Source organism: Drosophila montana, unplaced genomic scaffold (assembly GCF_035044405.1).
Source record: "Drosophila montana isolate Dmon_TW-CO22-7 unplaced genomic scaffold, ASM3504440v1 contig_2954_1, whole genome shotgun sequence".
Taxonomy (NCBI): domain Eukaryota; kingdom Metazoa; phylum Arthropoda; class Insecta; order Diptera; family Drosophilidae; genus Drosophila; species Drosophila montana.
The window spans coordinates 304,334-376,422 of NW_026997829.1; the positions used below are offsets into that span (position 1 = coordinate 304,334).

The 72,089-nt window shown below is 40.3% G+C and overlaps 1 protein-coding gene and 2 non-coding genes across 5 annotated transcripts; 2 read left to right on the forward strand and 1 right to left on the reverse strand.

Moving 5' to 3' along the window:
• Positions 1-3,782: 3,782 nt before the first annotated feature.
• On the forward strand, positions 3,783-23,041 carry ben (bendless). Of its 3 annotated transcripts, none has more exons than XR_010436567.1 (3): positions 3,783-4,006; positions 4,108-4,247; positions 22,985-23,041. XR_010436567.1 is itself a non-coding variant. In XM_064684685.1 (3 exons), the coding sequence occupies exon 3, from the start codon at positions 6,830-6,832 to the stop codon at positions 7,283-7,285; it is 456 nt and encodes a 151-aa protein (XP_064540755.1). In that variant the 5' UTR covers positions 3,820-4,006; positions 4,108-4,247; positions 6,755-6,829; the 3' UTR covers positions 7,286-7,303. The 3 variants fall into 3 exon arrangements, 2 of the variants coding, with proteins under 2 accessions (XP_064540755.1, XP_064540756.1); XM_064684685.1 differs by lacking the exon at positions 22,985-23,041 and adding an exon at positions 6,755-7,303 and having other exon boundaries at positions 3,820-4,006; XM_064684686.1 differs by lacking the exons at positions 4,108-4,247; positions 22,985-23,041 and adding an exon at positions 6,755-7,303 and having other exon boundaries at positions 3,820-4,006.
• Positions 23,042-24,774: 1,733 nt separating this feature from the next.
• TRNAS-CGA (transfer RNA serine (anticodon CGA)) lies at positions 24,775-24,856 on the forward strand. The gene has a single exon. It is a non-coding gene; the product is annotated as a tRNA-Ser (tRNA).
• Positions 24,857-36,817: 11,961 nt separating this feature from the next.
• Positions 36,818-36,899, reverse strand: TRNAS-AGA (transfer RNA serine (anticodon AGA)). Its single transcript has one exon. It is a non-coding gene; the product is annotated as a tRNA-Ser (tRNA).
• Between the last annotated feature and the right edge of the window lie 35,190 nt (positions 36,900-72,089).

Genomic DNA, 72,089 nt, shown 5'->3' on the forward strand with positions numbered 1-72,089 from the left:
GAATTTGTCAGGTTATGTTGGTATATGTTAGAATAGGTAAGGTTATCTCAAATTATTTTAATATTTTAATAATATGTTGGAATATGTCGTGGTATGTTAGAATATGTGAGGTTATGTTTTAATATGTTAGGTTCTGTTAGCAATATGTGAGGTTATTTTAAAGTATGTTAGCTTATGTAACATTGTGTGAGGTAACGTTAGAATTTGTTGGGTTATGTTACAACTTGTAAGGTTATGTTAGAATATGTGCGGTTATGTTCGATGAGAGCTCATTTTAATGACAGGAAGGTGAATAGAAATTGCTTTTTTATGACGCTTACGAACTTTGACACTCTGAAACGCAAAGAAATTTTCAAGTTGCCTTTCTAGGCACACATTAGAGGTTCAGTTAGAGAGAGAAGGAGGAAGTAAAGATTTTTACAGATAAATGAAAAGAAATATTGAAATAAATTCAACCAGAATGAAAGGAATTGCTAGCTTCCGAATTTCCCATTGCGACCTTTGATCGATTGCATGCCACGACCTCTTCAAGAGGTCAAAGGGATTAATATTGATAAAGGTAGGAACAACTTAGGGCTATGCTTTTAATTAAAATAAATAAGCAAGCCAAACTTAATGTAAACAATTTAACGGAAGTGACTTTTGCACATAACCTCAAAATGGTATCAGAGCGCGTACCTAACCCAAAAATCCACTTGTAATGCGAACAAAATGTTATTTTACACTTTGCACAGTTTTGCAGCCACTTAACCTCAACCTCAGACCAACTGCAGCAACAGCAACAACAGCAACAGCAACAACAACAAAGGCAACAACAACAAAGGCAACCCACCCTCATAGATAAGCGGCCGAAAAGAAAAGAAGGGAAGGGAAGGGAAAAAATGCAATGTAAACTGCGCCATATTGAAAACTGTCAGCCATTAAAATTTATAGAAATGTGCGAACACTGTAACGCCGGCAGCGACGTTGGCAGCGGCGCAATGTGCGCCTAAAATGCGTGCAGCGGCAGCGACAGCGACAGCGACAATAAAAGCAAAAGCCACATCAGCAGCAACAACAACAACAGCAACAACAAGAATAACATTGCAATCAGCTGGGCTCTTTGGGGAGCCGTAGTAAAAAGTAGTAAAAGCAGCTGCATACAAAAAAAACAACAAAAAAACAACAAAAACAACAACAAGTACAACAAACACAAAGCAACTCAAGAGCAAATAAAGGTCGCCCAACAGCTGCGTAGCAGCGCCGCGTGCAGTTGCAGCATGCAGAGACAGCAACTGAGCGCACAGTCAAATGTAATGCGCGCGTGCTCTCTTTCGCTCTCATGCACTCACTCACACACAAAACTGTGAATATGGCGCGCAAGCCGAGGGGTGTGTGTGTGTGGCTGTGTGTGAGTGTGTGTGTGTGTGTGAGTGTGACTCGTACGCTGAGTGGGCTGGGTTTTCGTGCTGGCTAACTAGTCGCCGTCGCCCAGCCTAAAAGCAGATTCCATGTGTGCCTGTGTGCCTGTGTGTATGTGTGTGTGTGTGTGTGTGTGTGTGAGAGAGTGCATGCGTGTACGTGTGTGTGTACAACTGCACATGGCTGCTGTGTTGGTGTTGTTGTTGTTGCTGTTGCTGTTGTTGCTTTAGTGGCGAGGCTCGTTTTTGTATGTGCGGCTGCTTGTGCGTCCATTGGGCATTGCACATGTGTATACGCCTGTGCGCTTGTGTGTGTGCTAGTGAGCTTTTGCTGTGTGTGCGTGCGTGTCAGGCAAAGCCAAACCCCTCCTCTACTGCCCAATGGCCTGTGCGGGGGGCGTTAAAACGCATAAATGTTGATTACACACAATTTCACATTTTTCTTTTTCGACAAAAAAGTATACAAAAAAAAAATGGGAAATAAAATGTTGTTGTTGTTGTTGTTGCTATTGGTTTGGGGGCGGCGCGGGGGCGTGTGTTGACTGCGCGCCTATGTATGGTCAGCAGTTGCAGCTGTTGTTGTTGTGATTGTTGTTGTTGTTGTATTGGTTCAATTGCAAATGACCAAACAGAGGGGCGCAGTGTAAATATGTATCGCAAATGTTAGTGTGTGTGTGTGTGTGTGTGTGTGTGGAGAGTCGTGTGCATGCATGTACATATATGTACATACGTATGTATGTGTGTCTAATTGTTGCTGCTGCTGTGCGGCATTTGAACAGCACGAGTTGATTGCGTCGACAGAGACGTTCGCGTCAATGGCTCGAATATCAAGAAACGACCGAAAAGTTTTATGTTTTTTTTACTTGTTGTTGTTGTTGTTGTTTTTTGAATACATGTAAGGGATACAAATGCAAAGGATAATGGAAATGTATATGCGTGCATGACATGCGGTGTGAGGTTACGTTTAGTTGAATAACTGAAAACTCCAACTAGAATGCATGTTTCCAACTAGAATGCATACTACAAGAAGAATACGTGTTACTTTATTCATTCCAACCAGAATACATGTTCCTTTTTAATTCTAATTAGTAAATAAATATCTAAGAAAATGCAGTATAAATGTTGTATGAAAAAATTACAGTATTAAAAGGTCTGCGGAGATCATTCAGAGTGAGGTTAGGTTTAGTTGGAATATCGGGCATATCCAATTGGAATTCAAGTTTCTTGGTATTCAAGAGACCTTTTATTCTAATATGTACGAAAATTGTATGAACAAAATAGCAGAAATAAAATCAGGGCAGAGCTCATGCCGAGATCATGCAGAGTGAGGTTAAGTTTAGTTGGAATAACTCCAATCACTCCAATTGGAATACATGTTTCTCTTTATATAATTTTGTTGGAAAATTGTATGAAAAATAAAACAATAGATTTAAAACAGGGCAAAGTTCACGCCGATATCTCTTTGGACTGAAAGTCTAGTTAAATAAGTGTTTATCTTTTGTATGCGTCTTTCATAAATAAAGGATACACATCTTTCTCTGATTTAAATACAGATTCAGTACCTTTAATTATAATATTATATATGTTACTCTCGAGAATTAATTGAAAATATTATTGATAATATATTCCTCAATTTGTTTAATAAAATATTTCTAAATGATATTTGTTGTAAAATTAATCCTGAGTTTCTATTCCTGAGAAATTATTTTGATTTTTTTATTTATTATATTTTATTAATTATTTATTTTGTATCATTATTCAGACAATTTTTTAAAACTTAATTGGGCTAAAATTGGGCCCTAATATTAGTTTTACATTTTTGTCGAGCACTCTCATAATTAGAAACTCTTCTAATTAGGAAATAATATTTTGTATTAATTTTTCCCTTTAAAAAATGGCTTAAAACATAATTTTAAGAACTCTTTTCTGTTATATTAAAACACATTACAGCAATTAATGCTTAAATTATAAAAAGATATAGAAAATATAAAGTACTGATCGGAAATCGGCGTATGCCAATTCAACATGAAGCATTTGCTTCCAATTGGCATTTAAATGCTGCACAGCGAAAGCTGCACGCTGCAAAATTCTTTGGAAACACATGTCACAAAGCTGCTTGCTACGACGATAGCACACATTTGCTTGCCATGAGCGGCAGTGTTGCCAGCACACGGCCTTCATTTATATGTTAGCAAAAAACTAACAAGCTGCTTACTGCTGGCAAATATCACAAATTATAATAATAATTACCAAATGAGCGGGGAAAAATAAAAGTTTTCTTCTAGCTATAAGAGCTTGGCCGCAATCGAATGCAGAATTTTTAACGCTCGCCCAGCGCAGTATCTGGCAACCCTGCGGCGCTGACATAGCGGCTTACACGCACACAACACATGCAAACGACAGCCGCACACGTATGCACAAACACAAACAAAACGTGTGTGGAACATTTTTTTTCGACGTTCACAATTTTGTGCGGAGCTGGGGAGCTGCTGGAGCTGTAAAAAAAAGAGCCAGCGAAATTCTGTGAAGAAATTTGTTATTACAAAATACTCAAATAGTGTGTGGTGTATTTAGTTATTTGTATTTGTGTGCAGCGCTGAGTAAATGTGAGCAATTCAACTGCACAACTGTGCTTTCATTTTTTTCCGGTGCTTGTCATACAACTTTTTTTTTTGTTTTAATTTTATGTTGCGTTCCCTTCGTTCAGTGCAAGTGCAAGAACAACAACAACAATTGCAGCAGCAACGCAAAAAGGATTGACTAAAATATATTTCTGCATACGTTTTAACCACGCACTTGTCTTATCTTTGTGCGTGTGCCCGTGTGTGTGTGTGTGTGTGCGAATAGGTAAGTTGCTTTTTAATAAACTCACAATTGCCGAAAAAAAAAAAAAAACAGAAAAAGAATCAGAAAACTGCGTACGCCTTTGCAGCTTTCTTTGTCCATCATTCTTGCGTTTCGCTGAGCTTGTGTGTGTGTGTGTGTGCGTGTGTGCGATAATTTGGCAGCTAATTTCAGTTTTAGTTCTTTAATTTAATTTCTGTTGCTTAACTTTAGCTGGCTTCATATTGTTATTGATTTTTCATACAACGTGCGTGACAAATGTTGCCGCTAGGCCCCTCACCCCGCCGCTATACCCAACCTTCATACTTTTTTTTCTTCTTCTTACAGTCGGCATGTGTGTGTAGCGGCTTTTGCCGTGTGTGCGTGTGTTTGTGCGAGCGTATGTCGCCAAGAAATCAATAAATTTTAAAATAAAAATAAATATACACACTGGAAAACAAAGCACTCACATGCCAGCACCAAATTATACATTCCTTTTAGTCGTCGTTGTTGTTGATGTTGTTGTTGTTCTCTTTCGTTTTCGTGCCATTCAAGCTGATAATTAGCGGTTGTTGTTGTTGTTGTTGTTGCTGTTGCTTTTGGCAGCCTTCTGGCATGTTCTTAAATATTTCAGCTTTTTGTGCGCTGCATTTAAGCGCCACGCGTTGCACACAATGCTGCGTGCGGTGCGCGGCGCATTTGAATTGTGCTCTTGTTGTTTTTATTCCTCTGCATGTGCGTTATTGCCGAGCAGGTCTTTAAATTAGGCACACACACACACACACACACACATCTTGGCAGTCAAATGGGGTTATGTAGCAATTAGAGTTATACACGCTTCAGGTTTTACGTGCATTCCGCAAGCTTTTTTTTTGTTGTTTTAACAAAACATTAACTGAAATATAGAAAATTTGAACATTAAAAAAACTTACAGGCAATTAAATAGAATGTAATTAAATTTGAGTCCTGCCTGTGGATGTTTTTTAGTACAATCCGAATTGGCTTAAAGTAATCGGTCTTGTCTTAAACAAGAAGCGAGCCTTGCCTTATTAATACCAGAGATCCTAAACTCGACTTCTCTTTTGTTTAGTTACGAATTCATAGCTCGAAATTTCCATTCTTAGAGCTACTTAACTCATAGCTGGAAAGACTCTTAACCAACTGTGAGAAGATTTGTAATTGCAAGATTTTGACTTGGGCTTTAGCCAGACTAAGATATGTATCTCTTATTGATTTTTTGAGCCAAGGCCTATTTAGATTCATTTTTACATATATATTTACATACATGCATAAATAGATACATACACATATTGTGTGCAAATATATATATGTATGTACTACATAGATACATACATATACATATACACATACAAATATTGTGTACATACATATGCATACATACATATACATATACGTACACAAATGTTGTGTACATAAATGCGTACATACATATGTACATAGATACATATATTAATGCATATGTATGCACACATACATACACGCATATATAGAATCATTCATATTTAGATACATATAGAATAGGGGAAGCAAATTTGGTCAGCATTTCGTAAGCGAACACACATAGCGGACATTACCCGGCCTTGCCCGGGCCAAGTTTTTTATCTCGTGAAATATAATATATATTTTCACCCATTTTGCGGCAGTGGAAATATTTTCGAATGGATTTTCGTAAACAACAAATTAAATGAAATTTATATGATTTAAAAAGAAAGGACACAAGGCGATCGCAGGGATAATTAACAGCTGTAAATTTTTAAAATTGTTCAAAAACGTCTTCAATCAACTTATTCAACCTGTAAACCATTTCACGGCAAATGTGGTACACGATTTTATGAACATTTTGAGGGATCTATTCGATGGGATTCAAACTAAATTTTGATGAACTTTATGAAAATCGATTTGAGACGTGCTTCAACGATTTTTGAAATCTGGAAAAATGCGAGAAACATATTGTTTTTCATCCGTAGGGTTAAACGGCTAGATTTAAATTTTTCGGGCGGAAAATGGGTGAAAAGAATGTCAATAATAAAAAAAAAACAGAATAGCTTTAATGCTGCTTAACTTAGGGTATCTGCTAGTCGACCAAGTGCACTTTGCTGTCAACGCTTAATACTTGTTGCTGCCGCCAAATGCAAATCTACAGATAGTTGTTTAATTGTTGCCTTAGACTTGTGGACTGCACACACACAGGAAAGTCACACACACACACACACGCACACACACATGTCGCTTGTATCTGGATCTGTGGCATCGCATTTGTATCTTGCAGCTGCTGCAATAAAATGCAGCAGCGCAAACTTTTTGCCGTTTGGTGAAAGCGAAAGTCGAAGAAGGTGGCAGCGAGTCCAGGAACGTGCCACACCTGCCACACCCATACGCACACACATACGCACACCAAACACACGTCCTTGAAATACACTCTAGAACCACAACAATAACAACAACAACAGCAGCAGGAACTTTGTGAGACTCTCAATTTTCACGCTTTCACGCTCTTTTGCCATTTTCAGAGCACAACAACAGCAACAAGAAGAAGCAGAAGAAGAGACAGCAGCAGCAGCAGCAGCAGCAGCAGCAGCAAGAGGATGTCCGGTCTGCCACGTCGCATTATTAAGGAGACGCAGCGCCTGATGCTGGAACCGGTGCCGGGCATCAATGCGATACCCGATGAGAATAATGCACGCTATTTCCATGTGATTGTCACCGGTCCGAACGATTCGCCCTTCGAGGGCGGCATCTTTAAGCTGGAGCTCTTTCTGCCCGAAGACTATCCAATGTCGGCGCCCAAGGTGCGCTTCATCACAAAGATCTATCATCCGAACATCGATCGTTTGGGCCGCATCTGTCTGGACGTGCTGAAGGACAAGTGGAGTCCGGCCCTCCAAATACGCACCATTCTGTTGTCCATTCAGGCCCTGCTCAGCGCACCCAATCCCGATGATCCGCTGGCCAACGATGTGGCCGAATTGTGGAAGGTCAACGAGGCGGAGGCCATACGCAATGCCCGCGAATGGACTCAAAAGTATGCGGTCGAAGACTGAAGCGCATTATGGGGGGAGGGGGGGGGGGCGGGCAAGTGGGCGGGGGGACGCAGCTGCCAAATGTGCGGATGCGATTGGGTGGGTTGGGTGGCTCTTGGTGCCTGGCTGGGGAGGGGGGGGGGGGGACAAAAGGGGTGGGGCAAAAAAAAAATATTGCAAACAGAACAACAAACGAAATGGAAGCGAAACAAAAGCAAACAAAATTCATATAAGATATAAACGCAGATCTTTATATATACATATATATATATATATATATATATATATATTTGCTGTGCGGCTCGCTTGATGTGCAGAGAAGGCCGCTCTGATTATGCTGCAGTTGATTATGATATAATAATAATAAACTATGTTATAAGGCAAACAACATGCTCCACTAAAAATAAAAAAATAAAACAATAGATCAAAGAAAACCTCATATGGAACTCCGTAAATGTTGTATACAATAATAGAAAACCCAGGCATATGGAGTTCTACAAAAAACGCCCTCTCTTAATATCCAGGGAAACTTCAAACACACACGGAAATAGTTCAGCGAGTAGAGAACAATATACTACATGAAAACAAAATATATATATATATATATTGACATTTGATATTAACGTTGTTCGTACATACATATGTGAGTAATAGTGCCGTTTATATAGTATAAACATTTGCTTTAGGGGAACCGAACCAATCGGCAAATCAAATTGTTCATAAACGTAGAATTTCCAAAAAAATTCCGAGTCGCATTTTGTGGCTTCTTGCATTTCTTTTATTTGTCATGCGAAATTTCCTTTTGATATTTCTATTAGCCTGCTGCCGAGATTGGGCTCCGGTTCCTCAGCTTTTTTATCAATGTGTACGAGACATCAATGATAAGAAAAAACGAGCCTTTTATGGAATTAGTACTTTACACACGTAAATAATAAATAAATAAAAATAATTCATTTTGCTGGTTTTATTTTTAATTCAAGTCGTAACGGGTCTTTAAATTTAAAGCTTAAATTAAGTGTCTGCCGCCTCTTGAGCTTGACGCCTCTTCAAATGGAGTCCACACCAAGCTGGAAAGCTGCGGAATTTCGAACGGACTTTGGAAACTCTTGATTCAATTTTTTTGTTTTAATATTTAACGAAAATATTTAAAATTTAAGCTTGCAACTTTAAGTACAAATTTTAAACCCAAAAGCAGCAAGTGGAAAGTCGGAAAATATTTCTTTTGAGAAATTAAAAAAGGAAAAAAATGCAAAAATGACAAATTCGGAAAACTAATTCGGATTAAAAATGATAAAAAGAAAAAAATGTAGTCCCAAAAACAGTAAAGAGAAACCTTTGCTTGATTCGGAAATCAAATTTTTCAGATTTAAAATTAAAAACATGATTCTTTTTCCAATACTGGTCAAATTCTAATGAATTTTTCGGAAAATTTATTTTTCAGGTTGGGCATTTAAAAAAAAAAATATCCAAAATACTAAGAAAATTGAAAAATGAAAAGCAGAACTTTAAAAATGACAAAAAAAAAAAAAATGTGATCCCGAAATAATTCAACCAAATGTATACAAGAAACATTTGCTCGGTTCAAACCATTTTTTTCAGATTACAAATTAAAAAAATTCAATCCCAAAACAAACAATGGGCAAATTCTGATAAATTCGGAAAACTTGTTTTTCGGATTGGAACTTTACAAAAAAATTTTATTCCAAATACCTTAATGGGAAAATTCGGAAAATTTCTGAAAAATTTTTTCAGCTTTAAAATAAAAAAAAATGTTACCTGAAACTTTAATGGAAAATTTTTAAAAAATCGAAAAACTTATTCAGATTGAAAGTTATAAAAAGAAAAATATGTAGGCTCAAAACAGTAAGGAGAAAAACTTAGCTTCATTCAAAATACAAATATTTCAGATTGAAAATTAAGCAAAAATCTGAAAAAAAGCGAACACCTCTGACAAATTCGGAAAACAAATTTTTCAGCTAGACAATTTTAAAACTAACAAAAATATAAATACGAAAAAAAATGGAGGAAAACCTGTGATAAATTCGAAAAACAGTTTAAGATTAGAAATTTAATAAAAAAGCATTTTAATCACAAAAACTTTAAATGGAAAATTCGGAAAATTAATTTTTCAGATAGGAAAAAAAAAAAACCTAATAACAGTAAACCTAATAACAGTAAAGGGAAAACCCTTGATAAATTTGATAAAAAATTATCAATATGTTTTTGTTTGTCTAACTAAAATTAATCTAAGTGGACATTTGTCTAAATATGGAAGTTGTCTGGGAAAAATTCTGAATTTATTCTCTAATTAGAAGTCTATCATCAACCTGAACTTTTTTTGAGTTCTTTTATTATAGTTGCCCAGAATTACAGAATAGCAAAAAAGGAGCTTACAGAAGAGGAGCTGGACTGTCTGCCCTGCTGGTCCTTTGAGTGCAGTTGTCAATCATGCCATTGTGTGGGCGGTTTGGGCTCTCAAGGGCTGGTCACAGGGGGTGGGCTGGGATGGGGTGGGGTGTGGTGTTGTGGGTGACTGTTGCGGCTGATGCGGGTGCGAGTGCATGCGAGGCCTTAACCCTTTTTATAGGGTGGCCAAATTGTTGGCCACACCCCGTGCCGTTAGCATATGCCTGCTGATTGGATGCGCGTCTCTGTGTCCTATGCGTCCTTCTTGTTGTTGTTCCTGTTGCCGTTGTTCTTGCTGTTGTTGTTGTTGTTGTTGTTGCTGCTGTTTCGCTCCTCGAGGCTGTTGCACACCAGGCTCTGGCTCTGGCTCTGGTTTTGGTTTCGCCTTTACCTCTGACCAGGCCGAGGCAGTCAAATGTCGAACCTAACGATTTTTTTTGCTGCTCTGTTTTCGCCCTCACTCTGGCTCTTCCGACCAGCTTGCTGTCTCTCTCACTCGCGCTATCTCTCTCTCTCTCTCCCTCTCTCTCGCCTTTACGCTTCCTGACTGTCTGGTTGATGTATATTTCTTCTGCTGTTTTTTTTTTGTGTGCAGTTCCATATAGCTTTTTATCGCATTACACACGCTCACACCCCCGCCCCCGAATTGTTCAACGCATATGCAGAGTGACCAGCTCTCTGTAATTGAGGGGGGGGGGGGTGGAGCGGGCGAGATGGTGGCGATAGAGGTGGCGGCGGCGTTTGGCTGAGCGCTTGAGGTGAGGATTTTTATCGGCAGCAGCTTCATTGTGCTGTGCGCTGTGCGCTGTGTTTGCATAGACAAAGGCGAGGCTGAAGCCGAGGCCGAGGCCGAGGCCGAAAGCCCGCAACCAGGGCGAGGGAGGACACGGTCATAATCGGGGGGCCGGGTGGGGTGGGAAAGGGTTCTAGGCGCCAGACTCGGGCTTGGCCAGCTATTAATCGTTTTCAAGTTGAAAGTACACAGTGCACAGAGCTCCTGCGACCGACTCCATGTGTGTGGCACCTGCTGCGGGCCACTGGTCGACCCACCCAAATTCCGCCTACGTGTGTGTGCCTGCGTGCCTGTGTGTGTGTGTGTGTGTGTGTGTGTGTGTGTGTGTGTGGCATTTGGCAGCGCCCGTTGTTGGTCTTTATGCCACGTTACCTGCAGCAGTTGCGCAGCCAGCAGATAAGACATTGTCCCAGCTCCGAAAGCCGGAAACATTAGGCCTGCTTCGATCTGCTGGCATCGCTTCCACTGCCACAGCCACTGCCACAGCTAATGCTACTGCAACAGCCACTGGTACTGCCACTGCCACAGCTGATTTATGTGACAATTTTGCGTTGCGCTCATAATTCGTGGCGCGCTTTATCTGCAGATCTTCAAGCTGCCCGTTCTGCTCCTATCTTATCTAACTTATGTTGTCTTATCTGCAAAAAAAGAAAAAAAAAGTAAGCAAAACTGGTTGTTTATCGAAACGTTAATGCATTTGTGCGCGCAGTGTTGGTAAGTGGCTTAAAGATCGCCAGAAAAAAGCTCAGAGATTTATTTATTTTTGGCAGAATGTTTTAGCAGCCCGAAGCAGCGCTTTTATTAGCTGATCTTTCAGTTTTAATACATATGTTCGATTAGGCAACATTCTTTAAAGTGTTGTGAACTCCTCTAGATATCATTGAGATAGTGTTGGTAAAGCTCGTCTGCAGTAAGTTCTGCGAATTGATGCCATAATGCAAAATCTGGCCCATAAATCGAGCTTCAACTTTAAGCTTTAATATGTATAGTATTCTTAAAAAGTGTTGAAAACTTCTTTAGATATTAATAAGTTAGCATGTAGTGTTAAAAATTTTTCTGTCAGTGTTGGTAAACTATATTATAATAGATAATTTGATTATCTTAATCATTCGACTATCAAAAAATTTCGATAAAACTAAGCTTAACGAAACGAACTACGTATTAATCCTGGACAGGGATATATATATTTGTATATAAATCTGAAGCGAAGCAGCATATATTCTATTTAGAGATAAGCATGTGTAGAATAGGACTTAAGATATGATCAAACCACATATGTACATGAACCTGAAACGGAGTCAAGGGAGATAAACTTAGTTTCTTCCGCTTAACTTCAAACTCCATTTGTAATATTTAATATTTGTGTCTAGTGTAGACAAAGACTCATTTTAAAATATCTATGTAAAATATGCGCTGCGGCATCTTAGCCCGAAGAAAGCCGGGTAATATGCGCTAGAATACTTGGATAAAAGACAAACAGACAAACAAAACCGAACAAAGCCGGGTAATATGCGCTCGAATACCTGGATAAAAGCAAAACAAACTAAAGTGTATAAGTTGGCCATTTGTGGGAAACCCAACAAATATTTCTAGCTATTTATCTACCTATCCAACTAACTATCCACACATTTATCTAACTTCCCAACTATCTACAATGTTAACTGTTTAAATTATCTACAAGCACAACAAATGCCCCGTGTTGTGTGTGCGAATGATGCAGAGGAAAGACAAATAAACAATGCATGAAATATATATACAAGGAATATATATGAATACGTGTGCACTATATATACATATATACACATATATATTTATATGTGTGTATATATATATATATATATATAAGTAAATAGTCAGCAGACAGTTTTTGTTGGGCATTTGCAGCAACTGTTTTTTGTGCCGTTCTGGTCAGAAACAAAATGCCCAAAACGCTTTCACGTTCATCTCGGCCAAAAGCTGGCAGTAGTTCCTTGTGTTTGTGTGCCTGCGAGAGAGAGAGAGAGAGAGAGAGAGAGAGAGAGAGAGAGAGAGGGGGGGGGGGGGGCTGGGGCTGCTTGGAGTGCTTGTTTGGGGCTTTTCGTCCTGCTGCTGCATCCTTGTGCTAGTCCATTCGCACAAAACCGAAACAAATAATTGATGAAACAGCAAAGCGCACGTAGGGATTTTCGAGCCGTCTCTGCCGCCCCTCCACCCCGCCTTCTCCCAGCTCCCAGTCTCAGGCCTTGCAACGGCTCGGGCGTGCTCCGTGTCCTCCGCCTGCTGCTGCGTATGAGGATCCGGCAAACGTAGCCGCCCAGAGACGCATGACGTTGCCCACATGCGATGTTAAGTAAATGCCATGTACACACACACACACACGCACACACATACGTGCAGGTCTCTCTGTGTCCTAGCATACACATACATATATTTATATATATATATATATATATATATATATATTGTATATATATTCCTGTACGTGCGCACTTATCGATTTTCTGCTTCAAAAACGTAATGCGAAATGCGCCCAAAGCGGCGTCGGAGTTGCTTGCTCGACGGTCAGACGGACAGACAGACAGACGGACGGACGGTCGGTTGGTCGAGCTCAACTAATACCCAACCCAAGCGACGATCCCCGCGCTAGCCTCGGACGGACAGACCCCCCCCCCCCCCCCGCCCCACGCCCCACCATCCCCATCTAGCGCCACATAGGCGTGATACGTAGCTCTTGCCAAGTCGTCCCGTTGCCGTGCAAACGCACAGCGAACAGCAACAACAACAACAACAACAACACACAAACACACACACATAGCGTTAGTTGGTCAGAGAAAAAAACTTATATTTCAGCCAACAATTTTTGTGCAACACACGAACCCAACGCCGCAGCCAGCCCAAAGCAAGCAGGCAACAATAACACGAGCGTAAATTATCTGCATATAGACGAACTTCTGATGCCCTCAACTAATTCAAATTTCATCACGTTTACTCATACAACAATAACGCGCAAGAGTTTGAATATGCAGAAAATATGTCTCGCTTGGGCATATTATAAAAAGCATAAATTCCCGTTCATAGCATAATTATGGAATTTCGACAAACATATCAACAATTTTCACTAAGAGTTGCATAAGATGTTCAAGTGCGGCCAACTTAACATGCAGGCAAAGTGTGAAGAAGAAGAAGTAGAAGAGGAAGAAGCAGAGCAGTTGTAGCTTTGCTGGCGCAGCCAACTTAACAAGCGTGCTAGATATTTGAATGCGTTTAAATAAAAACAAATGAATTGTTTGGGTTAGTGTGAAATAACTTTTTAGCTTTTAAATACACACATATAATTTACACTAACTAGTATATCATATCATATATATATATTAAAGCTCTAAATATTTGTATCTAGTATATTTGATATAGATATTAGATATATATTTAAATTTGTAAATTTGCTATATATATCCCTAAAAGATATACTTAAATCTCTAAATATCATAAACTTATTAGATATTAAATCTATGATATATTATGTAAATCTATTATATATCAAATTTATAATCTTATATAATATAATATATCATCATAATAGATTTATCAAAATCCAAATATTTGAAATGGATATTAAATCTATAATTATTTATTATCTTTAGTTAAACCTAATAAATATTTAAATTTCTATGAAAAACGCTTTAATTAGCAACAAGAACTTATTCAGGTCTTGAGTTCTTGGACTGAATATGGAACTTAATGGAATATAATATTGATAAATAAATCTTGGCATAACCTACTTGCTTTACTTGGCAATAATTACATAAATAAATCTGAAGCAATCATAAGTTTTTGATGCACCTACCGTCAGGGCGTGCAACGTGCGTGGGGCATGGTGTGCAGGTCCGTGCGTTGCATATATGTATGTAGGTGAAGCCACATATGTATAGACCTAACTTGCCACGGCGCTATTCCTACGAGCGCAAAACAAAACAGAAATACAACAACAACAAAAACTATCCAACCAAACAGAACCGAACCGAACTGCAGCGAACCGAACCAAACGGAGCCCAACCCAATATCAAAGCCAAAAACCCAAAACCCAAAAACCCAAAACCAAAACCAAAGCGAGGCCGCACTCGAATCCAATGCAGTCCAAAACGCCCACACACGCAGCGACTGAGGAGGCCAGAACGAGGCAATACTCGTTGTCGCACACACACACGCACACACACACACACGCACACACAAACAGTGGACAGCACAGAAGCCGTGCTGGGCCGCCATTTTACTGCGCCCTGTTGTGCAGCCTTGCACCCTTTTCATGCACTGGGCTGCAGGTGTGCGCACTCCGTGTATGTGTGTGTGTGTGTGTGTGTGTGTGTGTGCGAGAGGGTGTTTGGGCTATGGTGCGCCGTGCAATGGGGCCGCCGCCCGCACTGCGTCCACTTGGGTTTGAGGGCTTTACAAGTTGATTGCGAGCAAAATTTCCGACCTATCGCATGCAGTAAGCGCCGTTGCGTTTTTGTTGCTGTTGTTGTTGGGCTGCATGCGTGTGTGCCAGACAGCAATACACAAACACACACAAGCACACACACACACACACCACCCAGCGAGGCATTTCATGTGGGTTGCCATTTTGTGCGAATTCCTCGCCTCGGTTTTTGTGATATCAATTAAGGATATGTTCGCTTATTTTTCGGAGCGGTAGGCAGACACTGTGTGTGTGTGTGTCTGTGTGTGTGTGTGTAGTGTGTACACATAGTGTCTAGAGTCCAGCCACGCCTCACACATACACACCCTAACACTAACACACACACACACACACACGAACATGCACATACACTGCAAAAAACCACATTTTGGTCTTTAACCTCCATTTGGAATAGTTTCAATAGCTTAGCTTACCTTTTTTTAGGTTATTTGATTTATTTTTTTGTCATCTATTTTTCTTCTATTAAAACACACTTTACTTTAGTTACTGGTGTATTTTATTTTACTTATGTCTCACAATTAACTATGGTTGATAAACTTAAAGCTTTTATTTTTGCGGCATCACAAAAAACTCAGAAATGCGTATTAAAAGTCTATATATTTCTATCTTGCTCTCTCTATCTCTGCCTCTTTCTCTTTCAATTTTCGACCTCTCTCCTTCTCTCCCAAAAAGATACTATTTTTGTATATTTAAATATATATGTTATTTAAAATATTGTGGAGAACAATAGGGTTTCATGGGGTTCTTTGCCTCCAAAAATAATATACCACCAAAAAGTACTAATAGTATTTTTTAGTATATTTTAGTATATTTTATTTATCTTCAGATAGAAAATATTACTAGAATAATAGAAAACAAGTATATTAAACGAATTAAAATACATATTTAATTTAAAATATTCCCGAAACCCGAAAGGGTTACATAGGATTCTGTACCTTCAAAAAGATACCACTAAAAAGTTCTCGAACAAACAAGTATATTTGGTATATTTATTTACTACATAATTTGATTTCAAATGTTCCATAATCCCATATAGTTTTTGGGCTTTTCGAAGTATTTCAAATCGAATGCAATTTGTTGGTTCAGTTGGAATTTGAATTCGGTGATTGAAATTTCGTGCAGTGTAGCTCCATATGCACGTCATGTAGGGCAAAAGCGGCGCCCAAGTTTGCAACATCATGTGCAGCTCATCTATACGTCCCCAACGTGGTTCGATGCCTTGTTCTATGCTTTTTTGGTCAACAGCCAAACGAGACAGCAAGCTGCAGCTGTAGAGCGAGAGGGCAGCATTGCACAAAGCCAGCAGAAAGCCGGGGGGGCGGGGGACAGAGCGAGAGGCAATGACCAGGAGTATGCGAGTGAGTGAGATAGAGAGAGAGAGAGAAAGAGAGAGTGCGAGGCAAGGGAGAGTTGGCGCAAGCACAGAGTTGCATGTGCGTGTGCTTAGCAGTGTGTGCGTGTGTGTGTGCGCGCCTTAATGGAAATTGGTTTTATGCATGTTGGCTTTTGTTTATTTTTACAATTTTGATGATGTTTCGCAAAATGCGAGTGCCAGCCACAGCCGCAGACGCAGCCGACCAGCCGACCAGCCGACCAGCCAAATGGACATATCATTGCTGGCCTGCCTGATTGCCCTCTCTTTGTGTGTGTGTGCGTATGTGTGTGTGACCGCTTTGTGTTGCTTTTCTTTGCGTGTCGACTGTACTTCCGGTCAGTGCATTGTCTGCGTGTGAGTGTGCGTTTTAGGCAGTACGATCAAGTTTCAAACAAAATGGCGCACACTAAATTAGCTCCAAACAGTTCCCCGAAATGCCCGCAGCTTGGAAATAGCTTAGGCGAGGCTACATATATCAATATATATAATATATCAAGTATTTTTTAGGAGAGCCCATTTATTTTTTTAACAATAAGGTATAGTTTAACTGGCACTCTATATAAAAGGTAATGCTCCCATATATGTAGATTAGATGTCAGCGTTTAAATCTAAGTTGATAACTTGGCAATGGGGCTAAGGCTTAAATAACTTGGTTAATTAATAATAGTTTTAATAGTATTGTTTTTTGTTAACTAAAGCCAGAAGCTCGAGATAAGAAAGCTGAGCTGAGCTGAGCAACTACTTAGAAGAAGTTGACTATGAGATTTCGTTAAGCCAGCTCTAGGTGAAAGCGCTGGTTCAAAAGAAAGCTCCTACAGAGTTGCTAAATGTCCGTACGTACGTATTTACTTACACAGTAGCCGAGTCGATTTAGCCATGTCCGTCTGTCTGTCCGTCCGTCTGCCCGTATGTATGAACGCAAGGATCTCAGAACCTATAAGAGCTAGAGACTCGAGATATGAAAGCTGAGCTGAGCAACTATTTAGAAGAAGTTGACTATGAGATTTCGTTAAGCCAGCTCTAGGTGAAAGCGCTGGTTCAAAAGAATGCTCCTACAGAGTTGCTAAATGTCCACACAATCTCAAGAACATAAATTAAAATTGTATTTTAAGGTATAAAGCTTATTAACTAAAGCTAACTAACTTGAGCTAACTAACTTAAGCTAAAATAAATTAAAGCTTTCTTTATGAAACAACACTAAATATGATTTTCTTTTAGATTCAGATTGTTTTTATGTATGATATTGATATTTTCCATCTATTTATATCTATAATAGACATATAGTTCAATGCATAAATATTTAAATCTATATTTGAAAAACATATTTAATCCACAATATATGTATATCTATAATAGATATATCAAAATCTCCAAGTAATAAATCTCTGAATATTTTAATCCAAAATAGGAACCCTAATAACCTAATAAATCTTTAATAGAAACGTTTTCGGAAGCATCAAGAACAAAAGCAGATCTCTAGTTCCTGTGAGGAGTATTGAAGATAATAATCGAGTTGTAGCCAATTGAAGTTAATTATTAAATTGTGATCAATATAACTTTCGCTCTTAATTTAATTTCTAACACAAATTTCTTTGTGTTACAGATAGTTTTCTCTTAGAGCGCTGTTCGCTGGGTAAGAAGAAAATTGCTTAAACATGTTGCCAAATCGGGGTACATCATTAATCACGGTTCGAATGCAGTTGCAGCAATCGCCGCCCGCCCCACCTCACCCGCCACCGCACAGCCAAAGAACTAGGCAATGAGAAGGACAACACACCTACCATAAACAGCAGTTAGTTAGGTGGTGTTGGGCGGGGGGTGCGGGGGCTAGTTTGCGGGTGGGGGGGGGGGGGGGGGGCTAGTTTGCTGGCCGCTGGTCGCTCGGTGTTGTGGGCCAGGCCATTGTTGCAGCCACCATCAATAATAACGCAATGTGGCAGCCAACTGTCAGAATTAGTTGCAAGCATTTATTTATGACTCTTTGTTGCAAAGTGAAACTGGAGTTGCAGTTCGCGACTGCCGCATTGTTTTCTCTCTCTCTCTCTCTCTTTCTCGCTCTCTCTCTCTTTCCTTTTTTTGGGCGCCGCGGCATTGCTCACCTGTCACTGATTTATGGCACACTAATCGGCCGGCAATAATTGGGCAAAGGCAACGTTTAACTAGCATCACATATCCGGTCAACGGAGCTCACAGGGCTAACCAGCAGTTTACCAGCCACCCACAAAGCGACTGGCAAATTGCCCAACCTCATGTCAGAGACAAGTTCGCATTTAGTTGGCAACTCACAGTTTCTGCACAACATTCACTCAACTCACATTCAATGACTTTCGCAGTGCGTGGCATGTGGATCGCGGCAAGTGCAGAGCTTATTAGCATATTACCTGGTAATTAGATGCATGCAACTCATTTTAATTGCGCCTGCTCTTCGTCTATCCAACAACTTGCGCACTTTCCCAAGCCACAAACACAAACACAAACAACAAGCAATAAGCAACAACAGCAACAACAGCAACAACAATATTTGCCTTGTTATCTAAGCCTTTGTGCAGAGCTTATCCAAAGTCTTAGTGAATGATAGTTTTTTGCTATTCAGTACTTTATAATACTCTACTTTTGCGCATTTCAGCTTAGCCAAACCAATTAACATTCGCTTTTTGCTGAAATATCACATGTTCTTTTTATACCCTGAACCCATCTAAAATGGGTAAAAAGGGTATAGTGTATTTGGGCGAATGTATGTAACAGGCAGAAGGAAGCATCTCCGAACCCATAAAGTATATATATTCTTGATCAGCATCAATAGCCGAGTCGATTTAGCCATGTCCGTCTGTCCGTCCGTCCGTCTGTCCGTCTGTCCGTATGTATGAACGCAAGGATCTCAGAACCTATAAGAGACTTGAAATTTTAGCTGTAGGTCCTCCTAGTCCCCGCGCAGATCGAGTTTGTTTCCGATATTCGATAACTTGCCCCGTTTCCAAGTAATCGATGAAAATCGATATTGAAATCCTGTTTTTTGAGCAATTTCGGCCAGTAATATGAGCTAGAGTCACCAAACTTGACATGTAGCTTGTAGAATTGTATATAAATATATCAAGTATCTTTCATTTTATACCTATCGCCTGTTGTAAGAAGAGGGTTCAGGGTATCCCCCAGTCGGGAGCTCCCGACTAGAACCTCTATCTTGTTTTATATTTGAGCGCTAATTGACGCTCTTAACGCTTTAAGAAAGCTTTTATTACTTTAGTGTTGATGCATATGTGTGTCTGTTGGTAATAAGCTTAAAGAGTCTCTGAGCACATTTAGTGCTTATTATTGTTATAGTATAATAGTTGATATTCCAAATCCGATTAGCTGGAGACTGCAGGTCTCAAGAGAATGATATTCACGCTGTCGCCTTGCACTTGGACGTTAAGTTGCAATGAAAGTGAACTTATATACGCTTTGGTCATTCATGGAAAAGTTTTAACTTCGTTTTGCGAGTTGGCCAAGTGCTGCAGCCACAGGTGGCTGACACACACACACACATATATATCTATGAGTTTCTTTATATATATATATTTAGAGAGAGAGAGAGAGAGAGAAAATATATAGTATAAGCATTTCCGTCAAATTTTACATTGGTGGGCTCTGTGACGCCGTCGGCGCCTTACAAAACACTCGAGAGCGGCAAACATGCAACACAATTTGCATTTTCACTTACCCCGCTGCAATACCCATCCCATCCCTCCCCCGTCGCCTAGCCACCCACAAGCAATCGCCCTACCGTGCAAAACGCGCATGTTGCAAATGATGAAGAGCCAGCTGTAGACGCAGTAGCCGAACATGTATGCTGCAAGCTGTGGCTGTGCCCGGGCTGTGGGGCAAGGTTCGGCTGTTGCCTCCTACATATAACTAAGCTAACCCCTCCAGCAGCCCTCCACACCTGGCTTTGCTCTGAGTAGCTTCCATTTTAATTGGCGCTTAATGTTAGCCAAATGAAATGCAGAAGCTGAAATGAGTTCTTCAGCGGTTGTTGTTGCTGCCGTTTATTTGCGCTCCGTTTGTTGTTTACCTGTTCGCTTAAAAATCCATTTTCATTTTGACACATTTGCATTTTCGTTACAAATTTCGCGAGAAATTGCTGCTGCGGCCGTTTCTCGATTGTAATGCGAAATGCGAAAAATACAAGCTGAACAAATTTAACAACGGCACATTTAGCGGCATTGCACGACTAGCAGCTACCCTCGTTTTGGCTTACAAGCCCAGGCATTTGTGTTTGTGGAACATACAAAACAAACATATTTCTATAACTAGTTGCACCAGCTTGTTATATATTCTGTCTAGTTTGGTCAAAAGGAAAGAGGCACAGATCAATATCTGTGCAAACTAATTAAGTGTATACATACATACCCACATACATACACATATGCATACATACATTCATATAAACATAAATTTATACATACATACATACACACATACAGGCATACATACAAACATAAATATATACATACATACATAAATACATACATACATGCATACATGCATACATGCATGCATGCATACATACATACATACATACATACCTACCTACATACATGCATGCATACATACATACATTCATACATTCATATATTCATACATGCATACATAGATACGTACATACATTTGTACATACATACATACATTCATACATACATACAAACATAAATACATAAAAACATTAATACATGCATACATACATACATACATACATTCCCACATATATATATTCATACATATATACATTCATACATACATACTTACATACGTACATACATACGTACATAGATACATAAATACATACAAACACACATACATACATTCATTAAGACATTCATACATATGTACATACATTCATACATACATACTTACATACGTACATTCGTACATACATATATATATATTACTTAGAGATACATACACTCATATCTGCATATACATATATACAGAGTATTTATAGATATCTACGCCGACCCAAAGAACTCACATACAACTGAAATATTCTGATATTTTCCCAGCAGTTGGTAACCTGATTTTCAGATACCCACATGCAAAAATACCCAAAGAAACAATATAAGTCGGGGCCGGGCTATAAGCAGAGATTTTGTATTAGATTACCAACACAACTTTTAATATACTAATTTTATTCAGAGCAAAAAGTAAACACTATAAGTCTTACTTGAATTGATGAGAATCGCATAGTAGGGCAATATTTGAACAAGCTGCTTTTGCTTCTAAATTTGCTGCGAGGGGGAAGTAAACTTCATCAGCGCTCGAATGCACTCATGTATATATTTAAAAAAGTAGATTTAACTTCGTTTATGAGAACCTGCAAAGTGCGTATTAAGTTAATTAAAAGCTTTCCCTACTGTTTCGGCGGGGCTTGAATTGGGGCTAACACGTAGTCAGACTCTGTGTGGCTTGTTCTAAGTCGCGTTCGTGGTTTATTTGGATCATCTTAAGGAGAAGGCTCCTGTCACAGCCAGCTAACTATCAATTGTATTTGGACATATGGCGACTAGCTTCTGTGCCCAATGCTGGGGCAGACGCACAGTTTGACAGCCACAGCGGCAGGACGCAGGCAGACAAATAAACCGCAATGATAAGCAGAATGCGAGGGCGTACGACACATGCAGGGAAAGCAACTTAGATTGAGAGAGAGAGGCGGAGAGAGGGGGAGGGGGACACACACACACAGAGACAGGCTGGCAGGCACTTGTGCATTAAGACTTTGGGGGATTCTTGGGCCATGTACGCACCACGCACACAGCCAAAGCTCTGGAGCGTACAGCGGGGCGCGGGCTGCGGGCTGCGTGTGGCGCGTCCTGCTGGCAGGGAAAGCCAGGCAGGCAGCCAGGCAGCCAGGCAGCAGAGGAATCGACAAAAATAACTAAAAATACGAAACAAAAAACGAAGAAGGTTGTGGCAGGTTCAACGAACTCGGCTCGAGTTTTTTTGGCATGCAACAAAAAGGTAAATAATTTCTACTTATATACATATGTACGTGCGTATGTGAGCGTACTTACGCAGTGTCATTGAGACGCATAAGCTCGTCAACAGAACGTAGTCAAATTTGAGGGCCTCACATATTTACGTATTTCAATAGAAAATTTGTGGACTCAAATATGATACCTCCCACAGATATAACTAAAAATAATCCATTGTGCAATTTCTGCTTAACAACTTTTTCAGTTTTATTTCAGCTTTATTTTAAACCATTCTTACAGAGTCATTAAATGTAGTCAAAAGGTTATATACTGTTTAAAATATATCAAATAGTGTGCAAAGATTTGATTTTTCCCGCATCTTTTACGTTCCAAGTACAGTAGTACACTACAGTAGTTACCTTATGTGATGTAAGGTTTTCCATGTGTGGAAAATGGATGGAATTCTTTTGTGCTTACCTTACGATTGGCTTGTAACTTTTTTTCGAAAATCTTTGCGAACATTAATAGGAAACACATTTCGTACTTTTCAACGAAATTCACCCACCTGCGTGGAATATTGAGGATTATGACTGATTATGGGCCTTGCTTTTCCTGCGTTTAATTTTTCTCATTTCCAAACGTCTCTCTTAACGATCTTTCACACAATATGCCCTTCTCTCTCTCTCGCCATTATTTATCCTTTTCTTATTCTGAACTGCTTTCTAATACATTTCTTTCCTTTTAGGTTTGTGTATATCGAAAAATCTGCCTAAGTTCAATTATAGAAATAAAATAATCAGCCATCTATGTGATTAAATGGGTAAGTAAAGTACAAGTATTATTTATACCATAAACCAAACAGCCATGAACATAAAGCCAATCCTTATCCAAATCGGTTGAGTTTAGACCGAGTTGTGGAGGTGGGAAATTTTGACCTATGTCTATATGGGAAATTTGAGGGTACCATTTTCACATGAATTTTGACCAAGAATAATATTTCCAGATTTAGATGCCAAACTGATTGAGAGGCCAAATCATGAACAAAAAGCCAAACCTAACGATAATCGGTTCCATTTTAAATGAACTTTGGGGTATATATAATATAATATATAAATATATATATATATCAATATATGTATATATATATATATCAACTTTTAATTAATTATTATATGAAGTCTAGAAATTTCCCTAATTTTATTGATTGACAAATAAAATTGGCAATTAATAGACTCAGCGTAAATATAGGCGATACATACATACATACATATACATACATACATATACATACATACATACTTACATACATATGTTACATACATACATACACATATACATACAACTAAATAATCTACAGATTATTAAATACGATGGCAAAAAGGTATCCAGAGTTCTTATAAAAAATTAACAAATTAATCTCACATTTATCTATATATCATTTATCACACTAATACATAAGCTTGAATTGGGAAAGTATGAATAATAGTTGAAAATGAAAATGGGGAAATTCACATTAGGTTAAGCAGCCAAAGTTACGACAGCAAAAAATACGTATAAATAAATCGGAAAAGTAACAAAAAAAAGGGGTGAGGGGGGGGGGGGGGAAACTAGCACTTGATTATAAGAAAAGTCAACATAAGGACGCAAAGTTCCTACAGGTACTTTGACATAACCGTGGCTGGGAAGTCTGACCTGTGCCGAGGCCAGACGTGAACTGCAGGAAGCAACAACAATGACAACGACAACAACAATAACAAAAACAAGAAGAAGCAGACAGCAACAATAACAAGCAAGGCAGCCCCCAGCGTTTGCACCCCCCTCCCCCCCCCCCCCATTCGCCCGCTCCAAATGCGTTTTGGCGCAGACAAAAATTATCGATCCAGCCGAAAAAACCCACGCACACACATACTTATACCTAATTGTCAGTGTGTGTGTGTGTGTGTGTGTGTGTGTGAGAGTATGTATTATTTAAGCAGCCCAAAGTAAAACACTTGAGCCGCTGCCACCCAAAAAAAAAAAAAACGAAAAAGCAAAGGCAAGAAAAACTCAAACATAAAAGTGGAGGACGCAACTTTACGCTGGGCTTCTACCTCAAGGGAGCGGTGTGTGTGTGTGTGTGTGTGGGCGGGTGGTGTTGTGTGTGTGTGGAGGGGGGCGACAACGTCTGCGTGGGGTTGCCCAACAAAATGCGCTGTGATTGTAGTTGTTGCCTTGGCAGAAAGTCAACGCTCGTGCAATTTATAAAATAATCATGACCTAACACAATAAGCTGTAAATAACTGGCCATGTTCTTGTGCATATTGTATTCCCATTGCCCACCTGCTCTGCCCCCTCTCTGACAGCACATAACTGCCTGCTTATGTGCACGTGCGTGTGTGTGTGTGTGTGCCTAGAATTTGCTATACATTGAATTTGTGTGCTATAAATAGCACACTTGCTCCCGCTCGCTCTCTCCCGCTGTCTCTTGCTCTCTCTCTCACACACAGCTACACACTCTGACTGATAATGCTCTCTTGGCAGCGTTCGTCAACGTAAGCAGTCGTGGCCGAGTGGTTAAGGCGTCTGACTCGAAATCAGATTCCCTCTGGGAGCGTAGGTTCGAATCCTACCGGCTGCGGCAATGAAAAAGTCTCTTTTTATATTTTTTCAAATTAATTTATGTATGCATAAGCTTAGCTATCAAATTATAAGTATTTAGAACGAAAACAAATTGATAAATAATAATTTCTGACATTTGCTGCTTAACTTTTTAGTTATGCCGCAAAATATACTTATTTTCGATTGCTTGTGCTCAGTTGTTGACATTAATTTAAATTTAATTTATTATTATTTATTCATTTAATTTATCATTGTGTTTTTTTATAAAGTCAACTTGCTATTTTTTTTTTTTAATTAGTTCTCAGTTGTTATCTTTTCTAATTAGGCTAATTGGCTAAGCCATTTGCAGTGTGACCATATTTTAAAGCTAACAAAATTCATAGGGCGAAAATTTATAGATATATTTATAAGACAATTTATAAAATTTAAATGTGAACTTCGAAATGCAAAAGACTTTAAAAGACACGACTTATTAGTATATTATACAAATGCTTAGGTTTATCTAATTTATTAATTACAAGACAAACCGATCTTAGCAGCTCCGTTAATGGAAAAGCTAAGGCTAATTCGCAACTAGGTTTAACCTCATGTTAAATATGCTGATATGGGCTTCAGCAAGTGTTTGGTAGATTTGTATTGATGCGGCTGCGAATGCGTTTGCTTTAGATAGCGCGTTTTTTCTAGCAAATCTTTTATTTATGCTTTTGTCTCTTTTTCTCTCACTTTCTCTCTCTCTTTCTCTATTTCTGGCTCTCTTTCTCTCTCTCTGCCGCACTCTTTTTCCCTGCTTAAATTTGTGTGCTGCATAGTTGAGTGTACTTACAAATATATATTTATGGTAACCGCGTGTCACATAATCAAACTTGGCAATCGTGGCGGCGGCATCAAGCGCACTTGGACTTGAACTTGGACTTGGACATCGACAACGAGCCACAGACCAGATGCCACAGACCAGAGATCCCAAGAGACCACAGACCAAAAAGAATAACAGCCCAAAAAAACAAAAAAAAGAAGAACGTTAAGAAAAAAACGAAGAAGAAACAACTTCAAGACGTCGACCACCAACGACATGCAAATGTAACTGTGACTGTAGCTGCAACTGTGTGTGTGTGTGTGTGTGTGTGTGTGTGTGTGTGTGTGTGTCGCTTGGCTGATCATTGTTAAGATCAACGACGCTGGCCATGAATGGGAAACTGAAGCTGAAGTCCGAAAGGCGGCGCGGCGCATGAATAAAGCAGTCAGTTAGTCAGTTGGTAATACATTTTCTGCTCGTACTCCTCTTGCCAGCTAAACAATAACAACAACAACAACAACAACAATAACAACAACAATAACAACAATCTACTCGGCTGCACTTAATTTCAGCGCTTAACAGACAATTAAAATCCAATTAATTCTGACGTTTATTATGCTAAGCCGCCTGTGTGTAGACGGTGTGGATGTAAACGTGGCTGTAAACGTCGCTGTTACTGTGGCAGAGGCTGCCACTGCCACAGCCACAGCCACAGCCACTGCCACAGCCACTGCCACTGCCACTGCGGCAGCATTAACTGTGGATGCACTTGTGCCCGTGCTGGTTCCGTAGGACCGTAGGACAACAGGTTCACATAAATTCATGGGGCCTCCAGCTACAGCAACAACTGTAGCCACAATCTAAAGTTGCAGCAGCAACATGTTGCCAGCACTCACAAACACACACACACACACACACACGCGCGCACACGCACACAGAGCAGTTCATTTGCAGGCAGTGCAGATAGATTTGTTTTAATAGCTGCAACAAGTTATGCGATAGATTTCATTTGTGCCACACTGCAGCGACGGCAGCGACTGCAGCAACTGATGTTGCAAGCAGATTGCTGCTCAACATGTCAGCGGCAATTGAAGTTCATGTTGCCACAATTAGTCGGCGGGTGGACGGACGCACGTTGCGGCCAAGAGCTGCACTTGTGCTGCATGTGGAATGCAAGCCATTGATGTATGCATGCGCTCGGTTGCATGCAACATGTAAAAGGAGCAGCAGCAGCAAGCAGCGCCACAGCGATTGATTAATGGGAATTATTTAAGAAATACACATAACCAATTAGTTGAATATAAATAATAATAATAATATAAACATATGAGAAATATATAAGTAAACAGTTTTGTAGATAATCTTGGAGCCAGAGAGAAGCTGAACTTAAATTATTGACCTACATCATAAAATAGTTGAATTTTGATATAATTTCGCACAAATCCAGAGTAAAACTAATGAATGGCGAGCTTAAGTGAAGACATCTCGTTAGACATGAAAGTTTTACATACAAAAACTGAATTTTCGAGAGCACATTTGTTTGTTTCGATATATATACTGCCTACAATAGAAAGACGGACTTGTGCAGAAAGTTCCTTGACTAAATTCTTGAGACAAGGAGATTGGAGATTAGGAGATTATAAGCAGACATACGGATGTAAGGTCCTAGCTATATGATCAATAATTTATACACGGATCGGAATAATATTATACATACATATATAAGTATATATATCAGGTCAATATTGGCCTGAACATTTTAAGTAACATTCTAGAAGGTTCTACATATACTTATATATATATATTCCATATTTATTTTTTCTATGCGCACAGCATATGCATTAAATAATCAATTTGAATACGTTTGAATTGTTATTAGCTGAACGCGGCAATGTTGCGATGCGATATGTTGCCGGCAACATGTTGCCAGCGCATAGGGCTGGGCGTTCAATGAACTTGCCAATGTAGTTGGGCTGCTTGTGTGTACGCTGCGTATACGCAATGGCCACGCATCAGCTGTTCAGCAGGACATTTTGATTTACGCCCAAGTGAGTGCGCGCGGGTTCAATGCACTCGTCACAGTGCAGCCGGACCGACAGGCAGGCAGGCAGGCAGGCAGCTCGTCAGCCGCTGTTAGCCTGCGTCCTGGTAGGGATAATCCAGCGGCAGCGGGACACGCACACACGTGCCTCGGCTGCGGGCTAAGCAGCGGGCCATTGGCTTTTTTTGGGCTTCGTAGGGCTTCGTGCAGCATTGTTGTTGCCTTTTCGGTTGTCGGCATCGTTTGTTTTCGGGTGTCAATGTCCTGCGTGCGGCTGCTGCTGCCGCTGTTGTTGCTGCCGCTATCCTGCTGCAGGCAGCAAATTTCAATTCGCGTTGCGTTGCGTTACGCTGCTGCTCGTCGACGTCGTCACATTTTATTAGCCTGTTTGCTGCAGGACATTGAACGTCTGTGCCGGCAGCAGGCCTGCTCCTTGCCTGCGTCCTTTGTGTCGCAATAAATAACATGCACACACACACAATCACACACACACACACACACGAGCTGTTTGCAATTTTCGGGTTAGGTGTAGGTGCATTGAACTGCGCTCCTTTCGGCTTTCGGGCTTTCGGGCTCTCGGGCTTTGGCTCAAACAATGGGCATATCCTTGACGCTGCCACCGACGCCCGGCACCGTTATGTTTCGCTGTGGGCCGCCTTAGCGGATTAAGCCGCGTGTCATTGCCGCTTGGCCAAGAGGGTGAGCCGCTCAGGAACCGCTGCTGGGCAGCTGCTAGTCGCTAGCCTTACCCTCTAACGGGAACACTTAACCCTAAGCACCATTTCTCGCTGTGGGGGCGGCCCTAATGATGATGAAGCGACGGCAGCAGCGGCCCAAAATGCAGCAACAATGGGCAACAGCAACAACAACAACAACGAGCGTAACAAACAACTGCCATCATTGTCAGAGCTGTTGTTGTTGTTGCTGTTGTTGCTGTTGTTGCTGCGCGGCGTCTCCTTGATGCGTCCTTCAGGAGCTCTCTGGCGCATGACTTTTCGCTGCCACACACCAAACTTGCAACTTGTCGCAAAACTTTGCCACACTTTTTTACACATTTTTTTTTGCTTCGCTTGCTTTTTTTTTTCATCTGTTTTTTGTTGCAGTTGCAGTTGTCGTTGCTGCCAGGCGTTGCACATCACAGTTTGTCTATGTCCTCGCCGAGGGTAGCGCAACTAAGTCTTCAAGCTTGGCACACAGCAGCAGAGAAATTTTTAAAATTTATTGTTATTAAAAACTGCAAACTGGGCTTTAAGATCAGCCGCCTTTAATTCATCTATTTTTAGCCATTTTAAGTATTTTGGCAAAACTTTTAATCTCTATCTTTACGTTAATAAATAATTAATTTAATTTATGATAAATCGATTATGTCTATTTAAAATTCAAGGAAACGTTAAGGATCAAGGTTCGAGACCAAGCTTTATAGATGTGTAGAAACAGGCTTACGAACCGAAACCTTTGGCAAGGCATTGGTTAGAACCAGCATTGGTTTGAGCCGGCGTTGGTTTGACCCAGCATTGATTTGAACGAGAATGAGATTTTCTTTTTATAAGGAACCTAGGTTCTTCTCTTTTGCTTTCTTTCAAAAGCGAAACACAGAGAAATTAATTGATATAACTAAATTTTCCCTGTCTTATAACTTTTTTTTTAATACTGAACCGATCTGTATTCAATGAAATGAAAAAGTTCTTAAAGCTCAGCTGGCAGGCGAACTTTAAATGTTGTCTTTTAAGCTCTTTAGAACTAGTTTTGAAATGAGACAAAAACTCTTTTGGGATCATATTAGAACAATCGTAGTTTCCGAATAGTAAATACATATATACAGATAAAGATATCGGAATACGCGATATTCATAGATAAAGATACAAATTGGGATAAAGATCGGGAATAAAGACATATATAAAGATATGCTTCGGATATAGATAAAGAAATAACCATTTTTCTTGGATATACACATAGCTAAAAGAATATAAGTGCTTCGGTCTGGGAAAGTTCTGTTCTTGGTTTTTTTTTGTGTTTTGGATGCCCTTTCGGGTAAGGCTTGGAATTGTTGTTTGGATTTAAATGCCTTTGGGGCATTTAGATAAAAAATGCATGTATCCAAAGGTACATATAGAACGCATAAACTAAAGCTGCTAAACAGGGAGCAGGGGTCCCAAATAGAGGCAGAGAGCGAGAGAGAGAGAGAGAGAGAGAGAGAGGGAGAGAGAGAGAGAGAGAGAGAGAGAGAGGGAGAGAGAGAGAGAGTGAGACAGAGACGGAGTTAGATAGAGAGAAAGCGCAAGTTGCAGTTGAGAGCACACAGAAAATCACAAGACGCACATAAAATGTGAGACAAGAACTGTAATAGAATTTACAAGTGATGCCAAAGAAAAGTTGGCATTTTTGTTTTACAAATTTTCAACTAATTCTGTTTTATTAAAAAATTTATAGAATTATGTCTAGAATTTTCTGTTTGTTTTTTTTTTCTGGAATCTTTAAATGCTTTTTATTAGAAGCTTCAGATTCGGGGCTTAAGGAATATGTGATTGTAGGCCCAAAGTCTAGAGAACTGGTCGGATTAGTTGATTGTTGATCTTTAAAAAGATCTTAAAAAATGCTAGAGTATATAATTATCGATAGTCTGTCTTATCGAGAATCAGCTGCAGCTGCATACTAATCGCAAGGATTATGAAGCACAACTTTGCCACATGAAAAGGTGTTTTCTTGCAGTTGCCTGGATATGTAGTCGAGCAGAAAGAGAAAAACGTTTGGCAATTATACTAACACCTTCGTTTTTTTCCTGCTATCTATTGAGCTCGAGCCCTTTTACCGGGAACAAGTTGGAGCGCTCTATTTAGCAGCTCGGTTCAACAGTCAACATCAGAATGAATGTCGCTGCTCGGCTAATCTGCAAGGGTCCTTACGCTTTTCACAAGAAAAATAGCAGCTGCCAGGCGATTGTAGTGGAGGGTGGTTGGGGGGGGGGGGGGGGGTTAGCTTGGCAGCTAAACGCTTGGAACATCCTATTCATCTGCTGAAAGGCGCCTTTGCGCAATGGATGCGAAAGCAGCGCAAATATAATAAAAATAATAAAGCGGCTTGCCGACGATGCTAATGCCGTTGAAAGATACATCTGTATCCGACAGATAGCCGGCGCCAACAGTGAAAGTATGCTTGAAGAACGAGCATGTACGTACACTGAGAGAAAAAACGTTGACTAGCAAATGCATTTGAGTATTTGGGAGAAGCGTCTCGGACGGAAATGGTCTAGAATCATTGGTTTAATTATGGTCTCCTTTTGTGCGATTTGAGCCAAGAGAGCTTTGAAAGCTCATTAAAGCTTTTTCGAGACGTTCGTGTTTAAGTGGATTCGGGCTTGCTTTGCACTTATAATATGGATATGATTTATGTAATAGCACTTAATATTGTTACCATTTGTGCTTATTTGAAGTTTAAAGATCTCTCAAGCTTATTAAGCTTACTTATTTGCAAGCATTTTCATGCAATATTTAAACTTGATTGGTTTTAAGAAAGTATCAACAGCTGGAAATGGTGATAAAAGTTTCTGCAGCTGACTAGAAATGTATTCTTTAAAGAGTTTTGAATTCAGCATACATATTGCAATTCATATAGATTTAATGTTTTTTAAAGAGCTTTTTTGCAAGCTTTTTTCCATGGAATATTTGAACTTAATATGATTTTTATAGAATATAGATTCGAGCTGAATTAAAATATATTATTTCAAGAGTTTCGAAAGCACATTAAAGCTTTTTCCGGGTGCGAGTTACGGAGTGAACGGCTTCTTTGCAATTCATAAAGATACAATGTTTTTTTTTTTTATTCCCATTCAATATTTTAACTTGATTGGATTATAAAAGTAAATAGAGTTGGGAATGCGAATAAAAGCTTAAGCACCTTATTTAAAATGTAATATTTGAGGAGCTTTTTCCCTTCTATTATTTTAACTTGTTTTACTAAGCTCGTGCAGCTTTAGCCGTACTGTACTTTGAAAGCACATGAATATGGTAAGGGAGTTGTATAGGTATGTGTTATAAATATTATTTGTCAAAAGCTCTAGTATAATAAACAAGTCTCTTATTTCCAATTAAGTTTCCACCTAGAACTTTTAAGAATTGGACATCCCAATGCGTTTTTCTTGCTGTATATTAATGAGTATTTAGCAGATATTTATGCTTTGAGCTTTTTATGCAGTTGTTGTCGTGGAGTTTCTTCATGTGTGTGTGTGTGTGTGTGTGTTCTTTTTGTGGACTCGGTTGACTCGCAAAGATGTCGTCACATTGGCATTGTCAACGCTTTGGGAGTCGCTCATAATCCGTTATTAATTGCCCGGCGACATGTTAGGGTGGAGCGCAGGCAGCTCCAGAGACACACATACACTAACACATGCAGCTTGCATGTATCTATAAGATACGCCTTGTATATAAAGATTGCAAACACACATGTATCTATATACATTATGCTGTGCGTGTGTGTTAAATGCACATTTGTCTGTTTGCCTGGATGCGCTTCATTCAGCAGCTAAACTTTTGCCACTCTGTCAAAGTATCTGTATCTTGTGCATTTGTATCTGCAACCTGCAACTGGCTATGTGTGTGTGTGTGTGTGTGTGTGTGTGTGCGTGTGTGGGTTTTGCGCACTGTGCCCTGCACTTGTATAATTTATTTACTGAAGACACGCAAAATTATTTTATGCAAATGATTTTTTGTCCGCCAAGTATTCTTTTAAAAATTTACGTTGACTCAGCACACCCTTCCTCTCTCTCTCTCTCTCTCTCTCTCTCTCTCCCCGCCTCCTCTCTACCCGTGTGGGCGTGTCCGTTTTGCGGGCGTTTAACTTTTCACTCAGCTTTATGAAGTGGTCATGCAAACTATGCACACACTCAACACACACACACACACATCGGCTTTATACATTTGTGTTTGTAGTGTGTTTGTGCTTGGGGTGTGAAAATGGCGTTTTGCTTCTGGCACCGCCATAGCTGTAAAATGTGAGTGTAGCACGCCTAGGTCTAGGGATAGTGCCCGGTTTATAGATATGTAGGTGCATTTTGTATGCCATGTTCTGCCCACATTTAACTGTGGCAACGCGTCAGCCCTGGCTGTGTCATATTCAAATGCCTTGTTGCCATTAAGTTGTCAATATTTAAGATTCCAATGTACACTTAACCATCCAATACCATCAGTTGCTTCGAGTGCTGCCAATTGGAAGTGTGTTGCAGCAGAAAGCCTTGCAACTTTCCATCTCCAACTGTCTTAGACTCAGTTATTGTTGGTTGGAAAAGTCAGGTAGTATATATTCATAATATATATCTTTTAATTTTTGCATACAATCTGATAGACAATGGGTTGCATAGATAGTTTATATGGCTTTGCAAAGCGGGCAAGCCTTTTTCTGGATATATTTATCTAGCTAAGTTATATTCTATCTCTCAAGCCATATGTTATATGTTTTAAATATAAAATTCCGCTTTAATAATTATTTGTTGTTTTTTATTATTCAATTTATGAAAATTTCTTTTTGAGAGTCCTATAAAAATCAAAAATAGTTTCCAAATCTTTAGCTTTAATGGAACTGATTACTTTTTCTATTTCTTTTTTGAAGCGTTTGACTTGTTCCTTTCTATATAAGATTTCTTGAGATTATCTTTTTTAATGGCAGTTTTTTCAATTTCAATGCAAAATATGTTTATCTTCTTAGTAACTTTCCTTCTTCGACTTTAATGCAAAATAATATATTTATGTTGTACTCATTTTTTTTTTGCAATTATTTTGTAAAATAATTTTATGCATTTTTAGTAACTTTATTTTATTTCAATGCAAATTATTTCAATTCAATATTTTTGTAAGACTCTTTATTTATTTCGATGCAAAATATTACATTTATGTTATACTCATGCTTTTCAATTTCAATGCAGAACATTTTATTTATTTTAATGAAAATTATTTTATTCTATTTTTCTCAAACTCTTTTATTAAATTTAATGCAGTGTGTTTTTTTAATTTTATTTTTATTTATTTATTTTAATATTATTATTTTTTTATATAACTTTTTTTCAACTTCAATAAAATATTTTATTTATTTTGGATTATTTTTTGTTCATTTCCATTGCATTTGTTTGTTAATTATGAAATTTCTTTTCACCTTTAACTAAAATTATTGAATTTTCTTTTATTACCTATTTAAAAAGTATTTTATTAAAGTTTAAGTAACTTTTTTAATTTTTTTTATGAAACATTTTGTACTTAATTTTTAGTTACTTTATTTAAATTCAATGAGCAATATTTTTTGTTATCAAAAAATTAATAAATTATGTTCGTATTCAAGACACAGCTAAAAATAACTTAGTTTTAAATGCATTTAAAGTAGTTTGTTTTATTATTTCTTTTTTCAATCATGGTAGTTAATTTTTAAATCTTTTAAAAAGTCTTGAATCTCTTATAATAAATAATATTTAATAAATATTAATATTAAATACATAATAATATTTAATATAAAATAAGTTTTGCTCTGTTTTTATCTATCTATCATCTATCTTTAACCTATGGCAGCTTTTGGGGGCGTGCTTGTTGCATTAATCGCTGCCTGCACCCAGTCCCCCCCCCATCCTGCCCACACCCATTCATTTTCATTATCTTCTTCTTTTTGTGCTGCTGCTGTTAACCAACTTGTTGTCCACATTTGTCAAAGTGATTTGGCAATGTGTTGCGTCTCAAATGGAGCCAATTTCCAGGTATCTCGAGAGCTGCGCTCAGTTCATTGCCCAAATAAAATACAAAATCGAGGGAACTGTTGGTAAACCTGAGCGGCGTTCAAAATTTCAACACATTTTTCCACTCCCGCCGCCGCCGCCCCCATTTCTGTGCACCAACGAAACCATGGGCGAAAATTTATGGCGGGGCCAAAGTGAAAATTGCAAAACGATTTCAACAAAAGCAACGAAAAAACTGCAACTTAAATAAAACATAAAACACGAAAAGAAATAAAGACGAGAAATAAAAAAAAAAAATGCGAGGAGATGACACCAAGCGGCAAACAGGTCAGAAAGCTCCAAAGCTTCGGTTCGTGTGAATTTCGGTTTGTGTCGCTATCTCGAGCTGATTGTATCTAGTATCTATTAGATACAGATAGACGCCGCTCGCATAAATTTATTTGTTTCTATTTATTTTATATGTGTAGACGCCATAATTTCGGCTGCCGGCTTTGGGCACATCATTTAACATTCGATTTCCTCAATTAGCGACAGGAGCCGCGCACAGCTGTTGGCCAAAGTGTGTGTATCTTAGGCAAATGTTTCGGTGTGTGTATCTACGAGATGCGCAAGTCAATTAATCAGCGCAGGCGGAGGTGAAGCGCTTTTAAAGATCAAATTGGGTCAAAGTCTTTCTCTCTCCCTCTCTCTCGCTCTCTCTCTCTGCCTCTGGCGGCGCGGTCGTTAGCCGAGGCCGCTTTTTAGCTGCCTCTTGCTATTTCTACTTCATTTCTTTTCGCGAAAAAGAACCGTAAAACTAGCAGGCCAACACAGCCCAGCAATCCGCGAGATACGCCAGCCGAGATACCTCGCGCTATCTAACAATGCCCATTTCGCGCGCTTTTTTTTTTGCAAATTTTATGCGTTGCTCTGATTTGTGTCGCCGATTTTTGCGCAAGTTGTCGCCGTCGTCTTCGACTTGCCTTGTCTATCAGTCAGTTTGCATCTCGGCGGCGTTTGGCGCTTCAGTTTTCAGTTTTCAGCTTGCCGGCTTTGGGGTCAATGCGCCAATTGTAGCATCTGTGTCCAAATGTATCTCACAGATACAGATTATTATATAAATTTCGCTCGAAGTGCCCCAACTGGCCCGCGGCGCACGCTGGCCCCATGATTAATCTAATGGCCAGTCAAATGAAAGTCCATCCATTGCCTCGCCGTCGGTTCACAGCGCCACGGGTGGGCGCCCGGCCCCGCCCCCCCCCCCCCCGGCCCACGTCTCCCAAGCCCTGGACCTCAACTTAAGCGCGTTTAAAATTCAATCAATTTAAGGTTAATTACGAATTTTTCGCAAATTTTCAACTCTTTATTTACTAGACCTTTTTTGATTTCTTTCTTTTTTTATTGACGTTGTCTTTTTGGGGCTTGGTATTGTCTTGAGCTTCAAGCGTTTAAAGCTGGAATGACGAATAAGCACGGCCATTGGGAGGTTTATTAAGAAGAAGAATCTATTTTCTAAATAAAATATAAAAAAAATAATTGCAGTGCAATGCAGATAGATATTTGGTATCTTTGTTTGATTGTTAGTAAACCCAGTCTCTAAACGATTCGGTAATGAATTTGATTCTAAACATATAAATATTTGGCTATTAAAATTAATTTAAAATATATATTTTCTATTTCTTAAACATGTGCATATATCCATAAAAGTGTGGACACCATATAATATGCATTAAAAGTACATCAGAACAATAACAATAATTATTAAAATAAATAAACAAGATATTAATGCCCTTGTAGACATTTGCCTTGTGTAGATGTGTAAGAACAGTGTAGCGAGCTACAATTTGCTGATTTTGATGAAAATATCTTGGAAAACATAATATTTTGCCATACAAGAACCCACTTTTTGACCGATCGTTCATTTGGTGTCTATATAACATAGTTGTCCAGCCGCTTCCGACATATGTACTGCCTGCAACAGAAAGACGAACCTACGCAAAGTTTCAAGACGAAAGCTTCAAACTTAGAGACTAGTTTTCATATAAACAGACAGACGGATAGACAGACGAACAGACGGAGAGACGGATATGTATATATATGAACTCGGTTGTTGATGCTGAATATATGTATATACTTTATGGGGTCGGAGACGTCTCCTCCTATTCGTAACTCATTACAAAATTATAATACCAACTACAAGGGTATAAAACGAAATTCCTTAAATTATTTTTAAATACCTAAAAGTAAAAGTATGTATCTATAAAATAAATCCAACAGTTTAGTCGAAAAACATAGTTTCTTGAGCAATTTTTACTGCTGCAGCTAATTTTGTGGCTTATATAACGTTAAATCAATATTACCAAGTTCTTAACCAATTTGAATATAATTTTAAGCTTGTCTAAATATGAAAAAATCAGAAAAATGAATTTCAAAAAAAAAAAAGTGAATTTAGACCATGCGCAGTCGGTAGGATTCGAACCTACGCTCCCAGAGGGAATCTGATTTCTAGTCAGACGCCTTAACCGCTCGGCCACGACTGCTCTGTGGCGAGTTATGCGCATAAAACGTATATGAGCATCAAATAAAGAACGTTTCAATCAATTTCAGTGACAGTTAATTAAACTTATTGCAACTTGCAATTTATGTTGCCATTAATAAATTGTATCTATTCCAAAGGCTCTTCACATTGGAATATTTAATTGAAGTAAGAAATATATAAAGTAAAATATGTAATTGTTTTCATAATTGGCATAAATAATGTATAAATAAACTTGATTTTACTGCAACAATGCTTAATATATATATATTTATATATATATATTAGTTGTATATTATATATAAACTATATTTGAGCCTTTTTGCGAAATTGTAAATAATTTTATTTCTAATTTTTCTACTATAGAAACGTGCGGCACTTTTTTCTTAAAGTCTTTATAAATAGATAACATTCATTTGCTAGCTTTTTTTTTGTTATTTATTTGTGCATGGTGAAAACTTGAGGCTTTTTTTTTTAATTTATTCAATTTTTATTACAGAAACAATTTGTATTCATACCGATTGCGCACTTATTCGAAGATAATCACTAGCTACTAAATATCAAGATTTAATTTTGGGGACTTATCTAAGGCAATTAACCAAGTAGGGTAATCCACATTTGAATATCGTTTGATGCACCCTGTTATGTATAAATTTATAAACTTTCACAATCCTTTGGGGAAACTCGTAGGTTTCGGTCTTTCGGGCAGCTAATTCGCATTCATTTTGTTGAACATGCTCGCAAATAACTTTTAAGGCAGATAAAAATGTTGTATGATAATCGATTTGACCGTCTGTCGGCACATAAACAATATCTTAACTCCTCCGGCCCGAAACAGTATTAAATCGAATGCAGTACATCAAAAAAGAAAGCAAGCCAAGCGAATTATAATATTAATAAAAATAATAATAATAATAAACAAGACTTAAACAAAGGCCAGCTAATTTTTTTCTTCATTTTTTGCAAGCTTTTGACCTTTTTTGGTTCATTGGACTGGCCAAGTTAGTCGAGTTGTTGTTGTTGTTCTTGTTGTTGTTGTTGTTGTAATTGTTGCTCTGTTTTTATGTGTGCGCCATTCATCTGCAAGTATCTGCGCGTATCTATCTGTGTATCTATCTGGCTATAGACACACGTCTATCTATCATACTTGTTGCTGCCTTTAGATTTGCCTCGCGAAAACTATTTTAACAAGGTTTTTTTTTTTGTCAGCTTGCGAATTTGCAGGTAGCATAAAAATTAATTAAAAATTTATAAAGAAAGCACCGTTAGCTTCGCTCCGCGCTCAGCGCTCCGCAACTAGGCGCAAGGTTCAATGTATCTGCGGGATACACGCAGTGCGCACTGCGTTCGACAGTTCGACCATTGACCAAAAGTTGAATCAACTTGGCCAAGTTCAATGCTCGACGCACAATTCTCGAAATGTATCCAACAGATACACACGCACTGTGCGTGAGGGGGCGTCACTCATTTGTAGGCTCTCCCGCTCAGCCTTGACAATGAAAAACGCAGCCGGTTTCTGTGTTCAGCTCGGGTCACTGTCTGAACTCTGGCGCGAGTTCAAAGCACCCAAAGAAGACGCAATTACCCAACGCCTACCCATCGACACGCCTACCCGCCTACCCGCCTCCCCTCAAGGAAAATCAATAAATGCCAACCAAAAACGAAACGAAACGAAACGAACGCCTCGCATTTTCCGTCTAATTAGAAATGTAAGATGCTCTTCTTATCCCCTTCTGGCTTGGCGCGCCGCGCCGCGGCGTCTTATCATTTAAGCATTGCTCAAAATAATCATTTATCTTCTTAATCGCTGCATGTCAAGCACTCAAAAACACTGCGCAAACACGGACTGAGGGGCATGGGGTGTAGGGTGTAGGGTGGGGGCGGCTGCTGCTGCAATTGCAATGCTGGCAATTGCCAAATGTTTTGTCTCTTGTGCATCCGCAGGCGACGGCGCATTCTGCCGTTAAATTAGCGCCACGCTTAACTTGATGTCTGTCTGGGAGACTTGCCCAGAAATTCACCCACTCCCAGAATCCACCCATTCACGGAATTCACCCACTCCCAGAATCCACCCATTCACGGAATCCACCCACTCCCAGATACTGGCTCGGAAATTTACGGTGATGCCAGGGCTTGCAAGATTTTATTTGCCTTCTTTTTTTTTTTTTTTTTTTTGCCACTTTTTAGCGGAGCCTTAAGAATATGCGTCTATTGCAATTAATTGTTGCTTTTTATGTATTTCTTATTTATTTATGACTTTTTTCTAAATTTTGTAGGAAAATTAAAATCGAACGGGTTCAAGTTCGCAATTCCAAGTGTTTATTTACCTTAAACCGAACTGTTTTCCGAACCAATAGCCAAACCATGAACCAAACCATTAAACGCACCATTTACCGAACCATGAACCGAACCATTAAACGTACTATTAACCGTCCCATGAATCATAAACCGATTCATAAACCGAATCATGAACTGAACCATTTACCACCCCACTAACCGTACCAAGAACCGAACCATGAACCTAACCATGAACCGAACCATGAACCGAAGCATAAGCCGAGCCATGAACCGAACCAGTCGCATAAGGAACGGACGAACTTAAGCCTTAACCATATATTTTCAAAATCTGAACTGTTAATTTTGTATTCTATATATAGAACTTTAAATATAATAAATAAATAACTTTAAGTATATTTTCAAATTGACTGGACTACCTATGTAAAGTATATGCATAGATGTATGCAATAATATTTCAGTTACCTCAAAGTGTATTCTTCGTATTAAAAATGCTTTTTTATTCCCACACAACTGTTGAATTTATTATATATTTATTTTGCTTATTTATTCATTTGTTTATTTATTTGTTTTTACACTGGAACAACATTTATTTCTGTTTCACAGCTCAAATAGCTTTGCTATATACATACGTATATGGCATCTAAATACCAAATTTCTTTATCATAGACAAAATACTTCCTGAGTTCTGCGACTCCGACAAATCGCCTTGTCATATGCTAAATTTCCTAGCCTGTGCTTTGTCGATGCGGGGGGTGCGGGGGGTGCGGGGCTGTGCTCATGACTGTCTAGGCTTGTTGCTTACTCATTTCGTATCGTTTGCCCATCCCTGGCATCTTTCAAAAATTGATATGACAGAACGGGTGGGAACGGAACGGAACGGAACGGAACGGGACAGGACGGGACGGGACTGACGTCACGTGACGTGACGTGACGCGACGCGTCCCGTCGCGACGTCAAGCGTCGAACGTGAGAGACGTGATAGAGGTGGGAGACGCAAAAGACGCAGACGTCTTTAAAAATTATTAGAGCCATAAATTGTCGCCGTTGTCGGCATTGAGCTCTTGACGCTTTTTGTAAGCTTTAAGCAACTTTCGCTGGCTTTCTTCGTGAACTTTGTGACTTGCAACTCTTCGTTTTGTTTTGTTTTCATTTTGTTGGCACCTTTTCTGTCCAATTTTTTTCTTCTATCTACTTAATTTTTTTTTGCTGCTTTTTTCTGCACTCGCTTTTCTCTTTTTATCACGCTTGTTAATGTCATTCCACGACGTTGTCGTCGCTGTTCTTCGATGTTCCTTTTGTCGTCCTTTTTCTCCCACTCGCTCTGACGGCGGTTGCCATTGCCGCCTTATTAGCCGCCATTAACACTTTTGCCTGAAAACGAGCACCCCTGCGCCCCTGCACCCCTGCGCCCTGGCACTTCACCGCCCACCCATTGAGCCAACTGTTGCACAGTGTGACCAACTTTCGTTGAAAAACTGTGCTCATACGGAGTAAGTTATTATTTTTTGTCGATTTTCAACTAAATTATTAGCGGCTATAAAAGTTTGCTACGTATTCATATATTTAAAAAAATATTTATTTAAATTTATAACAATACATTTTATTAAAGAATTTTAATTATTTTCTGTCTGTTGATCCGTATGTATGAACGCGCCGATCGCAGAACCTGTAAGAGATAAAGAGAGCTGAAATATCGATAAAATCGATAAAAATCGATATCGAAATCCCGTTTTTTGAGCAAATCTCTTAGATTTGGTGTGCTAGATTAACTAGACTTGACATGTAGCTTTTAGAAACATTTAAGTTATTAAATAATAACTATACACTATACCCTTAACTCCGCTTGGTAGAGATCAGAAGGCACTGATCGATTCCAGCGCAAAATAAACCAAAATAATAAGGAAAAAAAAAAAAAGCTTTTAGAACAGTACAAGTATCTTTTATTCTATACACACACAGCTATAAATCAATTAAATAAAACAGCCAACAATTTAAGCCACCATTTAAATGCGGTTGTCTTTTTGTTTTATCATAATAAAAATTCATAATTAGAGATGTTAAAGATTTAGATTTATTTGACTTCAAGCCTTACTTGCTATTTACTAGCATGATATATTTTCGTACCTCTCCCATTATTATATCTGTATTATCGGCTGTTATTCGGGAACTATTTATCAACTATGCTGTTGCCCCACTGTGCTCTCGCTCAGCGCCACCCACTGTGGTAAAACCCACAGACAGTGAACGTCAAACCAAAACAGTTACAAAAACAACAACAGATTTCAAATATTAGGCGGGAGGGTACGACTATAAGATGACCTGTAATACGTTAATGAACTATATTTTGTTATAATATTATCTGTTATTTATTGTATTTTAATATTCAAATAAGAAAATGCAAAATGTAAAGACTTAGTGTTAATTATTTAAATCGAGTTAAGCAAAAGTTGTAGAATAGATGTCGTGTGTTTATTATCATATTATAAGATGATATGATAGCTAACTGTGGCTATTTGTCCAGTTATGTGCCGCATAAAAAGCATAAGGTATTCACATAGCGAATATACCCAGTCTGGCATGCAATTTCGAGGGCATCCAAATGAAGTTGTCTTTGGGTAAATGCAAATGCGAAAGGCAAAGCAGCAGCAGCACCAGCACCAGCAGACTTTTGAAGAAGAAAAAATGTTTATCGCCTGCGCTACTCTCCGTCTTGTCCTTGTTGTCAATTCGTGTCGCTTCATTTTCCTGGAGCAGCATTTTTTTGGCGCCAGATTGTCTTAGGACTGTTTACTAATATGTCCTGCGCGCTCCTTGCCCTGCCGCTGCCCAGTCGCTGTTAATTTTTGGTGTTGCTATTTTATCCTTCATCCATCCTTTGGCCAAAAGCCTTTGTTATTCGCCGCGGCGTCTGCTTGAATGTTGCTTGTCGCTCGTTGCTGCTAATTAAAAAGCATCTTGTTGAGGTTTTTATTCCCCGAACGCGCACAGCTATAAATATGGCAATAATGAGCGCAGCCAGTACGAGCCAGGATCATTAGCTACAAGCAATTCGATTGACTGATTATTTTCAATATACATATCTCTAACAGATGGATACATACGCAAATACACACATGTAGCGCACTTACGCCCCAGCGCTACTTCTTCTTCGTCTTTTAGCACTCTTTTCTGGCAAATGTGTTCCCGATTAACTTTGGCATTTATTGTTCGATTTCTATCGAAATTTTCGGTGCTTTTGTGGGCTAATCAAAAGTGTGTGCATGGCTATTCATTTAAAAATGGCCTATGAGAGGTATTCAAAAAGTGAAATAATCTCAATCTTTTAATCTTTTTGACATAACTAGCTGGCATTATTTTCGATCGATATTTATCAATTTTACGAAAATGGGTGTAGTTAACCAGAAAACATGAAAAAATATATTTCACAAATTTCAAGTCTTTATATTGGTTCATATTGTCTTTGGACTATAAAACCGCATTGAGCTGGAGCTGCTTATTCGCCGCAATTGCGGCTATTGCTCTGCTCGGTTCAGCTCGTCGACTTGATCAGGAATATATATGCAAATACATTTAGGGATAGCTACCCTTCATTGGTTAGGGTGAACAACTTTTGCGATCTTCAGGCAGCTCCAGTCACAGGAAATCTGCCTAATCCTAACCCCTTTATAAGGCGATTAAAAAGTTGAAGCCTCATCTTAAACTGGAAAGCAAATATATTTTTGTTTTATGGACTAGAATGAATATATTTTAAAAAATAGTTAATTATTTTATTGACTGGCTTCATTCGCTGCCGATCAGCTGGGACTAAATCAACTGCAGGGACAATGATAACTGCAGCAGCAACAGCAACAAGGAGTTGCTGGACCACCCGTCGAGTGGCACAACAACAACAATCAGCAGCAACAGCAGCAACAGCAACAACATATCAACTAGGAGCAACAAGAACAACAACAACAGCAACAACAGCAACAACAGCCAGCAGGCAAATAGGAAAAATGTATTTTTATATATTGTATTTCTGTTGATTGTAATCTTTTGAACTTAGAGCTGCAGCTGGAATTGAAGCTGCAGCTTTGTAAGCGATCCGCAGTGCCGCCGCCGCCGCCGCCGATGGACGATGGAGGATGGACAGAGTACGGAGGATGGAGGATGAAGGATGGAACGATGCGAGCGATTGGCGCCAGCCGCAGCAGCCAGTCGATGAGGCAGGCAGCCAGGCAAACAGTAGCTGCAACTTCGGCGACAGCAGCAGCAGCGGCAACAGCTTTGCAACTTTGAGTACAATTAATTGAACACCAACAACAAATTGATTGCGCGAACAGCAGCAACAGCAGCAACAACAACAACAACATGACACATTGTTCACATGCCGCCGCCGTCGCCGCCAGATGAAGATGACAAAGCCAAAAAGAAGAGGCCTTGCAACAAGCTGCCGCAACAAGCCAATGCCAGTGGCAACATGTTGCCAAGCGGCCTTTGTGCGCTTTGCCGCCTGCCGCTGCCAGTTGCAGTTGCAGTTGCAGTTGTTGTTGTTGCTGCTGCTGCTCATTGCCGCCCCATTAATAAAAATTGCCCCTGCAGACACACAAGTTGCTGTTGCTAATTAGCGTCAACTTTGCTGCAAGCAACATGTTGCTGACAGATGCACTGACGTGCGCGCAACTGCCACAAGCTGAACGATGGGGCGCGCGAGGGGCGGCTGCCGCACACATGCTCGACAGCCAAACAAACGATAGAAAAATCAACAAAAAACACAAAGCAAAAAAACAAAAAGAAAAGAAAAGAAAAGAAAACAATATATGTTATTATATGCTTAAAGGGAAAGAAAAACAAAGACTTTCACTTGACGTTAAACAAATATTGAGGCTAGGTAGCTAACTGCCTGTCATGTGTCGTCAACTGAAATCAATTTGCATGCAACAACAACAACAACAACAGCAACAACAACAACAACAACAACAAGTCAGCGCTGAACTTAGCTGCAACTGGCAGTTGTGCATATACGAACGCTTTATGCTCTACAATTGGGAGAAGACAGAGGACTGTCAGTTCAAGTGTATGCAAATTTTGCATATTTCCATTTAATATTTATTTAGTATTCGATTCAATTTCAATTAAAATTTTATTTTATGTTTATCTTATTATATCCTGAACCCATTGAAAGTATATCTATTCTTGATCAGCATCAATAGCCGAGTCGATTTAGCCATGTCCGTCTGTCTGTCCGTCCGTCCGTCCGTCCGTCCGTCCGCCTGTCCGTATGAATGTAAGCAAGGATCTCTTGAAATTTTAGCTGTAGGTCCTTCTAGTGCCCGCGCAGATCGAGTTTGTTTCCGATATTCGGTAACTTGACCCGTTTCCGAGTAATCGATAAAAATCGATATCGAAATTCCGTTTTGTGCGCAATTTCGGTTAATAATAAGAGCTAGAGTCACCAAACATGACATGTAGCTTCTAGAATAGTATATATATATCAAGTATTTCTCCCGACTAGAACCTCTTACTCGTTTTTATTTCTTTTATTTCAATTTTTATTTTATTTTATTTCGATTGTTATTTATTTATTTCTATTTCCATTTCTATCACATTTTTATTTAATTTTCATTTTTATTTTTTAATTCAAAACAACAGCAAAAATACTTTTCTATTACATACTATAAAAAAAAAAACTTAAGAATTTTTGATGATTTATTAAAAAAAGAAATAAAAGACAATATAAAAACTATAATTATAATTTAAAAAATATAACATAAAAATAAAATAAAAAGCAAGTTAAAAAAATTAATTTAAAAAATAAATAAATATATATTAATTAAATGATTATAAAAATAATTGAACTACACAAAAAACGTCTTAGGTTCTAGTGTATATAAATTTTGCTGCCAGAAATCAAATAAAGTTTTAATCCATTCAACTTTTGTTTTCGCTGAGTATAGAACAAAATAAAAATATAAAATATATTAAAATATATAATATATACACAAAAAATAATAAAAATTTTAAATGATTAAATTTTCTAACAACAAAATTTCATAATTAAAAAAAAACACATATAAATTTTTATTATATAATAAAAAATGTACTAAATGCATTAATTTAACATTTATTTTTAATAATAATATGCTATATTTATTATTTGTCATTTATTATTTATGTACTCTTATATAAGATATGTGAGATATGTGACCGTATAGCGACAATATCTTGTTTACCTTCATGCAAATCGACAAACAATTTTTCAGTTACTTTGCAACGAACAACAACAACAACAACAACAACGAACAACAACAACAACAACAGCAGCTGTGAAATACAAAAACTTGTGTGAACTTTTGCCAGTTACTTTTGAAGCTGAAACTTTTTGGCTTAACACTTTGACAGTGTTGTTGCGACCACGCCCCCAACGGGCAGCTGACAGTCGGCGAATTTAAAGATATTCTGTGTGCATTTTACGAATGTGATTGACAGTTTTATTATGAATATTTGTATATAAAACAATAAAAATATAAATTTAGATATATGTGCAAGTATTTGTCCTGACTGATTGACTGACTCTCTGACTGACTGACTGACTGACTGACTGTTTATTAGCGTACTGTCCAGACTAGGAAACTTAATTTCATACTGTGTTTTCTCGTGGTTTTGGTTAGTTTCACCCCCAAGTGTGGAAAATTGGTGGAATACAGTTGTACAACTGCTTTTGATTAGAATTCGATGCGCTTGAAACTAATTTTTAACGGTCTTTGTAAAAATTCATTTCACGCTTTTCGGCGAATTCACCCGCCTGCGGTGAAAAAGTAGGCTAAAGCCTGCATGGACTCATGGTTCAAGTTTCTAGTAAAAGTCTTGTGCGATCAGCTTTTCACCTATTTGCAAGGCTCTCAGTAAATGATTATTGAATAAGTGTTGAAGAGAATTATTCCGCGGGTGGAAAATAAGTGGAAATAGATAGCTTAACGTATTGAAGAACAAACTTTGACTTGCATAAGCCAGAGATTACAAGCTAGTATACATGTATATCTTTATATATGCATATGCATATCGGTTATGCTGCATGCCCCAAAACTGTGGCACAGTTTGACAGGCAGCATGCCATGCAGCTAGAGTTCGATGCAGCAACGGCAAAGTTAATTAGCCACCCTTGAAAAACTTGGCCAGAGCGGCGCCAATTAAAACTCATTAAATCAAGTTAAAAACTTTGTGTATATGCAACTGCCACACACTCAAAGAGGGAGATACATGTATATATGTATGTGGCAGATGTGCATATGTAGTATATTGCTTTAGTGGCTAAAAGTTTGTAGCCCCATAATAAAGCCACTTAAGTGGGTCATAATGCCCCAGCAGCTAGCGGCAAGTGGCAGGCAGAACCTACATACATACATTCATACATACATATATTTATGCCGAAAGTGAAATTGAAAACTTTGCACGATAAATGTGGCATGATGAAGTCTACAACATTGGGATGCGACTATCTGCTGCAGCTACTTATATCTCTATCATAGATGTGCATATGCACATACATACATATATACAAATATATCTATATAAATATGTATATATGTGTGTGCGTATGTATGTATTCGATTTGACTTATGCATGTACATATATCTGCATCCGCAGCCATTGTGTGCGCACTTTCACTGTCAACCCACAGAAACTTACGCTGTCTTGCAAACACACACACACTCACACACACACAGCCTCAACTGTGTGTGCGTGTGTGTGTGTGTGCGACATTAAATGCATAAAAATAGCATTAAATTGTGCGCAAAATAGCAGCAAATAAAATTTGACTTCTTGTTGCTCACAAATGTATGCAACAAATGTATGTCGCTCTCACTCTCTTTCTCTCTCTCCCTCTCTCCCTCTCTCGCTCTCTCTCTCTCTCTTCTGCGTTTATTGTCTGCAGCTTCTGTAACGTCTGTTTTGTTTGGCTGTCTATGCTTAAGTTTTCCAAAAATAAGCGCAAACTTTCGCACAACTTGAAACACGTTCAATTTTCAGCTTCATTTTTTTGAGTATTTTTTATTTGATCAAAATATGAGTTATCAGAATTGTTTTTTTTTTTATATAATATAGCCTGCAAAATAGATTTATAGTATTTTTTTTCTAATATTTAAACTCATTTAAATAAACATTAAAAAACACATTTAGTTGAAATGCTTGAAAATATTAAATAAGTAATATATATATGTATATATATATATATAAAGGAATCTATATGTATATGTTTCCGAGCAATGCTTTTTTTTTAGCAGCAACTACTTAATATAGTCTTGTGTATTTTTCGCTAGTCGGTACTATTTGACTAAGATCGACTTAAACCCTTTTATTTTGATTGCTTGCGATTGTTAAACCATGCATTTTCCACGCAGGTGAAAAGAATTCGCAAAATCGAACAGACAGAACGCTTACAATTAGTTTGAAGACGTTCGGACTTAGAAGTTCATATTTTGAACTAAGCAATTCGCACTTCACATCAAATCAGCTCCAAATGTTTTTTGAATGAGAATACAAATTCTAGAATTAAGTAAAAAAGGAGACTAAAATCACATTTGTACTAAAAAAGAAAGTAACTAAGTAAGTAAGTAATATAAACTTGTTTTTAACTCAAATTGACATTGTTTTAAGAACAGATATAGTTCAAGTTTTAGTCTAGACTATATTTGTCCATTTGACTTAGAACAAGCTCAAAATGGGCCTTGATCGGCCTAAATGAAGGCTACTTAGATCTTTAAAAAAGCTCAATTATGCTGAAAAAACATTAGAAAAGAATGGATTCAAGTCTTTTCATACTTAAAAAGTCTTACTTGAAAAAAAGAAAGCTAATTCTTGAGACGGGTTTTTTGTTTTATCATTATTATTATAAAGTTTACTCGAGTAAGGAGTATGTCTTCAAACGTTCAAATATATTTGATCCCATTGCACGTATTTCTTAAACTATTGAATTTCATAAATTTTCAAATGTTATTCCATGTAACTAAAAACTGTTTAGTTTTCATCATCAAATTTATGGCGCACACAATTTTGGGTAATTAGGAGCTCAAACAATTTATTGACACACATATGTATCTCTCGGCTTCCTAACTGAATCTTAATCACAGTTCCAAGCTTTATTTCCAAGAACTGCGAATTGAACAAAGTTGAGATTTAAATGTTTTGCCGCAGACGATTTTCCTGTGTTAGCATTCATTTTCTTGTTGTTGCTTGCACTTTTCTTTGACTTTCAACTTGCAAGCCAAGAACAAACACACACACACACACACACACACACACACACACAGACACACACGCACTCACACTCACACAAAATGGCGTCAAGTATTTATTGTGTACTGTTGTTGTTGTTGTTGTTGCTGCTGTTTGGTCCAAAGAAAGTGAAAACTTTTGCAGCGAAGTCGCGAACAAATTTTAACCCAAAAAGTTCAAGAAGCGAAAATAACTTTAAGCAAAAGTTGTGTCAAGTTGAGGTTATGTCTGTCCGTAAAGCGTGCATTTGTAACGGTACGAAAGAGACGGCATTTGATAGGCAAGAGAGGGCAGCGTCGCAGCGGCGTTGCCAGACTGTGTTTATGTTTATTATTTAATATTGTGCGCGACAATTAGACAAGTGTGGCAACTAAGTAATTTGTTTTCTGCCGAAAGAACAGAGTGGCCAGAGCTGAAAGGTGAGGAGGAAAGAAGCAGCAGGAGGCGAACATCAACAACAATTTGTTTACATTCAAGACGCACAAAGTGCAGCTCCTAATGTACAATAAATAACAATGAAAAAGCCGTACAAAAATATTTTACGAACCAAAAAAAAAAAGATGCGAAATAATATACAACACACACACACACAAAGGCACACATAAAGCGAACGAGAGAGAGAGGGAGAGAGAGAGAGAACAACTTTCAACTGTACGCATTACGACAAACAACTGTCGGGTGGGTGTGTGCGAGGTGGGGCGGGGGCATAGCTTAGTACTGTGAGCTAGCATCGATTACGCTTTGACGCCAACCGCGCCGTCGACGTCGGCTGTGCATTGGGCTTAGGGTCAGGCGGCAAAAATTTTTGGACACGCAGCAGCAGCAACATCGGCTGCGGCAGCAGCAGCAGCAGCAACAGCAACAGCAGCAACAGCAGCGCAGTCCACCTGCAGCCGCAGCTGGTGTGATATCGGGCTGTTGGCGAGGGCGGCCGCAACGGGGCGGGGGTTGCATTTTAGGCCACACCCACATGCGACGCTGCACATCGTTGTGATTGGCCCAAACAATTGGCAGTCAGCTGCAAAATACAAGACAGCAAAAAAAAATATACACACACTCACACAGGGAGAGCGACATGCATAGAGAAGTGTAGAACAAGCGGAGGCAACGGAGGCAGCAAAAAACTGAAACGCAGAAACGAAACAAACAGCGAGCGACGGCAACGGGCAACGGGCAACGGGCAACGGCAACGGCGACGCTGCAGCAAAGCAACAGCAGTAGCAGCAGCAGCAGAAGCAGCAAAAATCGCCCCCTTCAGCAAACGCAGCAACAACAAGAACAACAACAACAACAACAACAACAAGCGACAGCAGGCCATGCAGTCGTTTGTTTTTGTTGCTTTTACTGCAACAACGACTGCGAAACTCGGGCGACGGCGACTGCACTGAGGGTGGCCCTGGGCAGCGATGCCGGCATCGGCATCGGCATTGGCATCGGCATCGGCATTGGCATCGGCTACGGCTACGGCAAAGCCATCAACGTCGGCGTCTGTTTTCGTTTTGCCTTCTTCAAGCTCGTTCGTTCGTTTTCGTTGCTTTCCCTCGTTGCCGGGCCCCCCTCCCGACGTTAGCAACCCTGCCAACCGATTTACGCCCTACCCCTCTGGCTATGCGGCTACCCGGCTACCCGGTCACGTGGCACATGCATTGGCGCCGATAACTGCCATTTTTCTGCCTCTGCTGCCGCCGACGCTGCTGAGGCGTCAACGTTGCTGCTTCCATCGATGTTGTTGTTGCCGTTGTTGTATTATTTGTGCTCGTAGTTGTGCCCTTAGTTAAACAAAGGGCATAGTTGGGATAGTCATTGAAGTTGTTCAGGACAAACATACACACACACATACGCACACACAGTTAGTATGTGTGTGTGTGTGTGCGTGTGTTTGAATTTAATGAAAAGGTGCCTTTGGAATTGCTGTTGTTATTTCAATGCATGTAATTCTAATCAGAATAAAACGGTATCTGCCCGCATTTATGCCCACTCAATAATGGGCTCAAGCATTAGGGTGGACCAAATATCTATTTATTTAAATATCGCACGCATTCACTGCAATTACATTTTTGTATTTTTAAATGGAATTTTACTATTTTTATGTTCCTTTTAAATAAATATTTGCGAGTGTGACACAGAAATTTTATACAAGCAAATCCCAACCAATTCCAATTCTTGGTGACATTCGATTTCTGTTCGAGGTGTTCTGAACCTTACATTTGTCAAAAGATTTGGACACGAAGAAATGCACAATGCATTGAAGAAAAGTTAATGATTAAGCCCAATGAACAGATTGTAAGGTATGTATATGCATTTTTGGAGTTTTCTGCATACTTGATATTTGGTAAAGTTAATAAATGTATACCCTATATAATCTCTAGTAAAATATTGGCAACTTAAATCTTACAAAACTATCAGACTTTTAAAATGCCAACTGCCTATAAAAGGAATTGTAAGGTTTTCCGAGCTTTTGTTGTATTAAATTGACCAATGACTCTTCCTTTGGTTGAAGTACAGTTCAAACTACTCCGAAAAATTAAATCTTTTGAAGTTTTGTCCTTAGCCTTAGGCTAATTAAGTCATTTATTTAATGCGATGCTTGTTCAACTTTATATAAATTGCGATAAAATATTTACATTACTAGAATCAAGTATAAACAGATTTATTGATAAAAGCAAAAATATAATTATTTAGAAATGGACACATTGTTTTTGTAGTTATATGTATTGTGGTGGTCATGATATAAATAAATCAACTGTTGTGCAATATTACAACTAATTAGGGTGGATGATGAAATGGCCACGTTAAGTTGGCTGCGCCATTCCAATTAGATTATTGTACATGCTACGAATTACGTTGAAGCCTTTAGAATTACACAAAATGATATTCGGAATAAAAAGCAAATTTTGGGAAAGCAATTTATTTTTATTCAATTGTCCCTTCAAACTGGCATCCAAATTATATTATTATTATATAATATTATCCATATTAAGATTAACCTTATAGCTAGATTATATTTTTTTCTCCTGATTATGTTTTCGAATATCTCTAGACCCATGTGGCTTTCGGAAGGGTATCTAAGGCTTGGATCATGGCTTAGTTTAATTTAAATTTCCTTTCAAATAGGGTTCCATATTCTTAGCTATACTTTATGGCTAGGCTATTCGCTTCCCTTTTGATTCTATTTTCTAATATTTACTAGACCTATTTGACTTATCATTTGAAAGGGTATTTAAGGTTTCGATCATTTCTCAATATTATTTCATTGAGGGATTCATATATTTAGATTACCTTGATGGTGAATCTTTACGCTTCCCTTTTGATTCTATTTTTTTTTTAACATATACTAGACCCATTGGGGAAGGGTATCCAAGGTTTCGGTCTGACGCATTTCATACTCTATTCTTCGTATTTCTCGGTTATCTCTGGCGTTTGCCATAGCTTTTTGCACTTTTTGTAACTTATTTAGTTTTATGTTCGGTTTGCTTTTCTTTTTGCAAATATTTTTCTGTTTGTTTGTGTTTTTTTTATCTTTTTGGCTGTGCATCCTTTTTTTTCGCACGTTACCTCCTGGCTCCTTTTTGTGTGTGTGTCTTGCAGTGGTGCTGCTTCTTCTTCTTCTTAGTCTTCCACTCTTTTTTGCCAGTGTCTCTTTACGACTGCTCAGTGCAAAATATTTTTGTTTGCTTGCCAAAAAATTTTGTCGATTTTTGTGCGCCGTCGTCGCCAATGGCTGGGCAAAGTCCTTGCACTTCTCCCGCTGCCATTTTCTCATCGTTGTCGTTGTTGTTGTTGTTGTTGTTGTTGCTAGTTTTTAGTGTTATTGCTGTCGCGTTTTGCGTCCTGCGTCCTGCGTCGCGTCTTTTGCCACGTCGACAACATTTGATGTTGTTGCATATAATGAATGCCGGCCGCCCACGCTGCAACCCGCCGCTGCCCTCTGCCCCCGCCAGTCCATTGCATCAATTTTGTATACTGCAGATAGCAGACACACAAAACAAAACGAAAAGGCCAAAAAAAAAGCGATATATATATATATATATATCTAGATATATATATATATAGTTGCAGAAAAGCTAGGTGTAGGGCCTGGCGGTGGGTGGGCGGGGCATGGTGGAGACAACGTAAACATTTTTGACATTTTATTTTTCACGCCAGCTCGTGGGCGCTTCCATCGATGGCCATGTCCATGTGTGTGTGTGTGTGTGTGTGCTTGTTTCCTTTGTTGTCGCTGCTCTTTTAGCTGCTTGCCTTTTGTTACAACGCCCACTCACTGCCTGCCCGCCCACCTGCCCGCCTGCCTGCCCCCTTTCGCCCCGTCCCTCACAATTTGTTAACGTTGCCCTGTTTTTCGGGCTGCGTACAGTCCCCCGCATCCGCCCGCACCCTCCCGCCTGTGACCCCCAGGCCTTGCACTTATTGGTGGCTTAAGTGTGTGCACATAAAATGCAACCAAATTACATATTGCGCATACGACACGTGTGCCGCAGCCTGGAAAGGGGATTGCGTGCATTCTGGTAGGCTCCACATTGAGCCGAGTTGATGGGCCTGAGAAGATAATGTACCTGATAAAGGTTCCCAACAGCATAAGCTGTAAAGTGTTCTAAGGCCTGCCAAGGGGTTTTGGGTTGAAAATTTGAAAATCTTGAAACTTTTTACTTTAGCATTCGATCCGATGTTAACTTATTTTCAAAGCTCCTCGTGAACATTTAGTGGGCAAGTGTTGCGCACTTTTCAAGCAAATCTTATTTTATATATTATACTTACGCATTATTATTTATTATTATAATTGTATAATGTACATGTTGTTTTGCCTGTAGATCTTAATTAAGTAATATGCACTATATATAAGATCTATCGGAGGCTTTTTTCACATTTATGAATGTCAGACCTAGTTAACTTCGTGTTGTGATTTAAATTTTAAAAATGTGAATTTTTGATATCGCCCTACTATGCGATTCTCATGAATTCAAGTAAGACCAACTGTTAATTACTTGCGATAGCTACCCATAAATAATTAACTAATGAGCTAATAAACTTCATCCCTATATAAAGTTCAACTATCTCCAAAGCACTCTCTCTTTCTCTCTCTCTCTCTCTCTCTCTCTCTCTCACTCTCTCTCTCTCTCTATATCTCTCTCTCTCTCTCTCTCTCTCTATCTCTCTCTCTATCTCTCTCTCTTTCTCTCGCTTTCTGTCTCTCGCTCTCTCTCTCTCTCTCTCTCTCTCTCTCTCTCTCTCTCTCTCTCTCTCTCTCTCTCTATCTCTCTCTCTATCTCTCTCTCTTTCTCTCGCTTTTTGTCTCTCGCTCTCTATCTCTCTATCTCTCTCTCTCTATCTCTCTCTCTCTATCTCTCTCTCTATCTCTCTCTTTCTATCCCTCTCTCTCGCTCTCTCTCTCTCTCTCTCTCTCTCTCTCTCTCTCTCTCTCTCTCTCTCTCTCTCTCTCTCTCTCTCTCTCTCTCTCTCTCTCTCTCTCTCTCTCTCTCTCTCTCTCTCTCTCTCTCTCTCTCTCTCTCTCTCTCTCTCTCTCTCTCTCTCTCTCTCTCTCTCTCTCTCTCTCTCTCTCTCTCTCTCTCTCTTCTCTCTCTTCTCTCTTCTCTCTCTCTCTCTCTTTCTCTTTATCTCTCTCTCTCTCTCTTTTTCTTTCTCTCTTGCAAGTACAATGGGTAAGTACAAATTATAAATATTATCTCCTGGATATTGTTCGCAAAAGATCACAAGAAAATCTTCTATTCGATAATGATATTCTTAACTACAAATGTGTATTATGTGTATTATGTAAAAGAATAATACTTAAAGCATATGTAGGTGTAGGGCATAACATTTGATAGCGCTGTCCACATTTGGCAGTCGAGCAGCGTGTGGGGCGCTGCCTGACTCCATTGTTGGCTGGTGCTGGGGTCGTATCCAAACATTACTGACAGTTTCGCACCTGTAAAACATATCTAACGGCTAGTTGGCCCCCGCCGCCCGATCGCCGTCCTCCCTCTGCTGGCGTCGCAGCGAAACAAAGTGCTCGTGTGCTGGAGCAATGCATAAAATAAATATTAAACGGCCTTCCGTTTTGCTGGCTTTGGCCTCCACGTGTGTGTATCCTGTATCCTGTATCCAAATTGAAACCACAACAACAACAAACAAAGCGACGTTCCACCCAAACACTCAGCCACCTTCCCCGCGCCCCCACCACCTGGCCCTCTTCTAGCCAGCGACTACAGCAGTCAGACAGCGAATTCTTTTGTGGATAAAGAGTTGGGGCCGGGGTGGAGAGGACAGGTGTTGGGCCAGATGGGTGGAAGGGCAAGGGGGTGGAGAGGGACGGAGGCATCGCTTTAAAAGTCAAAAGTAAAAACAAGTCAATTTACGTCAAGCACTTTTGCTATAAAGGATATTAGAGCAGAAATACAACAAGGACATGCCAACATTTCCGACATGTAGGCGTCGACTGCCGGCGCCGCAGCTGCTTCTGCTGCTGCCGCTGCTGCTACTGCTGCTGCTGGTGTGGATGCCACCGAGTGTGGCGCATGAGAAGATGGTGAATGAAATACGGTCGGTATGCAATACTCTGAACGGGGCAGCAGTGTGCAGGGCGACAGCGGGGCAGGGGCATGGGCAGGGGCAGGGGCAGGGGTGCGGGCTGCCGTTTTGCCATTTGCCGGTCGACCATTTTGTGTGCCTCGCTCGCAGCACGTTGCATGCATGTCATTTGCGCAGTCAGACAATGCTGCAATTGCAACCAGGGACTGCAAATGGGGGAACGTAATGGAAGGGGGGTGGGGGTGGGGTGGGCTGCGCCTATTCGAAAACAAAATGGCGTCAGCTGTGACACGTCCGTCGTGGCTGCCGATGTAGGCGCACACTTTTAAACAGTTTTCCTTACTTTGTTGTATTTGTTTTTTGGTTTTTTTTTTTTGGTATTTTTTTTGTCGGAAATTGCGTTGCCATTAGGCGACTTCGGTCGTCGCCTCCGCGCCTCCGCGCCTGCCGACGACCTACCCCAAAAAAAGAAAGCATAAATAAGCACAGAAAATGAGCGTGGGCGAAGCGGTAAGGGGGGGGGGGGGTGGGGAGGACTGTGGCACGCAAGGGACAGACCTAACCTACCGCAACGCATTCCGTGCTGTCTAAGGGTTGCTGCTGATGTTGCGCACAGGACCTGGCGTGTCCTTTGTTTTGCCTCGCACACAAAACAATTTAATACATTACCGTTAGCTGGCATTTTCTTTTGGGTCTGCCATTTTTCGTGTCCTCCTTGGCGCACGCAGCCGCAAGACGGCGACGGGCGACGGGCCACGCGCCACGCACCACGCACTGTGCCACATGGGGCATGGTTTTGGTTCTGTTGTCGCAGCTTTTACATAAATAATGCCATAACGTGCCCGTTTCGTCTTCATTTTTATTCCTCGTGTATGTGTGACGTAAGCATTGAGGGCGGCCCTTGGGCAAGGGGGCGCGGACGGGCCATGGGCTACGCTCAAGTGCGGACCACACTGCGTATGCGTAATACGAATTGAAAGATTTCACAACTGCAGCCAAGCTGCAATTCGCCCCCATTCCCACTGCACCGAAACGGATACAGCTGCTCAAGGTCACAGGACTAGGGTGCACAATCCTGTGAAAACTCGCTCGGGCGAACAGCGAGCGTTGGCTAAGGGCAAGGGGGCAAGTGTTCGTCTTATAGAGAGGTAGCGGGTATGATTCTTAATTGTTTGAGAGCAAGTGTCCGCCCAAGTGCGGCTGTCCGTTTGAATTGCATTCACTGTAATAAGGCGAGCTGACAGTACATGCTGCAAACACTGCAGATGCACAGCAAATGCTCATGAAATCCGCGGAGCATTGGTAATTAATACGGACGTAATGCTCGGATTGTGCACGCGCGCGTTTGTCTTTTCGTGTGTGTTAGCGCATATCACAATAGATCATGTTGCTTGTAGGACACATTTTTTAATTTGCCAATTCAAGCAAATACCCAAGCACAAAAAGTGTCCACCTGAAGAGCATTCTTGACGTCAGCACGGCGACTCGTTATTGCTTGTTCAGCCATTGCAAATGCAATTAAAAGCTTATTATAAGCAAGGGCATGAACTAAACCGGCTTAAACCTGAGTTTTCAATTAGATACTTAGCATAAATCGAACCCAAAGTCGATTGAATTCGATTAAGAATCGCCGCGCTTTAGTCTGAATCGTAGCATATCAGTTTTTAATGGTTCAAATCTTTTCTCTTTTTCACAAAACGAAAGATACCCGTTTTGTATATACTATTCTAGAAGCTGCATGTCAGATTTGGTAACTTTGGCCATTAAAACCAAAGAAATTTGCTCTATAAACAGGATTTCGATAATGATTTTTATCGATTGCTTAGAAAAGGGGCAAGTTATCGGTTACAGGAAACAAATTGGTGCTGTCGGGGCATTGGGATCGACAAGCTTGACATACAGACAGACGGACAGACAGACAAACGGACATGGCTAGATCGACTCGGCTCATGATGCTGATCAAGAACATATATACTTTATGGGTTTGGAGATGTCTCCTTCTTTCTGTTACATGCGCACAAAACAATCAAACCCTTTTTAACCCATTCAATGGGTTTAGCACACCGAATCCAACTTTCAGGCGCGGAATTAAAACGAATCAAAACACGAAGCACTGAAAACTTTTGTTTAGGCTTCTGACTTGATTATAAGCTATGGAACTGTTCAGATGGGTCGATTTGTGGGACAAATACCCTCGAAAAAAAGGAATTCTTCTTGCTGATGTGCATATGTAAGCACATATAAATTGTAAAGAGAATTTCGAGTGACAAATGAGAGCGAAAGATCAACTTATTAACATTTAACTAAACGAGCTTCTGATTCATAAAGCTGAGTGGTGGCATAAGGGGAGGGTTGGTGGGAGAGAGGAGGCGGGGTATTTAATATGCTGACGAAAGTAAAGGACTACATATTTAATTAATTTTATTGAATTTGTCATCAAATGCTAATGCGTTGCCAATTATCTACTTATAAAATAAATAAATAATATATTTAGCAATTATATAGAAAAGCAGACAAAATGTGAGACAGAGCGACAGACAGGCGGATCCTTATACCAAAGGACTACAAGGAATAAAAACATGTTTTGCTTGTTCTAATGCCTAACATCTAGGCCAAGTGGTTGAGTGACGGGGTGTGGGGGGGGGGCCGGATCGGGGGTCGCCTGTCAATCAAAAGGGGCACCGGAAATGTACATAAACATAAGTACGGCTGCTGAAAAATATTAATTAATTTAAACAAATGCAAATGACTTGCAGCCAAATTGTTTACACATTAGCACGCAAACTAACAAAAAGGGCACAATCGCTGGCGGCAAGAGAATTGGGGGCGGGCAGCTGGCTGCCACATGTTGGAGTGGCAAATGTGCATGCGACTTGGGCTGCCGCTTGCCAGTTCCGAAAAGGGGCTGGCTTGCCCCTAGGCGTTGCAAGGGTTCTGGGTTTTCGTTGCCAAAAGCTGGCCGCCAATCAATGGCAAATGCTAATGCTTGTTAGAAGGGGGCGTTCCGGGGGAGCGGGGAAAATCAAACGCCGACTTTTCAAAATGAATGCCATGTGCAGATGTCCTGCCAATCAATGGATACGCTTCAATAAACACATACATCGAGTTTCAGCTGCAGTCCACAGGGCCAGCTAAAAGGTGCCCCCCACGCTACGGGTGGTGTGGGGAGGGGGGGAGGGAGGGAGGGGCCTACTGTGGCTGCTTGGCTGACTGCATATGTGCCGTACATATATACGTATATGCAAAAGGATGTACCCCCCCGCTACACACACACACACACACACACACACACGCGGCGCCCAAATTGCAACACGAAAAGCGAACAAATCGTAAAAATTATTGAAAAAAGAAACTACAAGTGGAAGCGAGCGTGCGAGCGAGACAGCAAGCGTGTGAGAGAGCGCGAGCCGCAGCGAGCGAACGAGTCAGCCGCAGCGCGTGTCTCTGTGTGTGTGTGTGGAAAGAGAGCGACATAAAGCGCAAAGAGAGCAGCAAATTAAAAAATGTTATATGAAAAACGTTGCGTGAGGCTCGCTGCCGAAGAGGCAGCAGTGGGCGAGGCGGGTGGGAGTGGCAGGGGGAGTGGCAGGGGGAGGTAGGTGGCACGGCATTCGCTTCATTTATTGACGTGTAGTACCCCTATGATTGCCTTTCACAAACTATAGCAATGCCAGCCCTCCCCGCCCCCCCCCTGCCTTACAAATGCACTGATTGCTTCATTTTTTTCTAACCCCCCTTCACACACACACACACACACGCAGCATGGATGCTTTTGTTTCGTGTATTTGAGCTATTTACTAGTCGAAACACTCGTTGCCATGTATTGGGGCAGGACATGAAGCACAGGGTCCTGCCGTGAGCCCAAAACGCTGGAGCAGAGCAGAGATGGTGGCATCAACGTCAGCCAGAGCCAAGGCTGGCTGGCAGGACGAATCTCTGCTGCTGTCCGTTCTGCTAGAAATATTTCAATTTTTAATTGGAAAATGTACACATGAGTTGTTTCTTTAATGAATGCAACGGACATGTTAATATAATCGAATCCAGCTGCATCATCAATATTACAACAACTACTCAGCTCTCCCTCTCTCTCCCTCTCTCTTTCTTCCTTGTTAGCGCTCATTGTTATATATACATATATCTATTTTTTGATTTCTGAATTCTATGTGCAACCTGTCGGCTATCACATGATATCAGAAAGCTATACACGCACACACACACCCATTATATACTGTGTGTGTGTATGTGTGTGCGCGCACAGACAACAGCAGCTGCAACATGCAACAACAGGCAGCAACTAGCTGACGCACCGTAAAGTCATTTGAAAGTCGCACCAAAGAAACTTATTCCTTGAACTCAAATGACAAATGCACTTGCCGGGGGGGCGCACGGGCCGGGAGGGGTGATTGAGGGGGTGGACTAAGGGGTTGGTCTGTGTGTGTGGCAGCAGTTAAGAGCGTGCAAGCCAATGAAAACGTATTTTCAATTTGCGTTAAACTCAATTATGAAACATATCTAAAATAGTTGGAAATGCAGATCCACATGTTTCCCACGAAAGAAACGCGAACCTAATTGCGTAGAAAAAGGGTAAATTGGTGTATTACCCAACCCATTCGTTTCGATAAGGTGCTCGCTGCCAGCAGGCAAGGGCGACCAAGCTGGCCCCCTGATTAGTTGTTGCCCTTCAACCATTTTAATATCAAATTTCCGACTGCAGAAGCTGCACGCCCTGAAACACTTTCCAATGCTCATTAAGGCTGTGTGTGTGTGTGTGTGTGTGTGAAAGGAGAGTGTATTTTCTTAAGATCTTTAAGCGTCCTTAATATACTTCACAAAAATCTTTAAAATTGTGCCTAAGAAGTTGCATCCAATCGTTTTCCCCCCATATTCCACGCGTTCGTGTGGATTTTCACATTTTTACATTGCATAAGTTAAGTTGTGTACAAAATATGATTTTTTTGTTGTCCTTGAAAGTGAGCCGAAGGCCCAACTAAATAGTTTTCCACCCATATTCCACACATTCGGTTGGATTTTGTTTAAAACCGCAACTTACGTCACTTAAGTTAAATACAGTAGAAAAATTTAACTTTTAGCTGTCTATCTTAAAAAGTGAGCCGAAGGCCCAACTAAAAAGTTTTCCACCTATATTCCACACATTTGTGTGGATTTTTTTCAAAACCGCAGCTCTTCGTGGAATTACGTAAATAAGTTTAATAAAGTAAGCACAAATTAGCTGTCAATTATTAAAAGTGAGCCTAAGGTTCAACTAAAACGATTTCCATTCATATTCCATGCGTTCGAGTGGATTTGATCAAAACCGCGCTCTGTCAGTCAGGACAAACTGTCTTATATATCCGGATTATTTTATCATTATATCCAGAACTTATTGCAGGGTTTAATTTCTTATTTTCCCTGGATAGAACAAGGAAGTCTATGCCCAAAAGTAGGTTTCGCAGCAGTTGTGACCGCTTCAGTTGCTGTTGAGTTCTGCTGTTGTGCTTGGTGCTAGAGGCAGGAGTTCAAAATAAAAGTTAATTACATTGAACTAGGTCCAATTTGTAGATGATCTTAATTGAAGGCGCGCGTCGTCATCGTTGCGCTGAGCTGGGAAAAACCAATGCGAAAATGTCGACACTTCCACTGCAACGAGTTGCAGTTGCAACTGTTGTTGTTGCTGCTGTTGTTGCTGTTGTTGTTGCTGTTGTTGGCAGCGCACACGTTTTCAGGTAACAACTGCTTATCAGACAGCACCATCAATTGACCTTTCGCATGCAGTCGTGTTGGCCAGCCAGCAAGCCGCGTGAAAATGCTAGAGAGCGCGAGAGAGAGGGGAGTGGGGATATAGAGAGAGAGAATGGCTGGCATTTCATCAGCCAACTGCTCCAAATAAAATACGTAGCCAAAGCAAGGCTCAATCCAAGGCTCTGGCTGCAAGCGACCCTAGGTCTGAGTCTGTGGCTGAGGCCGAGTCTTTGCGCTTATCTGCGACGTGCCGGAAAATGCGCTGGGAAAATGAGTCAGGCCTCTGGCTGCCTGGCTGCCTGGCTGCCTGGCTGTGCTTTGGCTCTTTGCCTGGTGAACGTACTCGCAAATATGCAATAAAGTGCGCATAAATTTACGCGCGAAATCAATCTGGTAACTTGAAAATTAGCCTGGCTAGCAGACACGGCAGCCGTCTTCCTTCTTGGCTTAGGTCTTTGGGCTGCCAGCCAGCCAAAATCGCATTTTAATAGCATGGAGCAGCAGCAGCAGCAGCAGCAGCCGCATCAGGCAGTTATTTTAGCAGTTACCCTTTGCCCTCTTAAGTGTGAAATTTGCCCAAGCTACTCGTAACTGGTCGCTGTTCGGCTCTTGGACTCAGCTCTAGACGCAAGTCCAGGCCCATGCCCATGTTTGGCTGCCGCTCTGGCCTGTCAATAATTGTTGTTAATAACGCAACGCTTAACTTGACGTTAACTTGAAAACGCTGCCGGAGTTGGCAACAGCAGACAACACCCGAGTCCCAGCGCCCAGCACCCGCCACCCGAAGACCTTGGTCCCATGCCTGTCCGCAAAAAATAAATAGATGCGGCCAACGTGAATATTTGTAATATTGTGAATGGAATGCGACCCAAAAAATGCTTAAATGACACCACAAGCTGAAGGCTTTGATTCTAGCTGAATGAAGAGCAGACTTCTAAGTGCGCCTCTGGCAATCTGAGTTGTGGCAGCAGTTGCTGCCGGATGCTAGTGGCAGGAGGATAGCATCGAGTGGTGGCACAAGGACGAAGCCTGACCTCGATTCCCGCTGTTTCATGCTGCCTGTTGGTTCCGGCTGTGGAGCGTGTCGCCTGACACTCTACGGAAGCAAAAGCTACTGATATTTCGAGAGGACGTTCCATGATGCTTACCGATGGAGGGTTATTTTGAGCGCATATCGAGAAGCCGCTGCATAGACCTCATTCTGCCCAAACTGACGAACAGTTGTTTAAATCTAAGCTGAGCTGGGAACGTTAGTAGAGACAAGACGGGTGCGAGCAGCAGCATGGACGCCTGTCTTCCCTCTGAGGAAGGAGGCTGGAAGTGAAACTTAGACAAGCTATCCTAACTATCCTGCACTATCCAGGGGATCGATTCCAGATCCTCGTTGTTTAATTGCCTAATCATTAATAAAATAATATGTCATCCCGCAGCTTCGATACTTCCCACCTGGAATATTTACTAATATAATTACATATAAAACTTCCTTTAAATATATTCATTTATTCGTGTTCTCTCCTTATGCTTTGCGTCTGATTTGTAAACGTTGCACTGGCTAGCGCAGGTTGCAGCGCTTCAATCGATAAATTCGATATATATTATCGATATATCTTGCGGCTAATCCACGCGATCTGCTAATGCGGCATGCAGGCATTAAATATCGCCATAATAAGCAGCGCGACTTTTGTGTGAGCCTTTGGCAAGTGCAAAAACTAATTTGTATTTATGGCTGGCAGCAAAGGCAGCAACAACAATCGGTGGCAACTGCCAACAACAACGCCATTAGCTGCAACAACAACAACAACAACAACAAGTGTTTGGCAAAAGCATTGCAATATGCGATTGCATTAGTAAATCCTTGTAATCCGCACATTAGTCTCCCTTTTTGGTCTTAGCAAATTACCTTCACGGGCAAAACACACGAATGGGGCAACACAAAGGGCGGTTGGGGCGGCAGGGGCGAAGGTTGTGCAACGCAAGGCAGTGGCGGGTAAGAAAAGGGGCCCTTGCGATCTGTTGAACCGTGCTGAGCGTCTGACAAACCACATGCGATTATGCAGACCCCTGAGCAATTGGGGAGCGAAGCCTGAGGCGTGAGCACATACTGTGAGTGGGGCAGGGGGCGCTGGAGAGAAAACGAGAGAGAGAGAGAGAGAGAGAGAGAGAGAGAGAGAGAGAGAGAGGGAGAGAGAGAGAGAGGTCATGCTGGTTTCTTGGCTGTGTAACAAATCGTTGCAAAATATGCGACGCGTGTGTCGCAGGGCGCAACAGCAACAAGCGCCAAGGTGCAGAAAAGAAACCCATATAGCACAGATATATTTTTATATATATCCATATATAAATAAATATACAATTCTTACACCCAAAAAAATGTTTCCTTCATTCTTCATTTCAGAAAGTTTTCTTGATATATAATATATATATATATATATATACACATCATTCCTAGAAAGTTTTCCTTCGCTTAAGAACATATTTTCAAGATTTAAGGCAATATTTTTCTATGTTTTAGAAAATATTTGCAACTTTTTAGAAGAAAATTCGAATTTCTGAAAATATTTATAGCTTCTTAAACATTTCTAATATGTTTCTAATACATATATTCAATATATTTTTTGTATTTCGTTTTTGTATTCCCAGAAACGTTTTCTTCGTTTTCGAGAATATTTTCTTATATTTTCAGATATTATTTTTCTTCGTTTCAGAAATTATTTTCTACTTTTTAGAGAATAATCCGCATTTCAGAAAATATTTTTAGCTTTTCAGAAAAGGATTTCTTATATATGCCTTATGCTAAATATATCTTTATTTAAGAAAGATTTTAAAATTTCACTTTTAGAAATATTTTGAATTGTTTTTATAGATTTTTTTCTCGATTGAAATAGGGCTAATTGTTCTTGGCTTCATTTGAGAGGCGAATTTGTAAATCTTAGTGCGATTTTGTGCTATTTTTATTCCAAGTGTATATACTTATATATGTACATATATGTATGTATATATCTGCTGCGTATCCTGTGCATGTTGGCAAAGGCGCCAAAAAGATGGCGGCATCAGCGGCAAACAAGTAAAAATCGCATGCAATTTGAAGAAAAATATGCGAAAAGTAAACTTTTGAAACGACACATTTGTTGTTGTTGCTGCTCTTGTCGCTCCCTAAAGAGCCAAAATGAGGGTGTGCGTGTGTGCGCGTGTGTGTGTGTGCGTGTGTGTGTGTGTGTGTGTGTGTGTGCGTGTGTGTGTGTGCCCTGCATAGCCATGAAATGTGCAAGTGCGTTAGCCCCAAAACCAATTTTCAGTAATGACTGCATTTTGCCGACAACGTCGAAGAAGCACAAAATGTAGAAAAAGAAGACGACGACGAAGACGACGACGAAGACGAAGACGCAGTCGAGGACGAGGACAGCAGCCGGGCTTGGGTAGCATATGGCTGTCGAGAGGGGGGCGGCACAGTGGGCGGGAAGGGAAATGTGTCGGTTTAAATGCACAAAGCGCGCAAAGGACATGCCAAGGACAAACGTTGCTTGAACCGCCAGCATAGACGCTGTTAGCACTGACAGCGGGTGGCTGCAGCAGCAGCGGGTCTTGGCAGCGGGCGTTTGGCAGCGGGGGCTGGCAGCGGGGGCAGGCAGCGGGCGGTTGGCTGGGGGTTAGCAGAGACAGCCCGTTTGGCAAAGCCGTCGTCGTCGTCGTCGTCGCAGCCTTTGCGTAATTTGCTGCGGCGATGGCGGCAAAACACATCGCAAAATGGCGACAGCATTTGGCCAACACACACAAGAAGCACCGCAATGCCCCACAGTCCCACTTCCCCACCACCCTACTGCAGGCCCCATCGCACCCACGCGCTGCGTTGCAAATGCAGCTGCAGCTGAAGCTGGCGCAGCGCTGCGGGTTTTACAATTTTAAGATTTATTTACGTGCTTTTGGGACGAGATGCGGCCAGGATAAGCAGCAGCAGCAGCAGTGCCACAAGCAGGGTGAGAGGGGGGGGGGGTGGGCAGAAGGAGCGACAGTCGAAGCTGAAGCTGGAGTTGGGGACGGAGTTCGGAGATGCCGCATGCGTTTCTTGGCCGCGCCAAAAACTTTGCCAACGCCAGCTGCATACTAATGGAGCGGAGCAGGGGGGACAGAAGGGGAGAGATGGATGGGACGGGGGGCTGCTGTGCGTGTGCGTGTGTGTCGGCTACTGCAAAAGTCAGCCTGTGACCTGTGTTCGTCCTCTAAAGTGAAATATTTTCAAACGGAGCAGGCAAAATGCAATTTCTACGCGCTTTGCCAAACAAACAGGGAGATGGAGAGTGTGCGAGGGGTTGGGGATGGGATGGGGGGGGCACCCAATTCGGGCGCCCGCTCAGCCATTGGCCATTGCGTAAGTTGTCGACAGCATCGTCGCTGGGGCGTCATTTAATGCGCCGCCAGTTGTCTTAGCTGCTGCTGCTGCAGCTCGTCCTGCCGCAGCCGAGCACGGAGCGACAACGATGGCGACGTCGTTGGCATATTTCATTTTCCGGCTACTTTTTTGCCGCTTCATTTGACAGCGGGAGAGGTGGAGATGGGGAGAGGGGGTGGCAGATGAGCGGGGTGGGTCCGTGGCTCCATCATAATCTTGCCCCGAACTCGCAGCCCAATTTCATGGATTCTGCTTGAGAAACGTTGCATGTATCTGAAATGCTTCAGCATTGATAAATAGTTTTGTGTGCAATCCTGTGGGGCAACTACCCCACGCTGTGTACGTGCGTGCGTGTGTGTGTGTGTGTGTGTGTGTGTGTGTGTGGGTTGACTTTCGAAATTAGGAAAATTAATGTGGGAAAATGCGCTTTCCCCAAGTGAAGTTAGCAGCAGCAGCAGCAGCAGCAGCAGCAACAACAAACGCATTTCATATATCAACCGAAATGGCGCCCATTTTGAGCGCCGGATAGAAAACTTGAAGAAATTCGCTAGAGTGTCTGGGAGAGGGAAGAAGGGGGGAATTTGAATAATATGCGTATTTTTGGGCACTTGCGTATCCGGTTTCATTTCATCTCACTAGCTACTCGGGCTGCCAACTTCTTTTCCCCAGAGCCCCGCCCGCCTTTAAGGGCGACAAAGCTCACAGATGCCTGAGAAATAGATGCAAGATATAAGGATCCATCTTTAACGCCTAGAGGGATATATCTATGTATATACTATTTATATATCGGATCTGTATGAATAGCTGTGTGGATCTGGTCATGTCTCTCTTTCTGCTCCGTCTCTTTGTGGCAGGCAGTCGGACTCGGCGGAATCGATCCGTTCGAATCTTTAGGTCTACGGAAAACTTTGCTGTCTTTCAAGATATCTAGTTCAAGCTCTGCGAATGCGAGCTTTACTTTTCTCCCTAAATCGTTTTACTATATGTCGCAGACTCGCAAGACTTGAAGCTTCTCTGAAATCAATTCGTGGACTTGACTAAGGGCCACGCTCTCCACTTAGTCGACAAATCGGGGTTTTCCCAGAAAGCGGTTAGTTGTGCTCAGAAGTGAGGAGCGTGTTGAATGCCTTCCGTTCCTCCTCACACCCGACAGCAGGTGAAGTGCAGCCTCATCGAGTTTTCCTTGCGTAACTCAGTATTTAAGTTACGCGTTTCCTTTAAAAGAAAATCATTCTTATAAGCGATATTTATGCGGCTGAGATAATCCAGCATTATATAAATGTTTGTGTAAACTTGTTGAATTTAGTGGTAATAAGTTAGTTTTGCTTAGTTTAGTTTAATTTAGTTAAGTATTTATTATTAATCTCCGAATCCATAAAGTATATATCAATATAAGTATAATATAAACGCGTCGATCTCAGAACCTATAAGAGCTACAGACTTGATATGTTAAAAGTAGGTCCTCCTAGTGCCCGCAGCTCGAGTTTGTTGCCGATAACCGATAACTTGCCCCGTTTCCAAGCAATCGATAAAAATCGATATCGAAATCGTTTTTTGATATGTTACTTCTAGAATAGTAGCAACAGATCAGGTATCGTTCATTTTATAGCGCCTGGTGTTGGCAGGAGAAGGTTAAGGGTATCCTCCAGTCTGGCACTCCCGACTTGAGCACGCTAGCTTGTTTTTTTATTTTTATTTGTATCATCAAGATTATTTTCGCTGAGCCTAGATTCAATTGTTTTCGCCCAAAATAAAGCTCAGCCTGATCAAAATCAATTAGCTTGCATTAATGTCAGGTAAGTGCCAGGTATTGAAATCGAAACTTGATTAAATTGAAGCAAAGCTGCTGACAGCTCTTAAGACTGATATCTGGAAACGTTTTGCTTATCGGCAGCAACTAAATGCTTGGACACGCGTAAATGTCCTGGCCGTCCGGCCGGATCGAAGCTGGCTTTCGGGCCTGTCAAAATGCGAACAACTCAGCAAACGTTGGCCATAAAAAACAGCGAAATGCAGGCCGAATGCGATTTCGACTACTGTTACATGAACATGGTGCAAAATTGTAAGCAATTTGCATGCCATGCGATAAAAATCGTCTTAAACGCACGATTAATGTCAATTTTATCAATAAAATTATAAATAAAGACATGAAAACGAGCCGAGGCGAGATAAGCGCGAATGAAATGCGAACGCAAGCCACAGCAACAACAGCAACAACTGCTACAGACACAACAAGATCAGGACAGGCAAATTATTGAGTGTTGCAGCTCGTGTTGCATGCAAACAGCAAACGGCAAACGGCAAGCGGCAAGCGGCAAACGCAGCTGGGCCGGCTGCAGCCCCCGAGAGGGGAACTTGGGCTCCTTCTCTCCCGGGATCTGATGCAAATGCGCAGCTGCTGCTGCAACTGCCGCATTCACATGCGCTACAGCAGCAGCAGCAACAACAACAACAACAACAGTAACACCACCAAAGTGGCAATTCGACTAAAAATTTATTTCATTTCATTCAACATGCTTAGCACTGTCGCACAGTGGGCTCAGGCAGCGCAAAATTGAAAACTTAAAAATTGCTTAAGTGGATTTTCGGGCAGGTACAACCAATTGGATTCAGTATTCATGTTTCTATATCAGCTTTAACAACAACAACAAGTTTTAGAAACCTGCAGGTTCTATTAGCAGCAGACTTTGCCACCGGTTCTAGGCTTGCAAGGCCTTGTGCCCAGCCTGAAGCTATAACCATTTGAGAATTATAGACATTTAACAGGCGACATAGCTAACAGAAGCAGAGTCTAGTCTAGTAAGCATGCAAATAACCTGTTTGCGAAGGAGCATCGCTTTTTACTAACAAAAAGTTGGCCAAAAGTTTTACAAACAATAATACTCGGTGGTTCGATTTGTGACTCGAACCAGCTTTACGGTTTGTCTTGTGGTTTGAACCAGTTCCATTATTTTCGGCTCGTTTTGTGGATCTAACCAGCACTTTGCTTTTAGGTGCCTTTCGCGGTTTGAACCAGCTCTCCACGTTTTTGGTTCGTTTTGTGTTTCGAACCAGCTTCATGCTTTAGGGTTCATTTTGTCGTTTCAACAAGTTCCACTCTTTTAGTATCGTTTTGTGTAGTTGGTTTTTTGCATCCATTAGTTGATTTTTTGATTTAATGATACAAATCAGATTTTCAAAATATAATTGAGTAAAAAATGAACATCTACAAAGCATGCTTAGGTAAGCTTACTGAACTTAAGTCTGCCTAAAACATATTTTATTTGGAAACCTTTTTGAAAAAACCATTTATTACGGTTCGCGTTCAGCTTCAAAAGTTTTTTGGGCAATTGGTTCGGCTTATTGTTTTGCCAAAAGTAAAAAGTAAATTTGATTTCCGGCTGCAAAGATGTTCAGTTAAGTAAGTCGGCCCCTAAGACTTTGAATTTTGAAACATTTTTGTGAAAACATTTACAGTGAAAACTCGTTGGGGCGGACAGCGACCGTTGGAGTGCCCGCCCTGTAGAAAGCGCATGGCTTTGGCTAGGTTCATAATGATTTGAGACAATGTCCGCCCAAGAGGGGTGATCGCCCCGTAGGAACGTCCGTTAGGCGAGTTTTCGTGTTTCGGCTCATCTGTTTTTGTTGTGAATTGGTTTTGGTTTAATGTTTGGCTAAGAGAAGGAAGGATATTTGAATTGGCCTTAGACTTGGCCTTGTTTCGAGCCGCGAACCGAACCACTGGAAATTGTTGCAGGCTCAACTAAATGTATATCTACTATAGCTAGCATTATGCAACTGTGCAAATGTTGCATAGAGCTTGCCACCACTGTGAGTGCGGCCGTGTGCTGTTCGGGGTTCGGTATTCCCACGCCAAAGGCTAAGCAGCGGGTTCAAAACGTTTTGCCCGCCAAGATTCAGCTTCCAATTACACAAAAGATTGCTGAGAACAGCCGCCGAAATGTGCAGCGTTTGGTTTTTCTCGCGAACGCCAAGACCGCGCGCCCCGCCCCACTTGCCGCCCAGCCGCTTGGCTCCAGTTGCAGTTGCGCATTTCGATTTTACAGTTTTCTTTTCTTCATTTTGTGGATCCAAGTGCTGTGACGTCATATGGTGTCCATGACAAATTGTCATGGCATATTTGGAGTCTGAGCCGACGTCTTGCGGGCTTGAGTTGCAGTTGCGGTTGCGTTCGGCGTCAGCGCCATTAAAACCGGGCCCAAAATATATTAAAAAAAAAAACAAAAAAGAAGCGCGGCAGCCACTTGTTGCCACAGACACGGGAGCTCACAACTTGCGACTGGCATGCCAAAGCGCCTTTTACAGGGCCTGACGATTTGCATAAGCTGTGCGATTTTGATTTTAAATTATGCCTAGCCAAGTGACGAGTGGGCAAGGGTTGCCGCTTTTTGCGGCCTTTGTCGGCAACTCTCTGTGCAACACAGCGGCAACAACAAGAACAACAACAACAACAACGATCACAACATAAAACATTGTCGAAGCGCAGAAACATTTTCCTAATGAGCGACAAACAATGAAGCTGCCAATTCTCAAAAGCAACAATGCAGCTACACAGTGTGTATGTGTGTGTGTGTGTGTGCATTAAGTGTATACAAATTAATCGGTTAAAAGCATGCTATTCTAATTTGTTATTTTTAATGTTATGGTTATTGCTGTTGTTCGCCGGCAATTGGCCAAATGCTGCACAAAGTTGCCTGTTTTGTGGCAAGACTCGCCCTTTTCATAGCTTCGATTCTGCACAGTGTATAAATGAGTGTGTGTGTGTGTGTGTGTGTGTGTACTTAAAGATTTGTCTGCACAATTTTTAATTATTCAAAAAATCAAATTTCAAAATTTAATCAATTTTTTCAACATTACAAATTTAAATTTTAAAATATTTTATTTGCTTAATTTTCAAAGATCTTTGTTCAAATTAATTTGAGGGGTGTTTCACACTTCTTGAAAAATCCATTCCTCCTTGATGGAAATGGGGGTCAAAGATTTTTTTTATTTATTTTATTTTTATTTATTTTATTTGTTCCACGGGCAAGGCCGGGCTATTCCCGCTATATATAAAATATATATTCGTTTAATGTTTGTGTGAAATTGTTGTTATTTAGTTATTAATTGAATTAGTAACAAATTTGTCAAAATAATTTTATTAAAAAATGTTCAACTTAAAAAGTTTTATAATACGATCGAATTCAAGTAAGTCAGTGAGGATTTTCTTTTATAATCAATTCAACTTAACTGTAACTAAGCTTCTTTCAATTGAAAAAGGCGTGTCTTCTTTATAGGCCTGTCTTTATACACCTGTCTTCTTTATACCTGTCATGTTAAAGTCACAATTGCTGGCCAATTTTGGCAAAACAAATACAAAAAATAAGAATTAAAGTAGTAGTATGTTATAGAGGTCAGTTCTTGGCGCAGACTCATAAGTCTGTAGTTTTGTATTTCGGCTTTTATTGATTCATTATTTAAATTAATTATTCAATAATTGAGAGAAGCTCTGACGCTACTAAATTAATTTTTACAGTCGCCAAATGCTGTTATCGAAAATCGAATTTGGTTATCGTGACAGAGTTGCAATGCTCTCTCATTTCTCTCTCTCTCGCTTAGTTTTTCTAACACCCTCTCTATCGAGTTTCTATTCTTTATCCATATAGACAATGTGTCTAAGAGCGAGACCTTTCGACTCGATTCTGATAAGTAATTATAATTATATTCTGATCCCTTTCGTTGATCTGAATTCGAAGAAGTTACACAAATCTGAAAGAATGGCAACAGCTTCTGCGTGGATCTTTGAGCAAGTGAAGAGCAGATCAAGTTTAAGCCTCGGTTTTGTTTTTCTGTGTTTCTGTGAGAGGATTGCCTAGTTTTTTGTTTATTTTTTTTGTATTATTTGTTTCTGTTGTTGTTGCAGTAGCTAACTGGGGCTCGGTCACAACTCAGCTGTAATTACGGCTTACTAAATCAAAGTGCGGCCCGCCCCCTGGCCAGCTGAGCGGCCTTTCTCGCCTACGTTGACAACTGAAAATAAAGCAAGGCAAAAAGCTAAAGATCAATGGCAAAATGCCGACAGTCGCTCGGCTAAGGTGCGACTACAGCAACAACAACGCCAACGGAGCTCAAGTGACTGCCACAAGGAAATTGCAACTGCAACTGCAACTGCAACTGCAACGACGGCTGCGGCAACGGCAACGGCAACGGCAAACTGAAAGCGCAGCAGCAAATTAAAAGCCAACTCAGAGGCTTCAGTTCGAATTTAGTTTGGTATCGAAGTCGGTGGCTGGCATATTGAAATAAGATCAATATCGCTCTGAGCAGCGCGTAGTTGCGTTTAAAAATATAACTACGATTGTTCTGGTCAGCCGCTGCAACAACAACAACAACAACTACAGCAACAACAACTGTCAAACAAGCAACAAGACATATTACGGGCGCGGGCTGCCCCATCGAGGCCCTCGAGACTCATTTACAACTTACCAATAAGTGTGTGTGCGTGTGTGTGTGTGTGTGTGTGTGTGCGTGTGTGTGCATGACCAACACTTTACGCCAAATCGATTGTCCTGCTTTAACAGATGTTGAGCATGGAGTTTTGAAGGTGTTTTTCCGCCAGTTGCCAACGTTATTGCTGCTGCAGCTCCTCAGAGCTGATCTCCGCCAGTGTCTATATGGCTAAGGGTTATGGCTAAAAAATAAACCAGCTAAATATCTAAAAATATATGTAGAATATATTAAGCAAAATATTGTGAATATAAATAATACAAATAATACGAACAAATTTCTTTATATAATAATATATACATAACATATATTTATATCATAGTATGAAAAAGTTCTATATATGCAGAAAGAAATTTTTTTTGTATTATTATTATTATTAATATTCATTATCCAAAATTCCTGGCAGATTCTTCACAAAGCAATTAATATATTTATATAAAAAAAAGCGTTACATTTTTATTATTTTATTTCTATTTATTATTATATTTATTGTATCTGTTTTTCTTT

Excerpts from the sequence above, each read along its gene's own strand:
- ben (XM_064684685.1), top strand. The coding sequence starts at position 6,830 with ATGTCCGGTCTGCCACGTCGCATTATTAAGGAGACGCAGCGCCTGATG.